The following is a 72089-nucleotide window of genomic DNA, read 5'->3' on the forward strand; positions in this document are numbered from 1 at the left end:
TTGAAGTAGGTGTGAATGTCAGATCATAATTTGCAAAAAGCTGATGAGAAAGGGTGAGAATGCCCGACTATACATCATCAAATGCGGGAGCGGAGTTGTTCGGCTGAGAGTAGGTGTGAATCTCCGACCATAATTGCTGAAAAATGTGTTAGAAAAGGTAAAAATGCCGGTCCATACATCATCAAAATCGGGAGAGGTGGTGTTCAGCTGCAAGAAGGTCTAAATGTCCATCAATAATTGCTAGAAAACATGAAAGAAAATTTTCGAAAATCAAACCACACATGATCATAAGTGGGAGAGGAGGTGTTCAGCTGCAAGGTGTGAATGTCCACCCATAATTCCTGAAAAATGGGCAAAAAAAAGGTGTGAATGCCCAACCATACATCATCAAAAGCAGGAGTGGAAGTGTTCGGCTACAAGAAGGTGTGAACGTCCAACCAAAATATGTAAAAAGCAGTTAAGAAAAGGTTCGAATATCCAACCAAACATAATCAAAAGCGGGAGCAGAGCTTTTCGACTGCAAGTAGGTGTGAATGTCAGATCATAATTTGCAAAAAGCTGATGAGAAAGGGTGAGAATGCCCGACTATACACTATCAAATGTGGGAGCGGAGGTGTTCGTCCTTGAGTAGGTGTGAATGTCCGACAATAATTGCTGAAAAATGTGTTAGAAAAGGTAAGAATGCCGGACCATATATCATCAAAAGCGGGAGAGGTTGTGTTCGGCTGCAAGAAGGTGTGAATGTCCAGCCATAATTACTCACAAATGGGTAAGAAAAGGTACTATTGCCAGACCATATATGATCAAAACAGGGAGCGGAGGTGGTTCAGCTGCAAGAAGGTTTGAATGTCCGACTAAAGTTTGTAAAAAGCGGGTAAGACAAGGTGTGAATGCCCGACAATGTATGATCAAAAAAGGAGCGGAGGTTTTCGGCTGCAAGAAGGTCTGAATGTCCACCCATAATTACTGAAAAATGGGTAAGAAAAGGTGCGAAAGCCCAACCGCACATGATCATAAGTGGATGAGAAGGTAGTAAGTAGTGCAAGTAGGTGTGAATCTAAGATCATAATTTGTAAAAAGCGGGTAAGAAAAGGTAAGAATGCCCAACCATAAATTATCAAAAGCGGCAGCAGAGTTTCGGCTGGTATTTATCAATGTCTAGATAGATTTCAACAAAAAACAACGTTGTACTTTGCAGTAAAAGAAAGTGCAAATCAAAAGTTTTAGGAATCCGAGAATAAGCTTATTTTCATGAGTTCTGCACGATTTCGGATTTTATCTATAAAATTAATTCCTTCACTCAAACTATGTTAAAACGGCTTTTACCTTCATATTTATCAATGTCTCAATAGATTTAAACAAAAAAACAACGTTGTACTTTGCAATAAAAGAAAGAGCAAATCAAAAGTTTTAGAAATCCGAGAATAAGCTTAAACTCATGAGTTCTGCACGATTTCGGATTTTATGTATAAAATGAATTCATTCACTCAAACCAAGTTAAAACTGCTTTTTCCTTCATATTTATCAATGTCTAGATCGACTTCAACAAAGAACAACATTGTATTTTGCAGTGGAAGAAAGAGCAAAACTGAAGGATCAGGAATCCGAGAATAAGCTTCTTTTCATACGTTCTGCATGATTTGGGATTTTATGTATAAAATGAATTCCTTCTCTCAAACTAAGTTAACACTGCTTTGTCCTTCATATGTACCCATTTCTACATATATTTCAAGCATAAACTTCCTCATACTACCCTGAATGAGAAAGAGCCACACTTGTGATTAAGCCATACCTCCCTTTTGAGGAGTTCTGCATGATTTGGGATTTTATCTATAAAATTAATTCCTTCACTCAAACTATGTTAAAACGGCTTTTACCTTCATATTTATCAATGTCTCAATAGATTTAAGCAAAAAAACAACGTTGTACTTTGCAATAAAAGAAAGAGCAAATCAAAAGTTTTAGGAATCCGAGAATAAGCTTATTTTCATGAGTTCTGCACGATTTCGGATTTTATGTATAAAATGAATTCATTCACTCAAACCAAGTTAAAACTGCTTTTTCCTTCATATTTATCAATGTCTAGATCGACTTCAACAAAGAACAACATTGTATTTTGCAGTCGAAGAAAGAGCAAAACTGAAGGATCAGGAATCCGAGAATAAGCTTCTTTTCATACGTTCTGCATGATTTGGGATTTTATGTATAAAATGAATTCCTTCTCTCAAACTAAGTTAACACTGCTTTGTCCTTCATATGTACCCATTTCTACATATATTTCAAGCATAAACTTCCTCATACTACCCTGAATGAGAAAGAACCACACTTGTGATTAAGCCATACGCCCCTTTTGAGGAGTTCTGCATGATTTGGGATTTTTTCTATAAAATCAATTCCTTCACTCAAACTATGTTAAAACGGCTTTTACCTTCATATTTATCAATGTCTCGATAGATTTAAACAAAGAACAACACTGTATTTTGCAGTAGAAGAAAGAGCAACACTGAAGGATCAGGAATCCGAGAATAAGCTTATTTTCTTATGGGCAAGTGGGAACTGCTTTGTCCTTCATATTTATCAATGTGTAGATGGATTTCAACTTCTTCTACTGCATCTTCTTCACACCTTCTTGTAGCCGAACACTTCCGCTCCCGCTATTGATTGTGTACAGTCGGGTATTTTAACCTTTTCTTACCCGCTTTTTACCAACTATGGTCGGACATTCACACCGTCTTACAGCGGAACACCTCCGCTCCCGCTTAAATGGTGTATAGTCGGGCATTCGAACCTTTTCTTACCCGCTATTTACAAACTATGGTAGGACATTCAAACCTTCGTGTATCCGAAAACCTCCGCTCTCTCTTTTGATCATACATTTTCGGACATTCGCACCTTTTCTTACCCGCTTTTTACAAACCATGGTCGGACTGTCACACCTTCTTGTAGCCGAACACATCCGCTCCCGCTATTGATTGTGTACAGTCGAGTATTTAACCTTTTCTTACCCGCTTTTTACCAAGTATGGTCGGACATTCACACCTTCGTACAGCGGAACACCTCCGCTCCCTCTTTTGATGGTGTATGTTCGGGCATTCAAACCTTTTCTTACCCGCTTTTTCCAAACTATGGTCGGCTATTCACAGCTATGGTGGAGACACCATACTTGTATGGTGGGATATTCCAACCAACTTGCATCCGAAAACCTCCGCCCCAAATTTTGTTGATATTTAGTCGGACATTCGCACCTTACCCGCTTTTGGCAAACTATGGCCTTCTTGCAGCCAAACAACTCTGATCTTGCTTTTGATGATGTAAGGTTGGGCATTCAGACCTTGCTTCACCTGCTTTTCACCAAATATAGTCGGACATTCACACCTTCTTGCAGCCGAACACTTCCGCTCCACCTTTTAGTGTTCTATCACACCTTTTTTTTCACCGCATTTTATACATTATGGTTGGAAATTTTCAACCAATTTCATCCGAAGACCTCTCCTCCCGCTTTTGTTAATATATTTGAACTTTAGTTTGACATTCAAACCTTCTTGCAGCTGAACCACCTCCGCTCCCTGTTTTGATCATATATGGTCTGGCAATACTACCTTTTCTTACCCGTTTGTGAGTAATTATGGCTGGACATTCACACCTACTTGCAGCCGAACACAACCTCTCTCGCTTTTGATGATGTATGGACCGGCATTTTTACCTTTTCTAACACATTTTTCAGCAATTATGGTCGGAGATTCACACCTACTCACAGCCGAACAACTCCGCTCCCGCATTTGATGATGTATAGTCGGGCATTCTCACCCTTTCTCATCAGCTTTTTGCAAATTATGATCTGACATTCACACATACTTGCAGTCGAACAGCTCTGCTCCCGCTTTTGATTATGTTTGGTTGGATATTCGAACCTTTTCTTAACTTCTTTTTACATATTTTGGTTGGACGTTCACACCTTCTTGTAGCTGAACACTTCCACTCCTGCTTTTGATGATGTATGGTTGGGCATTCACACCTTTTTTTTGCCCATTTTTCAGGAATTATGGGTGGACATTCACACCTTGCAGCTGAACACCTCCTATCCCACTTATGATAATGTGCGGTTTGATTTTCGAAAAGTTTCTTTCATGTTTTCTAGCAATTATTGATGGACATGTAGACCTTCTTGCAGCTGAACACCTCCGCTCCCGCTTTTGATCATACATTGTCAGGCATTCGCACTTTGTCTTACCCACTTTTTACAAACTTTAGTCGAACAGTCACACCTTTTTGCAGCCGAACACCATCTCTACCGCTTTTGATGATGTATGGTCCAGCATTCTTACCTTTTCTAACACATTCTTCAGCAATTATGGTCGGATATTCACACCTACTCAGAGCCGAACACCTCCGCTCCCGCATTTGATGGTCTATAGTCGGGCATTCTACAGCGGAAAAGACTCATTCTTATGTTTGGTTAGATATTCGAACCTTTTCTTAACTGCTTTTTACAAACTTTGGTCGGACGTTCACAATATCTTGCAGCCGAACACCTCCGCTTCCGCTTTTGATGGTGTATATTCGGGCATACGAACCTTTTCTTACCCGCTTTTTACAAACCAAGGTCGGACTTTCACACCTTCTCTTAGCTGAACAACTCCGCTCCCTCTTTTGATTGTGTACAGTCGGGTAATTTAACCTTTTCTTACCCGCTTTTTACCATCTATGGTCGGACATTCACACCGTCTTACAGCGGAACACCTCCGCTCCCTCTTTTGATGATGTATGGTTAGGCATTCGCACCTTTTCTTACCCATTTTTCAGTAATTATGGGTAGACATTCACACCTTCTTGCAGCTGAACACCTCCTCTCCTGCTTATGATCATGTGCAGTTTGATATTCGAAAATTTTCTTTCATGTTTTCTAGCAATTATTGATGGACATTCAGACCGTCTTGAAGCTGAACACCTCCGCTCCCACTTTTGATGGTGTATAGTCGGGCTTTCGAGCCTTTTCTTCCCCGGTTTTTACAAATTATGGTTGGACATTCAGACCTTCTTGCAGCCGAAAACCTCCACTCCCTCTTTTGATCATACATTGTCGGGCATTCGCACCTTTTCTTACCCGCTTTTTACAAACCATGGTCGGACTTTCACACCTTCTTGTAGCCGAACAACTCCGCTCCCGCTATTGATTGTGTACAGTCGGGTATTTTAACCTTTTCTTACCCGCTTTTTACCAACTATGGTTGGACATTCACACCGTCTTACAGCGGAACACCTCCGCTCCCTCTTTTGATGGTGTATGTTCGGGCACTCGAACCTTTTCTTACCCGCTTTTTACAAACTATGGTCAGACATTCAAACCTTCTTGTAGCGGAACACATCCACTCCTGCTTTTGATGATGGGTATTCAAACCTACTTGTTGCCCGCTTTTCATTAATTATGGGTGGACATACACACCTTGTCGCAGCCAAACACCTCCGCTCCCTGTTTTGATCATGTATGATTGGACATTCGCACCTTTTCTCACCCGCTTTTTACTATGGTCGGCCATTCACACCTTCCTCTCCACCATACTTGTATGGTGGGATATTCACACCCACTTGCATCCGAAGACCTCCGCCCCCACTTTTGTTGATATTTAGTCGGTCATTCGCAGCTTACCCGCTTTTGGCAAACTATGGCCTTCTTGCAGCCAAACACCTCTGATCTCGCTTTTGATGATGTAAGGTTGGGCATTCAGACCTTGCTTCACCTGCTTTTCACCAAATATAGTCGAACAGTCACACCTTCTTGCAGCCGAACACTTCTGCTCCACCTTTTAGTGTTCTATGGGGTATTCACACCTTTTTTTTCACCGCATTTTATTGATTATGGTTGGAAATTCTCACCCACTCTTATCCGAAGACCTCTCCTCCTGCTTTTGTTAATATATAGTCGGGCATTCAAACCTTTTCTTACCCGCTTTTTACAAATTATGGTCGAACATTCACACCTACTTGCAGCCGAACACCTCCGCTCCCGCTTTTGATGGTGTATAGTCGGGCTTTCGAGCCTTTTCTTCCCCGGTTTTTACAAATTATGGTTGTACATTCAGACCTTGCAGCCGAAAACCTCCGCTCCCTCATTTGATCATACATTGTCAGGCATTCGCACCTTGTCTTACCCGCTTTTTATAAACTTTAGTCAGACATTCACACCTTGCAGCTGAACCACCTCCGCTCCCTGTTTTGATAATGTATGGTCTGGCAATACTACCTTTTTTTACCGGTTTGTGAGTAATTATGGCTGGACATTCACACCTACTTGCAGCCGAACACCACTTTTCCAGCTTTTGATGATGTATGGTCCGGCATTCTAGTCTTTTCTAACACATTTTTCAGCAATTATGGTTTGACATTCACACCTACTCACAGCCGAACACTTCCGCTCCCGCATTTGATGGTGTATAGTCGGGCATTCTCACCCTTTCTCATCAGCTTTTTGCAAATTATGATCTGACATTCACACCTACTTGCAGTCGAACAGCTCTGCTCCCGCTTTTGATTATGTTTGGTTGGATATTCGAAACTTTTCTTCACTGCTTTTTACAAACTTTGGTTGGACGTTCACACCTTCTTGCAGCCGAACAACTCCGCTCCCGCTATTGATTGTGTACAGTCGGGTATTTTAACCTTTTCTTACCCGCTTTTTACCAACTATTGTTGGACATTCACACCGTCTTACAGCGGAACACCTCCGCTCCCATCAAAAGGATGGTGTATGTTCGGGCATTCGAACCTTTTCTTACCCGCATTTTACGAACTATGGTCGGACATTCAAAACTTCTTTTAGCCGAACACATCCACTCCTGCTTTTGATGATGTATGGTTGAGCATTCGCACCTTTTCTTACCCATTTTTTACAAACTATGGTCGGACATTCACACCTTCTTGCAGCTGAACACCTCCTCTCCCGCTTATGATGATGTGTGCTTTGATATTCGAAAAATTTCTTTCATGTTTTCTAGCAATTATTGATGGACATTCAGACCTTCTTGCAGCTGAACACCTCCGCTCCCGCTTTTGATGATGTATAGTCGGGCTTTCGAGCCTTTTCTTCCCCGGTTTTTACAAAATTATTGTTGGACATTCAGACCTTCTATCAGCCGAAAACCTCCGCTCCCTCTTTTGATCATACATTGTCGGGCATTCGCACCTTCTCTTACCCGCTTTTTACAAACCAGGGTCGGACTTTCACACCTTTTAGTAGCCAAACAACTCCGCTCCCGCTATTGATTGTGTACAGTCGGGTATTTTCACCTTTTCTTACCCGCTTTTTACCAACTATGGTCAGACATTCTTACCTTCTTACAGTGGAACACCTCCGCTCCCTCTTTTGATGGTGTATGTTCGGGCATTCGAACCTTTTCTTACCCGCTTTTTACAAACTATGGTCGGACATTAAAACCTTCTTGTAGCCGAACACATCCACTCCTGCTTTTGATGATGTATGGTTGGGCATTCGTACCTTTTCTTACCCATTTTGCAGTAATTATGGGTGGACATTCACACCTTTTTGCATTTTAACACCTCCTCTCCCGCTTATGATCATGTGCAGTTTGATATTCGAAAATTCTCTTCCATGTTTTCTAGCAATTATTGATGGACATTCAGACCTTCTTGCAGCTGAACACCTCCGCTCCAGCTGTTGATGGTGTATAGTCGGGCTTTCGAGCCTTTTCTTCCCCGATTTTTACAAATTATGGATGGACATTCAGACCTTCTTTCAGCTGAAAACCTCCGCTCCCTCTTTTGATCATACATTGTCGGGCATTCGCACCTTTTCTTACCTGCTTTTTCAATTCATGGTCGGACTTTGACACCTTTTAGTAGCGGAACAACTCTGCTCCCGCTATTGATTGTGTACAATAGGGTATTTTAACCTTTTCTTACCCGCTTTTTGCCAATTACTGTTGGACATTCCCACCTTCTTACAGCGGAACACCTCCGCTCCCTCCTTTGATGGTGTATGTTCGGGCATTCGAACCTTTTCTTACCCGCTTTTTACAAACTATGGTCAGACATTCAAACCTTCTTGTAGCCGAACACATCCACTCCTGCTTTTGATGATGGGTATTCAAACCTACTTGTTGCCCGCTTTTCATTAATTATGGGTGGACAAACACACCTTGTCGCAGCCAAACACCTCCGCTCCCTGTTAGGATCATGTATGGTTGGGCATTCGTACCTTTTCTTACCCATTTTGCAGTAATTATGGGTGGACATTCACACCTTCTTGCATTTGAACACCTCCTCTCCCGCTTATGATCATGTGCGGTTTGATATTCGAAAATTCTCTTCCATGTTTTCTAGCAATTATTGATGGACATTCAGACCTTCTTGCAGCTGAACACCTCCGCTCCAGCTGTTGATGGTGTATAGTCGGGCTTTCGAGCCTTTTCTTCCCAGATTTTTACAAAATATGGATGGACATTCAGACCTTGTTTCAGCCGAAAACCTCCGCTCCCTCTTTTGATCATACATTGTCGGGCATTCGCACCTTTTCTTACCCGCTTTTTACAAACCATGGCCGGACTTTCACACCTTTTAGTAGCGGAACAACTCTGCTCCCGCTATTGATTGTGTACAATCGGGTATTTTAACCTTTTCTTACCTGCTTTTTGCCAACTATGGTCGGACATTCACACCTTCTTACAGCGGAACACCTCCGCTCCCTCCTTTGATGGTGTATGTTCGGGCATTCGAACCTTTTCTTACCCGCTTTTTACAAACTATGGTCAGACATTCACACCTTCTTGCAGCCGAACACTTCCGCTCTACCTTTTAGTGTTCTATGGGGTATTCACACCTTTTTTTTCACCGCATTTTATAGATTATGGTTGTAAATTCTCACCCACTCTTATCCGAAGACCTCTCCTCCTGCTTTGGTTAATATATAGTCGGGCATTCGAACCTTTTCTTACCCGCTTTTTACAAATTATGGTCGAACATTCACACCTACTTGCAGCCGAACACCTCCGCTCCCGCTTTTGATGGTGTATAGTCGGGCTTTCGAGCCTTTTCTTCCCCGGTTTTTACAAATTATGGTTGGACATTCAGACCTTGCAGCCGAAAACCTCCGCTCCCTCTTTTGATCATACATTGTCAGGCATTCGCACCTACTTGCAGCCGAATACTTCCGCTCCACCTTTTAGTGATGTATGGTTGGCATTTGCACCTTTTCTTACCCTTTCTTACCCTACTGATTGCTTAAGATTAAGTTGTTTTTTCTCAAACTACAACATTTTTTTAATTGTTGAAACTTGATTTGAAGTGGATAAATAAGGAGGACAAACAGTTTTGAGTCAGGCTGATAGAAGGAATTAATTTTATAGCAAAATCTGTATTTCGTCATATGTCGAGAGATGCTTATTGCTGAAGAAGTACAAAGTACAACGTTGTTTATCGTTGAAACTTGATTAGACATGAATAAATATGAAGGACAAAGCAGTCTTAACTTGGTTAGAGTTAAGGTTTTATAGGAGAATCCGAATTCGTGCATAACTCGTAAAATAGAGCTTATTTTTGGATTCCTGAAGAATGAGTCTGGTTCTTTCTCATAATACAAAGTTTGTTGTTTATTGTTGAAACTTCATCAGAAGTGAAGAAATAAATGAATGCCTATCAACAAATGTGGGATCTAAACTCTAGTGCTTCCTCTAAAATAATTTCCTTTCTCAATTCAGAAATGTGTGTGTGTAAGTTACAACACCCGTGACACCAAAACGGCTTTCTTTTCTCTCTTTTCTCTACACTCTGCACTGTGAGAACACACACCAAATCAGAAAGGCTTTTTTCTCTCTTTTCTACATTATGGACTGTGGGGACACAAAACCGCTCTCTCTTTTTTTTTTTTATTGTGTGCCAGGGCGTTGTCTCACGTATTAGATTATGCTTACGATACGAATGGGTTTATCAGTCACATCAGAATCCATACATACTGATCCTCCCGTAATAAAATGGTCGGATCTTATCAAACACACTTTGTTTCTTGTGACAATCAAGTCAGCGAAACAGCGTATACACGTCAAGACACTGAATCAAGTTTGCCACAAGAACTCATAAGTTTGGCAGTATTGCTCTGCCGTCAGCAATCATACACCCATTTTATTTTCGTGAGACATGTGCAGGCACCTGTTCATCTACTGTTCTATCACTATGAATTAGTTTATCTATTATCAATAAGGATACTTCTACAACTACTATCAAAGTATGTCCCGACTTCTTATGTTGTCAGTTGCTATATATGAATAAGTGGGTAGCTACTGACAAGCATTAAGCATGTCACACAGCCCAAACATATAACATTTCAGGACACACCACACAGTTAACAACCACCGTGAAGTGTCAAAGCCCAAACATGTAACATTCAACAGGACACTTACACAACACATTCAAATCAAACAGTCAGACAACATACAAGAAAATATACCCCAGCCGGCATTGCTCCCTGCCTATTTTCCTACAGCTCACTATGTGTGCGCACACCTTTATTCACAAACTCTTCAACTTATACTCTTTTACCGAAGCTGCTACAGCTCGATTGGCCGAATACCGAATAATCCTAATTCGGTGAATTTGACATCTGCCTTACATGTAACAGATTAGCGGTTTAGCAGTTTTAATTTAGTTTGAGTGAAGGAATTCATTTTATAGCAAAATCCGAAATCGTGAAGAACTCATGAAAGTAAGCTTATTCTCGGATTCCTGAAACTTTAGATTTGCTATTTCTTTTACTGCAAAGTACAACGTTGGTTTTTTTGTTTAAATCTTTCAAGACATGGTAAATATGAAGGACAAAGCAGTTTTAACATAGTTTGAGTGAAGGAATTCATTTTATTGATAAAATCCCAAGAGTCTGCTGAGAAAAGAGAGTGAATGCGAAGTAGACTTTAACACGGCTCTGGGAGCGAGCCGAGTGCGGGCTAACCGGGAGAATTGCTTGAAAGAAACGCGACACCGAATGAGCGGTCAGAACAAAGCCTCAATACGGTTTTCCCGTGGTGTTTTTGTTGCTGCCTTGTCTTTTGCACAGAGTAAAAGACAAGGCAGCCATCGAATAGGGCCCGATTGTTCCTACTTGGTCAGCCGAGGAGCAAGGGGGGGGGGGGGGGGGGAGCAAGCGTTTCAACCAAGCAAAGCTCACCATGGGGAAGGTGGCTATGCCAACTAGCCTGATGCCCTGCTCCCGCAGTGACGGATAATCGTACTCTGGTTTCTCTTCATAACGTACAAGTCTTTCACCTTTTACTAAAGACTTCTGTGGAGAGCAGCACTAATGAGTTGTTTCTATTTTTGGCAGGCTTTACCTTTGCGGGTGAAGCCCTTTCTGTCTGTGCAAAAGAAATCTTGTTACTGTGCAGAGTGACTTCTCTGAGTAGAGTCGCCTTACTTGTTGCGACTGTGCCGATGTTCGAAGCTGGAGTGCAAAGTTGTTGCTTGAATGGTGCTTGCTGGAGCGTGCGGGAGTGCAAAGTTATACCATTTAAAAGGGCTGAAGAGTGCTCAGTGCAGCGGGTGGGCGGAGGTGCAAAGTGACACTCTGGCCACCTATGGCCATAAAAAGAACAGGGGTGTTAGCGGACAAGTGCGCATTGTGCCAGGAAGGGCCCTCGGACGTGAACCAGTGGACAGTTGTCGCTTCTCGGCCTTTTGGCTAAGATCAAGTGTAGTATCTGTTCTTATCAGTTTAATATCTGATATGTCCTCTATACGAGGACTACATATTAAATGGATTTTTAGCAATAGGAGTTGAAAAAGTAGCTTGCTCCGTTCACTCCAAGCATTGACCCCGTACTGCAGTGACGCTGGGAACGGTGCGCTCTTCTCTACTCTTGTGAAAAAGCAAACAGCGGTGCAGGATGCAAGTTTCAGGGAGCCCAAGATGAAACTTTCTTTTAGTCTGCTGAGAAAAGAGAGTGAATGCGATGTAGACTTTAACCCGGCTATGGGAGCGAGCCGAGTGTCGGCTAACCGGGAGAATTGCTTGAAAGAAACGCCATACCAAATGAGCGGTCAGAACAAAGCCTCAATACGGTGTTCCCGTTGTGTTTTTGTTGCTGCCGCTGTTTGCTTTTTCACAAGAGCGCACCTGTTGAGGGGGGCTCTGGGGGGGCCTGGGTGATGGTGGGTCTCAGGCCCGGGCTGCTGCGACTGGTGTGACCGGGTGGTTTGTTTGTTTGTTTTTTGTTGTTGTTTGTTTGTTTTTTGTAGAGGTCCTCCGGAGTGGGGTTGGGTTGAGTGGGGTGGGGCGGGATGGGTACCTTCTGGGGGTACAGTAGCTCCCAGAATATGGTCGCTGCAGGCCCCGAGCCTGGTGGACATCAGGCCCTCCTGTCCTGTGTTGGCTCCCTGGTAGCGGGGATGCCTATTGCAGCCAGTCCCTGGCTGCCCCCAGTGTATATCCCCATTCTCCCTTCTGGCTCCTGTACACAGCACACACTCACACATGAAGGGTTTTGGGGGCGTGTGTGTTCGGTGGGGTGTAGTGGACTCTGCAGTAGTTGCACTCTGCAGTTCCCACCCCTGTTTTAATTACACCTTAGACATTACTACTTATCAAACACACTCACACACACACATTAGGTCTTGGGGGGTGGTTACACTGAGTGGCATCTGGTGGGCGGGGCTCTTTGGGTATGTAGGCTGCCCAGAGGGCCACGCTCCCAGTTCTACAAGTTTGGCTGCCCCTCAATTTTAATTGCTCACTATTAGAAAATATTGAAGAGCCAGAAGGGTGAGGGGAGGGGTCTTCTTCGCACACCCCTGCTTCCTGGTTGCTGCTCGGGGCGGGAGGGGCCAGGAGGATTAATTAATTGTTCTGCTGGTTTGGGGTCTGTGGTGGCTGGGGGGCTGCTGGCCCCCTGGTGTGCCCGCTGCACTACACCCCAGCGGAGTCGAGGGAGGGAGGACGTGTGGATGTATGGGACATGAAAGTGTGTGTGGTAATGATTGGGCCTGGATCTTGGACTTGCTGTCGCCTGGCCTGCCTGTGCTTCTCCCGATGGGGGGGGCGGCGTGGCCTCTCTCCGCTGCTCGCGACTTCACCCACCTGTGGGCACGTCTTGACTCCCAGGGCACTTGGCCAGGGGTGCTGGGGCAGGCGCTGACCCACTGTGTGGCTGTCTGGGGCGCTTGGCCCTCCTGGGTATTGGGTGGGGCCTCTGTCGGGGGGTTTGGGGGCGCTCGGGCTCCTGGGGCCCGGATCCAGTGCACGGCCCATGTCTGGGCGGCTGGGGCCTGGCGACGTCGGTGGGCTGTTGCCCCTGGCTCCCGGAGGGCCTCTGCCCTATGCTTATGGGGGCTCTTTCCGGGGGCTTCCTCTGCAGTCTTCTGGGTGGATGCGTGGTTGCCCCTGCGGTGGGCTTCCTGGGTTCTGTGCTCTGTGGGGGCTGCTGGTGGCCTGGGTCTTGTGGCCCTCTCTGCCTGCTTCTGATTGCTTGGGGGGGCTGTGGATTGTGGCCCTGTACGCTTATACACTCATAACTAAGCACGGTTATCATGTAGGTCCTGTGCCATGGGTGTTGCATGTTCTCACACACACACAACCACATTCATTAGTCCAGTAGTATGGTCGCTAAGCAGTTGATGTATTATCATGTCGTCTCAGGTCATCTATATCCACAGCTGTGTTGTATGCGATGTATGTTCTGTTTTTCTCTTCTTTCCTCTTCTTCTTTCCTTGTCCCCCGGTCCGGTTCAGTTCTATTACATGTCATATATTGTAAACAGAAATAAATAAATGGGCATCAAGGGGAGCTTTACATTTATAAAACTTCCCTTGGCAAAGCAAATCTGTTTGGCATCAAAGGTATTCAGACTACAATTCTGCTGCCATAATGCTGAACACGATAAGGGGAAAAAAAAAAAAAGTAAAGAAGACAGTTCTGCCGAAAGCCAGGGACTAGACCTGTTCTAAGTTCTGTACTTTTTAAAAGGGAGCCAACACAGGACAGGAGGGCCTGATGTCCACCAGGCTCGGGGCCTGCAGCGACCATATTCTGGGAGCTACTGTACCCCCAGAAGGTACCCATCCCGCCCCACCCCACTCAACCCAACCCCACTCCGGAGGACCTCTACAAAAAACAAACAAACAACAACAAAAAACATACAAACAAACCACCCGGTCACACCAGTCGCAGCAGCCCGGGCCTGAGACCCACCATCACCCAGGCCCCCCCAGGCCCCCCCTCAACAGGTGCGCTCTTGTGAAAAAGCAAACAGCGGCAGCAACAAAAACACAACGGGAACACCGTATTGAGGCTTTGTTCTGACCGCTCATTTGGTATGGCGTTTCTTTCAAGCAATTCTCCCGGTTAGCCCGCACTCGACTCGCTCCCAGAGCCGTGTTAAAGTCTACTTCGCATTCACTCTCTTTTCTCAGCAGACTAAAAGAAAGTTTCATCTTGGGCTCCCTGAAACTTGCATCCTGCACCGCTGTTTGCTTTTTCACAAGAGTAGAGAAGAGCGCACCGTTCCCAGCGGCACTGCAGTACGGGGTCAATGCTTGGAGTGAACGGAGCAAGCTACTTTTTCAACTCCTATTGCTAAAAATCCATTTAATATGTAGTCCTCGTATAGAGGACATATCAGATATTAAACTGATAAGAACAGATACTACACTTGATCTTAGCCAAAAGGCCGAGAAGCGACAACTGTCCACTGGTTCACGTCCGAGGGCCCTTCCTGGCACAATGCGCACTTGTCCGCTAACACCCCTGTTCTTTTTATGGCCATAGGTGGCCAGAGTGTCACTTTGCACCTCCGCCCACCTGCTGCACTGAGCACTCTTCAGCCCTTTTAAATGGTATAACTTTGCACTCCCGCACGCTCCAGCAAGCACCATTCAAGCAACAACTTTGCACTCCAGCTTCGAACATCGGCACAGTCGCAACAAGTAAGGCGACTCTACTCAGAGAAGTCACTCTGCACAGTAACAAGATTTCTTTTGGACAGACAGAAAGGGCTTCACCCGCAAAGGTAAAGCCTGCCAAAAATAGAAACAACTCATTAGTGCTGCTCTCCACAGAAGTCTTTAGTAAAAGGCGAAAGACTTGTACGTTATGAAGAGAAACCAGAGTACGATTATCCGTCACTGCGGGAGCAGGGCATCAGGCTAGTTGGCATAGCCACCTTCCCCATGGTGAGCTTTGCTTGGTTGAGACGCTTGCCCCCCCCCCCCCTTGCTCCTCGGCTGACCAAGTAGGAACAATCGGGCCCTATTCGATGGCTGCCTTGTCTTTTACTCTGTGCAAAAGACAAGGCAGCAACAAAAACACCACGGGAAAACCGTATTGAGGCTTTGTTCTGACCGCTCATTCGGTGTCGCGTTTCTTTCAAGCAATTCTCCCGGTTAGCCCGCACTCGACTCGCTCCCAGAGCCGCGTTAAAGTCTACTTCGCATTCACTCTCTTTTCTCAGCAGACTCTTGGGATTTTATCTATAAAATGAATTCCTTCACTCAAACTATGTTAAAACTGCTTTGTCCTTCATATTTACCATGTCTAGAAAGATTTAAACAAAAAAAAAACAACGTTGTACTTTGCAGTAAAAGAAAGAGCAAATCTAAAGTTTCAGGAATCCGAGAATAAGCTTACTTTCATGAGTTCTTCACGATTTCGGATTTTGCTATAAAATGAATTCCTTCACTCAAACTAAATTAAAACTGCTAAACCGCTAATCTGTTACATGTAAGGCAGATGTCAAATTCACCGAAATAGGATCTAAGGGTATTCGGCCAATCGAGCTGTAGCAGCTTTGGTAAAAGAGTATAAGTTGAAGAGTTTGTGAATAAAGGTGTGCGCACACATAGTGAGCTGTACGAAAATAGGCAGGGAGCAATGCCGGCTGGGGTATATGTTCTTGTATGTTGTCTGACTGTTTGATTAGAATGTCTTGTGTAAGTGTCCTGTTGAATGTTACATGTTTGGGCTTTGACACTTCACGGTGGTTGTTAACTGTGTGGTGTGTCCTGAAATGTTATATGTTTGGGCTGTGTGACATGCTTAATGCTTGTCAGTAGCTACCCACTTATTCATATATAGCAACTGACAACATAAGAAGTCTGGACATACTTTGATAGTAGTTGTAGAAGTATCCTTATTGATAATAGATAAACTAATTCATAGTGATAGAACAGTAGATGAACAGGTGCCTGCACATGTCTCACGAAAATAAAATGGGTGTATGATTGCTGACGGCAGAGCAATACTGCCAAACTTATGAGTTCTTGTGGCAAACTTGATTCAGTGTCTTGACGTGTATACGCTGTTTCGCTGACTTGATTGTCACAAGAAACAAAGTGTGTTTGATAAGATCCGACCATTTTATTACGGGAGGATCAGTATGTATGGATTCTGATGTGACTGATAAACCCATTCGTATCGTAAGCATAATCTAATACGTGAGACAACGCCCTGGCACACAATCAAAAAAAAAAAGAGAGAGCGGTTTTGTGTCCCCACAGTCCATAATGTAGAAAAGAGAGAAAAAAGCCTTTCTGATTTGGTGTGTGTTCTCACAGTGCAGAGTGTAGAGAAAAGAGAGAAAAGAAAGCCGTTTTGGTGTCACGGGTGTTGTAACTTACACACACACATTTCTGAATTGAGAAATTTTAGAGGAAGCACTAGAGTTTAGATCCCACATTTGTTGATAGGCATTCATTTATTTCTTCACTTCTGATGAAGTTTCAACAATAAACAACAAACTTTGTATTATGAGAAAGAACCAGACTCATTCTTCAGGAATCCGAAAATAAGCTCTATTTTACGAGTTATGCACGAATTCGGATTCTCCTATAAAACCTTAACTCTAACCAAGTTAAGACTGCTTTGTCCTTCATATTTATTCATGTCTAATCAAGTTTCAACGATAAACAACGTTGTACTTTGTACTTCTTCAGCAATAAGCATCTCTCGACATATGACGAAATACAGATTTTGCTATAAAATTAATTCCTTCTATCAGCCTGACTCAAAACTGTTTGTCCTCCTTATTTATCCACTTCAAATCAAGTTTCAACAATTAAAAAAATGTTGTAGTTTGAGAAAAAACAACTTAATCTTAAGCAATCAGTAGGGTAAGAAAGGGTAAGAAAAGGTGCAAATGCCAACCATACATCACTAAAAGGTGGAGCGGAAGTATTCGGCTGCAAGTAGGTGCGAATGCCTGACGATGTATGATCAAAAGAGGGAGCGGAGGTTTTCGGCTGCAAGGTCTGAATGTCCAACCATAATTTGTAAAAACCGGGGAAGAAAAGGCTCGAAAGCCCGACTATACACCATCAAAAGCGGGAGCGGAGGTGTTCGGCTGCAAGTAGGTGTGAATGTTCGACCATAATTTGTAAAAAGCGGGTAAGAAAAGGTTCGAATGCCCGACTATATATTAACCAAAGCAGGAGGAGAGGTCTTCGGATAAGAGTGGGTGAGAATTTACAACCATAATCTATAAAATGCGGTGAAAAAAAAGGTGTGAATACCCCATAGAACACTAAAAGGTAGAGCGGAAGTGTTCGGCTGCAAGAAGGTGTGAATGTCTGACCATAGTTTGTAAAAAGCGGGTAAGAAAAGGTTCGAATGCCCGAACATACACCATCAAAGGAGGGAGCGGAGGTGTTCCGCTGTAAGAAGGTGTGAATGTCCGACCATAGTTGGCAAAAAGCAGGTAAGAAAAGGTTAAAATACCCGATTGTACACAATCAATAGCGGGAGCAGAGTTGTTCCGCTACTAAAAGGTGTGAAAGTCCGACCATGGTTTGTAAAAAGCGGGTAAGAAAGGGTGCGAATGCCCGACAATGTATGATCAAAGGAGGGAGCGGAGGTTTTCGGCTGAAACAAGGTCTGAATGTCCATCCATATTTTGTAAAAATCTGGGAAGAAAAGGCTCGAAAGCCCGACTATACACCATCAACAGCTGGAGCGGAGGTGTTCAGCTGCAAGAAGGTCTGAATGTCCATCAATAATTGCTAGAAAACATGGAAGAGAATTTTCGAAAATCAAACCGCACATGATCATAAGCGGGAGAGGAGGTGTTCAAATGCAAGAAGGTGTGAATGTCCACCCATAATTACTGCAAAATGGGTAAGAAAAGGTACGAATGCCCAACCATATATGATCCTAACAGGGAGCGGAGGTGTTTGGCTGCGACAAGGTGTGTATGTCCACCCATAATTAATGAAAAGCGGGCAACAAGTAGGTTTGAATACCCATCATCAAAAGCAGGAGTGGATGTGTTCGGCTACAAGAAGGTTTGAATGTCTGACCATAGTTTGTAAAAAGCGGGTAAGAAAAGGTTCGAATGCCCGAACATACACCATCAAAGGAGGGAGCGGAGGTGTTCCGCTGTAAGAAGGTGTGAATGTCCAACCATAATTGGCAAAAAGCAGGTAAGAAAAGGTTAAAATACCCTATTGTACACAATCAATAGCGGGAGCAGAGTTGTTCCGCTACTAAAAGGTGTGAAAGTCCGACCATGAATTGTAAAAAGCGGGTAAGAAAAGGTGCGAATGCCCGACAATGTATGATCAAAAGAGGGAGCGGAGGTTTTCGGCTGAAAGAAGGTCCGAATGTCCATCCATAATTTGTAAAAATCGGGGAAGAAAAGGCTCGAAATCCCGACTATACACCATCAACAGCTGGAGCGGAGGTGTTCAGCTGCAAGACGGTCTGAATGTCCATCAATAATTGCTAGAAAACATGAAAGAAAATTTTCAAATATCAAACTGCACATGATCATAAGCAGGAGAGGAGGTGTTCAGCTGCAAGAAGGTGTGAATGTCTACCCATAATTACTGAAAAATGGGTAAGAGAAGGTGCGAATGCCTAACCATACATCATCAAAAGAGGGAGCGGAGGTGTTCCGCTGTAAGACGGTGTGAATGTCCGACCATAGATGGTAAAAAGCGGGTAAGAAAAGGTTAAATTACCCGACTGTACACAATCAAAAGAGGGAGCGGAGTTGTTCAGCTAAGAGAAGGTGTGAAAGTCCGACCTTGGTTTGTAAAAAGCGGGTAAGAAAAGGTTCGTATGCCCGAATATACACCATCAAAAGCGGAAGCGGAGGTGTTCGGCTGCAAGAAGGTGTGAACGTCCAACCAAAGTTTGTAAAAAGCAGTGAAGAAAAGTTTCGAATATCCAACCAAACATAATCAAAAGCGGGAGCAGAGCTGTTCGACTGCAAGTAGGTGTGAATGTCAGATCATAATTTGCAAAAAGCTGATGAAAAAAGGGTGAGAATGCCCGACTATACACCATCAAATGCGGGAGCGGAAGTGTTCGGCTGTGAGTAGGTGTGAATGTCAAACCATAATTGCTGAAAAATGTGTTAGAAAAGACTAGAATGCCGGACCATACATCATCAAAAGCTGGAAAAGTGGTGTTCGGCTGCAAGTAGGTGTGAATGTCCAGCCATAATTACTCACAAACCGGTAAGAAAAGGTAGTATTGCCAGACCATACATTATCAAAACAGGGAGCGGAGGTGGTTCAGCTGCAAGGTGTGAATGTCTGACTAAAGTTTATAAAAAGCGGGTAAGACAAGGTGCGAATGCCTGACAATGTATGATCAAATGAGGGAGCGGAGGTTTTCGGCTGCAAGGTCTGAATGTACAACCATAATTTGTAAAAACCGGGGAAGAAAAGGCTCGAAAGCCCGACTATACACCATCAAAAGCGGGAGCGGAGGTGTTCGGCTGCAAGTAGGTGTGAATGTTCGACCATAATTTGTAAAAAGCGGGTAAGAAAAGGTTTGAATGCCCGACTATATATTAACAAAAGCAGGAGGAGAGGTCTTCGGATAAGAGTGGGTGAGAATTTCCAACCATAATCAATAAAATGCGGTGAAAAAAAAGGTGTGAATACCCCATAGAACACTAAAAGGTGGAGCAGAAGTGTTCGGCTGCAAGAAGGTGTGACTGTTCGACTATATTTGGTGAAAAGCAGGTGAAGCAAGGTCTGAATGCCCAACCTTACATCATCAAAAACGAGATCAGAGGTGTTTGTCTGCAAGAAGGCCATAGTTTGCCAAAAGCGGGTAAGCTGCGAATGACCGACTAAATATCAACAAAAGTGGGGGCGGAGGTCTTCGGATGCAAGTGGGTGTGAATATCCAACCATACAAGTATGGTGGAGAGGAAGCTGTGAATGGCTGACCATAGTAAAAAGCGGGTGAGAAAAGGTGCGAATGTCCAATCATACATGATCAAAACAGGGAGCGGAGGTGTTTGGCTGCGACAAGGTGTGTATGTCCACCCATAATTAATGAAAAGCGGGCAACAAGTAGGTTTGAATACCCATCATCAAAAGCAGGAGTGGATGTGTTCGGCTACAAGAAGGTTTGAATGTCTGACCATAGTTTGTAAAAAGCGGGTAAGAAAAGGTTCGAGTGCCCGAACATACACCATCAAAAGAGGGAGCGGAGGTGTTCCGCTGTAAGACGGTGTGAATGTCCAACAATAGTTGGTAAAAAGCGGGTAAGAAAAGGTTAAATTACCCGACTGTACACAATCAAAAGAGGGAGCGGAGTTGTTCAGCTAAGAGAAGGTGTGAAAGTCCGACCTTGGTTTGTAAAAAGCGGGTAAGAAAAGGTTCGTATGCCCGAATATACACCATCAAAAGCGGAAGCGGAGGTGTTCGGCTGCAAGATATTGTGAACGTCCGACCAAAGTTTGTAAAAAGCAGTTAAGAAAAGGTTCGAATATCTAACCAAACATAAGAATGAGTCTTTTCCGCTGTAGAATGCCCGACTATAGACCATCAAATGCGGGAGCGGAGGTGTTCGGCTCTGAGTAGGTGTGAATGTCCGACCATAATTGCTGAAGAATGTGTTAGAAAAGGTAAGAATGCTGGACCATACATCATCAAAAGCGGTAGAGATGGTGTTCGGCTGCAAAAAGGTGTGACTGTTCGACTAAAGTTTGTAAAAAGTGGGTAAGACAAAGTGCGAATGCCTGACAATGTATGATCAAAAGCGGGAGCGGAGGTGTTCAGCTGCAAGAAGGTCTACATGTCCATCAATAATTGCTAGAAAACATGAAAGAAACTTTTCGAAAATCAAACCGCACATGATCATAAGTGGGATAGGAGGTGTTCAGCTGCAAGGTGTGAATGTCCACCCATAATTCCTGAAAAATGGGCAAAAAAAAGGTGTGAATGCCCAACCATACATCATCAAAAGCAGGAGTGGAAGTGTTCAGCTACAAGAAGGTGTGAACGTCCAACCAAAATATGTAAAAAGAAGTTAAGAAAAGGTTCGAATATCCAACCAAACATAATCAAAAGCGGGAGCAGAGCTGTTCGACTGCAAGTAGGTGTGAATGTCAGATCATAATTTGCAAAAAGCTGATGAGAAAGGGTGAGAATGCCCGACTATACATCATCAAATGCGGGAGCGGAGTTGTTCGGCTGTGAGTAGGTGTGAATCTCCGACCATAATTGCTGAAAAATGTGTTAGAAAAGGTAAAAATGCCGGTCCATACATCATCAAAAGCGAGAGAGGTTGTGTTCGGCTGCAAGTAGGTGTGAATGTCCAGCCATAATTACTCACAAACGGGTAAGAAAAGGTAGTATTGCCAGACCATATATGATCAAAACAGGGAGCGGAGGTGGTTCAGCTGCAAGAAGGTTTGAATGTCAAACTAAAGTTCAAATATATTAACAAAAGCGGGAGGAGAGGTCTTCGGATGAAATTGGTTGAAAATTTCCAACCAAAATGTATAAAATGCGGTGAAAAAAAAGGTGTGATAGAACACTAAAAGGTGGAGCGGAAGTGTTCGGCTGCAAGAAGGTGTGAATGTCCGACTATATTTGGTGAAAAGCAGGTGAAGCAAGGTCTGAATGCCCAACCTTACATCATCAAAAGCAAGATCAGAGTTGTTTGGCTAAAAAGCGGGTAAGAAAAGGTTAAAATTCCCGACTGTACACAATCAATAGTGGGAGCGGATGTGTTCGGCTACAAGAAGGTGTGACAGTCCGACCATGGTTTGTAAAAAGCGGGTAAGAAAAGGTGCGAATGTCCAAAAATGTATGATCAAAAGAGAGAGCGGAGGTTTTCGGATACACGGTTTGAATGTCCTACCATAGTTTGTAAATAGCGGGTAAGAAAAGGTTCGAATGCCCGACTATACACCATAAAAAGCGGGAGCGGAGGTGTTCCGCTGTAAGACGGTGTGAATGTCCGACCATAGTTGGTAAAAAGCGGGTAAGAAAAGGTTAAAATACCCGACTGTACACAATCAATAGCGGGAGCGGAAGTGTTCGGCTACAAGAAGGTGTGAAGAAGATGCAGTAGAAGAAGTTGAAATCCATCTACACATTGATAAATATGAAGGACAAAGCAGTTCCCACTTGCCCATAAGAAAATAAGCTTATTCTCGGATTCCTGATCCTTCAGTGTTGCTCTTTCTTCTACTGCAAAATACAGTGTTGTTCTTTGTTGAAGTCGATCTAGACATTGATAAATATGAAGGAAAAAGCAGTTTTAACTTGGTTTGAGTGAATGAATTCATTTTATACATAAAATCCGAAATCGTGCAGAACTCATGAAAATAAGCTTATTCTCGGATTCCTAATACTTTTGATTGGCTCTTTCTTTTACTGCAAAGTACAACGTTGTTTTTTTGTTTAAATCTATCGAGACATTGATAAATATGAAGGTAAAAGCCGTTTTAACATAGTTTGAGTGAAGGAATTGATTTTATAGAAAAAAATCCCAAATCATGCAGAACTCCTCAAAAGGGGCGTATGGCTTAATCACAAGTGTGGTTCTTTCTCATTCAGGGTAGTATGAGGAAGTTTATGCTTGAAATATATGTAGAAATGGGTACATATGAAGGACAAAGCAGTGTTAACTTAGTTTGAGAGAAGGAATTCATTTTATACATAAAATCCCAAATCATGCAGAACGTATGAAAAGAAGCTTATTCTCGGATTCCTGATCCTTCAGTTTTGCTCTTTCTTCTACTGCAAAATACAATGTTGTTCTTTGTTGAAGTCGATCTAGACATTGATAAATATGAAGGAAAAAGCAGTTTTAACTTGGTTTAAGTGAATGAATTAATTTTATACATAAAATCCGAAATCGTGCAGAACTCATGAAAATAAGCTTATTCTCGGATTCCTAAAACTTTTGATTTGCTCTTTCTTTTATTGCAAAGTACAACGTTGTTTTTTTGCTTAAATCTATTGAGACATTGATAAATATGAAGGTAAAAGCCGTTTTAACATAGTTTGAGTGAAGGAATTAATTTTATAGATAAAATCCCAAATCATGCAGAACTCCTCAAAAGGGAGGTATGGCTTAATCACAAGTGTGGCTCTTTCTCATTCAGGGTAGTATGAGGAAGTTTATGCTTGAAATATATGTAGAAATGGGTACATATGAAGGACAAAGCAGTGTTAACTTAGTTTGAGAGAAGGAATTCATTGTATACATAAAATCCCAAATCATGCAGAACGTATGAAAAGAAGCTTATTCTCGGATTCCTGATCCTTCAGTTTTGCTCTTTCTTCTACTGCAAAATACAATGTTGTTCTTTGTTGAAGTCGATCTAGACATTGATAAATATGAAGGAAAAAGCAGTTTTTACTTGGTTTGAGTGAATGAATTCATTTTATACATAAAATCCGAAATCGTGCAGAACTCATGAAAATAAGCTTATTCTCGGATTCCTAAAACTTTTGATTTGCTCTTTCTTTTATTGCAAAGTACAACGTTGTTTTTTTGTTTAAATCTATTGAGACATTGATAAATATGAAGGTAAAAGCCGTTTTAACATAGTTTGAGTGAAGGAATTAATTTTATAGATAAAATCCCAAATCATGCAGAACTCCTCAAAAGGGAGGTATGGCTTAATCACAAGTGTGGCTCTTTCTCATTCAGGGTAGTATGAGGAAGTTTATGCTTGAAATATATGTAGAAATGGGTACATATGAAGGACAAAGCAGTGTTAACTTAGTTTGCGTGAAGAAATTCATTTTATACATAAAATCCGAAATCGTGCAGAACTCATGAAAATAAGCTTATTCTCGGATTCCTAAAACTTTTGATTTGCACTTTCTTTTACTGCAAAGTACAACGTTGTTTTTTGTTGAAATCTATCTAGACATTGATAAATACCAGCCGAAACTCTGCTGCCGCTTTTGATAATTTATGGTTGGGCATTCTTACCCGCTTTTTACAAATTATGATCTTAGATTCACACCTACTTGCACTACTTACTACCTTCTCATCCACTTATGATCATGTGCGGTTGGGCTTTCGCACCTTTTCTTACCCATTTTTCAGTAATTATGGGTGGACATTCAGACCTTCTTGCAGCCGAAAACCTCCGCTCCTCTTTTGATCATACATTGTCGGGCATTCACACCTTGTCTTACCCGCTTTTTACAAACTTTAGTCGGACATTCAAACCTTCTTGCAGCTGAACCACCTCCGCTCCCTGTTTTGATCATATATGGTCTGGCAATAGTACCTTTTCTTACCCATTTGTGAGTAATTATGGCTGGACATTCACACCTTCTTGCAGCCGAACACAACCTCTCCCGCTTTTGATGATATATGGTCCGGCATTCTTACCTTTTCTAACACATTTTTCAGCAATTATGGTCGGACATTCACACCTACTCACAGACGAACACCTCCGCTCCCACATTTGATAGTGTATAGTCGGGCATTCTCACCCTTTCTCATCAGCTTTTTGCAAATTATGATCTGATATTCACACCTACTTGCAGTCGAACAGCTCTGCTCCCGCTTTTGATTATGTTTGGTTGGATATTCGAACATTTTCTTAATGCTTTTTACAAACTTTGGTCGGACGTTCACACCGTCTTACAGCCGAACACCTCTGCTCCCGCTTTTGATGGTGTATAGTCGGGCATTCGAGCCTTTTCTTACCCACCTATTACTTACTATGGTTGGACATTCAAACCTTCTTGTAGCCGAACACATCCGCTCCTGCTTTTGATGATGTATGATTTGGCATTCGCACCTTTTCTTACCCATTTTTCAGTAATTATTGGTCGGACATTCAGACCTTCTTGCACCTGAACACCTCTGCTCCCGCTTTTGATGGTGTATAGTTGGGCTTTCGAGCCTTTTCTTCCCCGATTTTTACAAATTACGGTTGGACATTCAGACCTTGCAGCCGAAAACCTCCGCTCCCTGTTTTGATCATGTGTGGTCTGGAAATACTACCTTTTCTTCCCCCGTTTGTGAGTAATTATGGCTGGACATTCACATCTACTTGCAGCCGAAAAACAATCTCTCCCGCTTTTGATGATGTATTGTCCGGCATTCTAGTCTTTTCTATCACATTTTTCAGCAATTATGATCTGACATTCACACCTACTTGCAGTCGAACAGCTCTGCTCCCGCTTTTGATTATGTTCGGTTGGGTATTCAAACCTTTTCTTAACTGCTTTTTACAAACTTTGGTCGGACGTTCACACCTTCTTGCAGCCGAACACCCCCGCTTCCGCTTTTGATGGTATATATTCGGGTATTCGAACCTTCTCTTACCCGCTTTTTACAAACCATGGTTGGACTTTCATACCTTCTTGTAGCTGAACAACTCCACTCCTGCTTTTGATAATTTATGGTTGGACATTCGCATCTTTTCCTACCCATTTTTCAGTAATTATGGGTGGATATTCACATCTTCTTGCAGCTGAACACCTCCTCTCCCGCTAATGATCATGTAAGGTTTGATATTCGAAAATTTTCTTTCATGTTTTAAAGCAATTATTAATGGACATTCACACCTACTTGCAGCCGAACACCACCTCTCCCGCTTTTGATGATGTATGGACCGGCATTCTTACCTTTTCTAACACTTTTTTCAGCAATTATGGTTGGAGAATCACACCTACTCACAGCCGAACAACTCCGCTACCGCATTTGATGGTGTATAGTCGGGATTTCTCACCCTTTTTCATCAGCTTTTTGCAAATTATTCTCTGACATTCACACCTACTTGCAGTCGAACAGCTCTGCTCCCGCTTTTGATTATGTTTGGTTAGATATTCGAACCTTTTCTTAACTGCTTTTTTACAAACTTTGGTCGGACGTTCACACCTTCTTGCAGCCGAACACCTACGCGTCCGGTTTTGATAGTGTATATTCGGGCATACGAACCTTTTCTTACCCGCTTTTTACAAACCATGGTCGGACTCTCACACCTTCTCTTAGCTCAACAACTCCGCTCCGTCTTTTGATTGTGTACAGTCGGGTATTTTAACCTTTTCTTACCCGCTTTTTACCAACTATGATCGGACATTCACACCATCTTACAGCGGAACACCTCCGCTCCCTCTTTTGATGGTGTATGTTCGGGCATTCGAACCTTTTCTTACCCGCTTTTTACAAACCAGGGTCGGACTTTCACACCTTTTAGTAGCCGAACAACTCCGCTCCCGCTATTGATTGTGTACAGTCGGGTATTTTAACCTTTTCTTACCCGCTTTTTACCAACTATGGTCGGACATTCACACTGTCTTACAGCGGAACACCTCCTCTCCCGCTTATGATCATGTACGGTTTGATATTCGAAAATTTACTTTCTTGTTTCAAAGCAATTATTGATGGACATTCAAACCTTCTTTTTGATGGTGTATAGTCGGGCTTTCGAGCCTTTTCTTCCCGGTTTTTACAAACCATGATCGGACTTTCACACCTTCTTGTAGCCGAACACATCCGCTCCCGCTATTGATTGTGTATAGTCGGGCATTCGAACCTTTTCTTACCCGCTTTTTACAAACTATGGTGGGACATTCAAACCTTCTTGTATCCGAAAACCTCCGCTCTCTCTTTTGATCATACATTGTTGGACATTCGCACCTTTTCTTACCCGCTTTTTACAAACCATGGTCGGACTTTCACACCTTCTTGTAGCCGAACACATCCGCTCCCGCTATTGATTGTGTACAGTCGGGTATTTTAACCTTTTCTTACCCGCTTTTTACCAACTATGGTCGGACATTCACACCTTCGTACAGCGGAACACCTCCGCTCCCTCTTTTGATGGTGTATGTTCGGGTATTCAAACCTTTTCTTACCCGCTTTTTCCAAACTATGGTCGGCTATTCACAGCTTCCTCTCCACCATACTTGTATGGTTGGATATTCACACCCACTTGCATCCGAAGACCTCTGCCCCAAATTTTGTTGATATTTAGTCGGACATTCGCACCTTACCCGCTTTTGGCAAACTATTGCCTTCTTGCAGCCAAACACCTCTGATCTCGCTTTTGATGATGTAAGGTTGGGCATTCAGACCTTGCTTCACCTGCTTTTCACCAAATATAGTCGGACATTCACACCTTCTTGCAGCCGAACACTTCCGCTCCACCTTTTAGTGTTCTATCACACCTTTTTTTCACCGCATTTTATACATTATGGTCGGAAATTTTCAACCACTCTCATCCGAAGACCTCTCCTCCCGCTTTCTTTAATATATTTGAACTTTAGTCGGAGACATTCAAACCTTCTTGCAGCTGAACCACCTCCGCTCCCTGTTTTGATCATATATGGTCTGGCAATACTACCTTTTCTTACCCGTTTGTGAGTAATTATGGCTGGACATTCACACCTACTTGCAGCCGAACACAACCTCTCTCGCTTTTGATGATGTATGGACCGGCATTTTTACCTTTTCTAACACATTTTTCAGCAATTATGGTCGGAGATTCACACCTACTCACAGCCGAACAACTCCGCTCCCGCATTTGATGATGTATAGTCGGGCATTCTCACCCTTTCTCATCAGCTTTTTGCAAATTATGATCTGACATTCACACCTACTTGCAGTCGAAAAGCTCTGCTCCCGCTTTTGATTATGTTTGGTTGGATATTCAAACCTTTTCTTAACTGCTTTTTACATATTTTGGTTGGACGTTCACACCTTCTTGTAGCCGAACACTTCCACTCCTGCTTTTGATGATGTATGGTTGGGCATTCACACCTTTTTTTTGCCCATTTTTCAGGAATTATGGGTGGACATTCACACCTTGCAGCTGAACACCTCCTATCCCACTTATGATCATGTGCGGTTTGATTTTGGAAAAGTTTCTTTCATGTTTTCTAGCAATTATTGATGGACATGTAGACCTTCTTGCAGCTGAACACCTCCGCTTCCGCTTTTGATCATACATTGTCAGGCATTCGCACCTTGTCTTACCCACTTTTTACAAACTTTAGTCGAACAGTCACACCTACTTGCAGCCGAACACAACCTCTCTCGCTTTTGATGATGTATGGACCGGCATTCTTACCTTTTCTAACACATTTTTCAGCAATTATGGTCGGAGATTCACACCTACTCACAGCCGAACAACTCCGCTCCCGCATTTGATGGTGTATAGTCGGGCATTCTCACCCTTTCTCATCAGCTTTTTGCAAATTATGATCTGACATTCACACCTACTTGCAGTCGAACAGCTCTGCTCCCGCTTTTGATTATGTTTGGTTGGATATTCGAACCTTTTCTTAACTGCTTTTTACAAACTTTGGTTGGACGTTCACACCTTCTTGTAGCCGAACACATGCACTCCTGCTTTTGATGATGTATGGTTGGGCATTCGCACCTTTTTTTTACCCATTTTTCAGGTATTATGGGTGGACATTCACACCTTCTTGCAGCTGAACACCTCCTCTCCCACTTATGATCATGTGTGGTTTGATTTTCGAAAATTTTCTTTCATGTTTTCTAGCAATTATTGATGGACATTTAGACCTTCTTGCAGCTGAACACCAACTCTCCCGATTTTGATGATGTATGGACCGGCATTTTTACCTTTTCTAACACATTTTTCAGCAATTATGGTCGGAGATTCACACCTACTCACAGCCGAACAACTCCGCTCCCGCATTTGATGATGTATAGTCGGGCATTCTCACCCTTTCTCATCAGCTTTTTGCAAATTATGATCTGACATTCACACCTACTTCCAGTTGAACAGCTCTGCTCCCGCTTTTGATTATGTTTGGTTAGATATTCGAACCTTTTCTTAACTGCTTTTTACAAACTTTGGTCGGACGTTCACACCTTCTTGCAGCCGAACACCTACGCTTCCGGTTTTGATAGTGTATATTCGGGCATACGAACCTTTTCTTACCCGCTTTTTACAAACCAAGGTCGGACTTTCACACCTTCTCTTAGCTGAACAACTCCGCTCCCTCTTTTGATTGTGTACAGTCGGGTAATTTAACCTTTTCTTACCCGCTTTTTACCATCTATGGTCGGACATTCACACCGTCTTACAGCGGAACACCTCCGCTCCCTCTTTTGATGATGTATGGTTAGGCATTCGCACCTTTTCTTACCCATTTTTCAGTAATTATGGGTAGACATTCACACCTTCTTGCAGCTGAACACCTCCTCTCCCGCTTATGATCATGTGCAGTTTGATATTCGAAAATTTTCTTTCATGTTTTCTAGCAATTATTAATAGACATTCAGACCGTCTTGCAGCTGAACACCTCCGCTCCCACTTTTGATGGTGTATAGTCGGGCTTTCGAGCCTTTTCTTCCCCGGTTTTTACAAATTATGGTTGGACATTCAGACCTTCTTGCAGCCGAAAACCTCCACTCCCTCTTTTGATCATACATTGTCGGGCATTCGCACCTTTTCTTACCCGCTTTTTACAAACCATGGTCGGACTTTCACACCTTTTAGTAGCCGAACAACTCCGCTCCCGCTATTGATTGTGTACAGTCGGGAATTTTAACCTGTTCTTACCCGCTTTTTACCAACTATGGTTGGACATTCACACCTTCTTACAGCAGAACACCTCCGCTCCCTGTTTTGATTATGTATGGTTTGACATTCGCACCTTCTCTCACCCGCCTTTTACTATGGTCGGCCATTCACAGCTTCCTCTCCACCATACTTGTATGGTGGGATATTCACACCCACTTGCATCCGAAGACCTCCGCCCCCACTTTTGTTGATATTTAGTCGGTCATTCGCACCTTACCCGCTTTTGGCAAACTATGGCCTTCTTGCAGCCAAACACCTCTGATCTCGCTTTTGATGATGTAAGGTTGGGCATTCAGACCTTGCTTCACCTGCTTTTCACCAAATATAGTCGGACATTCACACCCACTTGCATCCGAAGACCTCCGCCCCAAATTTTGTTGATATTTAGTCGGACATTCGCACCTTACCCGCTTTTGGCAAACTATGGCCTTCTTGCAGCCAAACACCTCTGATCTCGCTTTTGATGATGTAAGGTTGGGCATTCAGACCTTGCTTCACCTGCTTTTCACCAAATATAGTCGAACATTCACACCTTCTTGCAGCCGAACACTTCCGCTCCACCTTTTAGTGTTCTATCACACCTTTTTTTCACCGCATTTTATACATTATGGTTGGAAATTTTCAACCACTCTCATCCGAAGACCTCTCCTCCCGCTTTTGTTAATATATTTGAACTTTAGTCGGACATTCAAACCTTCTTGCAGCTGAACCACCTCCGCTCCCTGTTTTGATCATATATGGTCTGGCAATACTACCTTTTCTTACCCGTTTGTGAGTAATTATGGCTGGACATTCACACCTACTTGCAGCCGAACACAACCTCTCTCGCTTTTGATGATGTATGGACCGGCATTCTTACCTTTTCTAACACATTTTTCAGCAATTATGGTCGGAGATTCACACCTACTCACAGCCGAACAACTCCGCTCCCGCATTTGATGGTGTATAGTCGGGCATTCTCACCCTTTCTCATCAGCTTTTTGCAAATTATGATCTGACATTCACACCTACTTGCAGTCGAACAGCTCTGCTCCCGCTTTTGATTATGTATGGTTGGATATTCGAACCTTTTCTTAACTGCTTTTTACAAACTTTGGTTGGACGTTCACACCTTCTTGTAGCCGAACACATGCACTCCTGCTTTTGATGATGTATGGTTGGGCATTCGCACCTTTTTTTTACCCATTTTTCAGGTATTATGGGTGGACATTCACACCTTCTTGCAGCTGAACACCTCCTCTCCCACTTATGATCATGTGTGGTTTGATTTTCGAAAATTTTCTTTCATGTTTTCTAGCAATTATTGATGGACATTTAGACCTTCTTGCAGCTGAACACCACCTCTCCCGATTTTGATTATGTATGGACCGGCATTTTTACCTTTTCTAACACATTTTTCAGCAATTATGGTTGGAGATTCACACCTACTCACAGCCGAACAACTCCGCTACCGCATTTGATGGTGTATAGTCGGGCATTCTCACCCTTTCTCATCAGCTTTTTGCAAATTATGATCTGACATTCACACCTACTTCCAGTCGAACAGCTCTGCTCCCGCTTTTGATTATGTTTGGTTAGATATTCGAACCTTTTCTTAACTGCTTTTTACAAACTTTGGTCGGACGTTCACAATATCTTGCAGACGAACACCTCCGCTTCCGCTTTTGATGGTGTATATTCGGGCATACGAACCTTTTCTTACCCGCTTTTTACAAACCAAGGTCGGACTTTCACACCTTCTCTTAGCTGAACAACTCCGCTCCCTCTTTTGATTGTGTACAGTCGGGTAATTTAACCTTTTCTTACCCGCTTTTTACCATCTATGGTCGGACATTCACACCGTCTTACAGCGGAACACCTCTGCTCCCTCTTTTGATGATGTATGGTTAGGCATTCGCACCTTTTCTTACCCATTTTTCAGTAATTATGGGTAGACATTCACACCTTCTTGCAGCTGAACACCTCCGCTCCCACTTTTGATGGTGTATAGTCGGGCTTTCGAGCCTTTTCTTCCCCGGATTTTACAAATTATGGTTGGACATTCAGACCTTCTTGCAGCCGAAAACCTCCACTCCCTCTTTTGATCATACATTGTCGGGCATTCGCACCTTTTCTTACCCGCTTTTTACAAACCATGGTCGGACTTTCACACCTTTTAGTAGCCGAACAACTCCGCTCCCGCTATTGATTGTGTACAGTCGGGTATTTTAACCTGTTCTTACCCGCTTTTTACCAACTATGGTTGGACATTCACACCTTCTTACAGCAGAACACCTCCGCTCCCTTTTTTGATTATGTATGGTTTGACATTCGCACCTTCTCTCACCCGCCTTTTACTATGGTCGGCCATTCACAGCTTCCTCTCCACCATACTTGTATGGTGGGATATTCACACCCACTTGCATCCGAAGACCTCCGCCCCCACTTTTGTTGATATTTAGTCGGTCATTCGCAGCTTACCCGCTTTTGGCAAACTATGGCCTTCTTGCAGCCAAACACCTCTGATCTCGCTTTTGATGATGTAAGGTTGGGCATTCAGACCTTGCTTCACCTGCTTTTCACCAAATATAGTCGGACATTCACACCTTCTTGCAGCCGAACACTTCCGCTTTTAGTGTTCTATGAGGCATTCACATATTTTTTTTCACCGTATTTTATAGATTATGGTTGGAAATTCTCACCCACTCTCATCCGAAGACCTCTCCTCCCGCTTTTGTTAATATATAGTCGGGCATTCGAACCTTTTCTTACCCGCTTTTTACAAATTATGGTCGAACATTCACACCTACTTGCAGCTGAATACTTCCGCTCCACCTTTTAGGTATGTATGGTTGGCATTTGCACCTCTTTTTATACTGATTGCTGAAGATGAAGTTGTTCTTTCTCAAACTACAAATTTTTTTTAATTGTTGAAACTTGATTTGAAGTGGATAAATAAGGAGGACAAACAGTTTTAAGTCAGGCTGATAGAAGGAATTAATTTTATAGCAAAATCTGTATTTCGTCATATGTCGAGAGATGCTTATTGCTGAAGAAGTTCTTTCTCATTCTACAAAGTACAACGTTGTTTATCGTTGAAACTTGATTAGACATGAATAAATATGAAGGACAAAGCAGTCTTAACTTGGTTTGAGTTAATGAATTCGTTTTATAGGAGAATCCGAATTCGTGCATAACTCATAAAATAGAGCTTATTTTCGGATTCCTGAAGAATGAGTCTGGTTCTTTCTCATAATACAAAGTTTGTTGTTTATTGTTGAAACTTCATCAGAAGTGAAGAAATAAATGAATGCCTATCAACAAATGTGGGATCTAATCTCTCGTGCTTCCTCTAAAATAATTTCCTTTCTCAATTTAGAAATGTGTGTGTGTAAGTCACAACACCCGTGACACCAAAACGGCTTTCTTTTCTCTACACTCTGCACTATGAGCACACACACCAAATCAGAAAGGGTTTTTTCTCTCTTTTCTACATTATGGACTTTGGGGACACAAAACCGCTCTCTCTCTTTTTTTTTTTTTATCGTGTGCCAGGGCGTTGTCTCACGTATTAGATTATGCTTAAGATACGAATGGGTTTATCAGTCACATCAGAATCCATACATACTGATCCTCCCGTAATAAAATGGTCGGATCTTATCAAACACACTTTGTTTCTTGTGACAATCAAGTCAGCGAAACAGCGTATACACGTCAAGACACTGAATCAAGTTTGCCACAAGAACTCATAAGTTGGCAGTATTGCTCTGCCGTCAGCAATCATACGCCCATTTTATTTTCGTGAGACATGTGCAAGCACCTGTTCATCTACTGTTCTATCACTATGAATTAGTGATCTATTATCAATAAGGATACTTCTACAACTACTATCAAAGTATGTCCGGACTTCTTATGTTGTCAGTTGCTATATATGAATAAGTGGGTAGCTACTGACAAGCATTAAGCATGTCACACAGCCCAAACATATAACATTTCAGGACACACCACACAGTTAACAACCACAGTGAAGCGTGTCAAAGCCCAAACATGTAACATTCAACAGGACACTTACACAACACATTCAAATCAAACAGTCAGACAACATACAAGAACATATACCCCAGCCGGCATTGCTCCCTGCCTATTTTCGTACAGCACACTATGTGTGCGCACACCTTTATTCACAAACTCTTCAACTTATACTCTTTTACCGAAGCTGCTACAGCTCGATTGGCCGAATACCCTTTGATCCTATTTCGGTGAATTTGACATCTGCCTTACATATAACAGATTAGCGGTTTAGCAGTTTTAATTTAGTTTGAGTGAAGGAATTCATTTTATAGCAAAATCCGAAATCGTGAAGAACTCATGAAAGTAAGCTTATTCTCGGATTCCTGAAACTTTAGATTTGCTCTTTCTTTTACTGCAAAGTACAACGTTGTTTTTTTTGTTTAAATCTTTCTAGACATGGTAAATATTAAGGACAAAGCAGTTTTCACATAGTTTGAGTGAAGGAATTCATTTTATAGATAAAATCCCAAGAGTCTGCTGAGAAAAGAGAGTGAATGCGAAGTAGACTTTAACACGGCTATGGGAGCGAGCCGAGTGTGGGCTAACCGAGAGAATTGCTTGAAAAAAACGCGACACCGAATGAGCGATCAGAACAAAGCCTCAATACGGGATTCTCGTGGTGTTTTTGTTGCTGCCTTGTCTTTTGCACAGAGTAAAAGACAAGGCAGCCATCGAATAGGGCCCGATTGTTCCTAGTTGGTCAGCCGAGGAGCAAGGGGGGGGGGGGAGCAAGCGTCTCAACCAAGCAAAGCTCACCATGGGGAAGGTGGCTATGCCAACTAGCCTGTTGCCCTGCTCCCGCACTGACGGATAATCGTACTCTGGTTTCTCTTCATAACGTACAAGTCTTTCGCCTTTTACTAAAGATTTCTGTGGAGAGCAGCACTAATGAGTTGTTTCTATTTTTGGCAGGCTTTACCTTTGCGGGTAAAGCCCTTTCTGTCTGTGCAAAAGAAATCTTCTTACTGTGCAGAGTGACTTCTCTGAGTAGAGTCGCCTTACTTGTTGCGACTGTGCCGATGTTCGAAGCTGGAGTGCAAAGTTGTTGCTTGAATGGTGCTTGCTGGAGCGTGCGGGAGTGCAATGTTATACCATTTAAAAGGGCTGAAGAGTGCTCAGTGCAGCGGGTGGGCGACACTCTGGCCACCTTGAAAACCGAGGTTACATCCACTACCAGGGGCAGCCCAAGTTCTGCCGCAAGTGTGGTGAGCATGGGCACCTGGTTGAGGCTTGTACCAAGGTGTTATGTGGGAAGAGCAGAGAAATTGGGCAAACTTTTGGAGAGTGTCCAAATGGCAGGAAATGTAATCTCTGTGGAGAATTAAATCACCTCTTCAGAGATTGCCCTAAATCTTTTGCCAACAAATTAAAGACGGTAAAGCCACAGTCAAGCCAACAAAGAGAAGGACCAAAGGTGGCAGTTGGTGAACAAAGTGAAGAGGTTGACCCAATAAATTCAAACTTCCCGCCAAAAGCTTGGATTGGAAGTGAGGAGCAAAAAGGGGAGGGGCCTGTAGAGGCCTCACCACTCAGTGTTGAAGTCTGTGAGAATTCACAGGCAGAGGGTGGAGCTACGCTAAATGAGGAGGAAGAGCAGACAGGTGAGTCTAGTGAAGATACTCACCTCCCCGAAGGTCAACAGCCGAAGAGGACGGCATCTGAGCCTCTGATTCCCCAGTGGTATCAGAGAAGAGGGGAAGAGTTAGGTCCCTTTCAGACAGTTCTTCAGTGGAAGAACCTAGAGTCTTCCCCTCCGACTCACCAAATGAGGTCTCCTTTTTAACTTCAGCTCTGCAATCAACCCCCAGGGACTCAAAGTTAAATGCAACATTGCGTCAGAGGCCAACACCGAGAGTCCGAAAAGGAAATATAGATCACCCTACTCACTTTTCACCTAAAGAAATGAAGGAAGAGCTAGTTTCCCAAGAAATAACCTGTGTGTAATTTGTTTTGATAACTTAGAAAAACGAAAATGACATACCTACTTTCCTTTATGCTTTTAATGGTTCTCACCTTCTCAACACTGCATTTAACTTTGAGTCCCTGGGGGTTGATTGCAGAGCTGAAGTTAAAAAGGAGACCTCATTTGGTGAGTCGGAGGGGAAGACTCTAGGTTCTTCCACTGAAGAACTGTCTGAAAGGGACCTAACTCTTCCCCTCTTCTCTGATACCACTGGGGAATCAGAGGCTCAGATGCCGTCCTCTTCGGCTGTTGACCTTCGGGGAGGTGAGTATCTTCACTAGACTCACCTGTCTGCTCTTCCTCCTCATTTAGCGTAGCTCCACCCTCTGCCTGTGAATTCTCACAGACTTCAACACTGAGTGGTGAGGCCTCTACAGGCCCCTCCCCTTTTTGCTCCTCACTTCCAATCCAAGCTTTTGGCGGGAAGTTTGAATTTATTGGGTCAACCTCTTCACTTTGTTCACCAACTGCCACCTTTGGTCCTTCTCTTTGTTGGCTTGACTGTGGCTTTACCGTCTTTAATTTGTTGGCAAAAGATTTAGGGCAATCTCTGAAGAGGTGATTTAATTCTCCACAGAGATTACATTTCCTGCCATTTGGACACTCTCCAAAAGTTTGCCCAATTTCTCTGCTCTTCCCACATAACACCTTGGTACAAGCCTCAACCAGGTGCCCATGCTCACCACACTTGCGGCAGAACTTGGGCTGCCCCTGGTAGTGGATGTAACCTCGGTTTTCAAGGTGGCCAGAGTGTCGCCCACCCGCTGCACTGAGCACTCTTCAGCCCTTTTAAATGGTATAACTTTGCACTCCCGCACGCTCCAGCAAGCACCATTCAAGCAACAACTTTGCACTCCAGCTTCGAACATCGGCACAGTCGCAACAAGTAAGGCGACTCTACTCAGAGAAGTCACTCTGCATAGTAAGAAGATTTCTTTTGCACAGACAGAAAGGGCTTTACCCGCAAAGGTAAAGCCTGCCAAAAATAGAAACAACTCATTAGTGCTGCTCTCCACAGAAATCTTTAGTAAAAGGCGAAAGACTTGTACGTTATGAAGAGAAACCAGAGTACGATTATCCGTCACTGCGGGAGCAGGGCAACAGGCTAGTTGGCATAGCCACCTTCCCCATGGTGAGCTTTGCTTGGTTGAGACGCTTGCTCCCCCCCCCCCCTTGCTCCTCGGCTGACCAACTAGGAACAATCGGGCCCTATTCGATGGCTGCCTTGTCTTTTACTCTGTGCAAAAGACAAGGCAGCAACAAAAACACCACGAGAATCCCGTATTGAGGCTTTGTTCTGATCACTCATTCGGTGTCGCGTTTCTTTCAAGCAATTCTCCCGGTTAGCCCACACTCGGCTCGCTCCCATAGCCGTGTTAAAGTCTACTTCGCATTCACTCTCTTTTCTCAGCAGACTCTTGGGATTTTATCTATAAAATGAATTCCTTCACTCAAACTATGTGAAAACTGCTTTGTCCTTAATATTTACCATGTCTAGAAAGATTTAAACAAAAAAAAACAACGTTGTACTTTGCAGTAAAAGAAAGAGCAAATCTAAAGTTTCAGGAATCCGAGAATAAGCTTACTTTCATGAGTTCTTCACGATTTCGGATTTTGCTATAAAATGAATTCCTTCACTCAAACTAAATTAAAACTGCTAAACCGCTAATCTGTTATATGTAAGGCAGATGTCAAATTCACCGAAATAGGATCAAAGGGTATTCGGCCAATCGAGCTGTAGCAGCTTCGGTAAAAGAGTATAAGTTGAAGAGTTTGTGAATAAAGGTGTGCGCACACATAGTGTGCTGTACGAAAATAGGCAGGGAGCAATGCCGGCTGGGGTATATGTTCTTGTATGTTGTCTGACTGTTTGATTTGAATGTGTTGTGTAAGTGTCCTGTTGAATGTTACATGTCTGGGCTTTGACACGCTTCACTGTGGTTGTTAACTGTGTGGTGTGTCCTGAAATGTTATATGTTTGGGCTGTGTGACATGCTTAATGCTTGTCAGTAGCTACCCACTTATTCATATATAGCAACTGACAACATAAGAAGTCCGGACATACTTTGATAGTAGTTGTAGAAGTATCCTTATTGATAATAGATCACTAATTCATAGTGATAGAACAGTAGATGAACAGGTGCTTGCACATGTCTCACGAAAATAAAATGGGTGTATGATTGCTGACGGCAGAGCAATACTGCCAAACTTATGAGTTCTTGTGGCAAACTTGATTCAGTGTCTTGACGTGTATACGCTGTTTCGCTGACTTGATTGTCACAAGAAACAAAGTGTGTTTGATAAGATCCGACCATTTTATTACGGGAGGATCAGTATGTATGGATTCTGATGTGACTGATAAACCCATTCGTATCTTAAGCATAATCTAATACGTGAGACAACGCCCTGGCACACGATAAAAAAAAAAAAGAGAGAGAGCGGTTTTGTGTCCCCACAGTCCATAATGTAGAAAAGAGAGAAAAAACCCTTTCTGATTTGGTGTGTGTGCTCATAGTGCAGAGTGTAGAGAAAAGAAAGCCGTTTTGGTGTCACGGGTGTTGTGACTTACACACACACATTTCTAAATTGAGAAAGGAAATTATTTTAGAGGAAGCACTAGAGATTAGATCCCACATTTGTTGATAGGCATTCATTTATTTCTTCACTTCTGATGAAGTTTCAACAATAAACAACAAACTTTGTATTATGAGAAAGAACCAGACTCATTCTTCAGGAATCCGAAAATAAGCTCTATTTTATGAGTTATGCACGAATTCGGATTCTCCTATAAAACGAATTCATTAACTCAAACCAAGTTAAGACTGCTTTGTCCTTCATATTTATTCATGTCTAATCAAGTTTCAACGATAAACAACGTTGTACTTTGTAGAATGAGAAAGAACTTCTTCAGCAATAAGCATCTCTCGACATATGACGAAATACAGATTTTGCTATAAAATTAATTCCTTCTATCAGCCTGACTTAAAACTGTTTGTCCTCCTTATTTATCCACTTCAAATCAAGTTTCAACAATTAAAAAAAATTTGTAGTTTGAGAAAGAACAACTTCATCTTCAGCAATCAGTATAAAAAGAGGTGCAAATGCCAACCCTACATACCTAAAAGGTGGAGCGGAAGTATTCAGCTGCAAGTAGGTGTGAATGTTCGACCATAATTTGTAAAAAGTGGGTAAGAAAAGGTTCGAATGCCCGACTATATATTAACAAAAGCGGGAGGAGAGGTCTTCGGATGAGAGTGGGTGAGAATTTCCAACCATAATCTATAAAATACGGTGAAAAAAAATATGTGAATGCCTCATAGAACACTAAAGTGTTCGGCTGCAAGAAGGTGTGAATGTCCGACTATATTTGGTGAAAAGCAGGTGAAGCAAGGTCTGAATGCCCAACCTTACATCATCAAAAGCGAGATCAGAGGTGTTTGGCTGCAAGAAGGCCATAGTTTGCCAAAAGCGGGTAAGCTGCGAATGACCGACTAAATATCAACAAAAGTGGGGGCGGAGGTCTTCGGATGCAAGTGGGTGTGAATATCCCACCATACAAGTATGGTGGAGAGGAAGCTGTGAATGGCCGACCATAGTAAAAGGCGGGTGAGAGAAGGTGCGAATGTCAAACCATACATAATCAAAAAAGGGAGCGGAGGTGTTCTGCTGTAAGAAGGTGTGAATGTCCAACCATAGTTGGTAAAAAGCGGGTAAGAAAAGGTTAAAATACCCGACTGTACACAATCAATAGTGGGAGCGGAGTTGTTCGGCTACTAAAAGGTGTGAAAGTCCGACCATGGTTTGTAAAAAGCGGGTAAGAAAAGGTGCGAATGCCCGACAATGTATGATCAAAAGAGGGAGTGGAGGTTTTCGGCTGCAAGAAGGTCTGAATGTCCAACCATAATTTGTAAAAACCGGGGAAGAAAAGGCTCGAAAGCCCGACTATACACCATCAAAAGTGGGAGCGGAGGTGTTCAGCTGCAAGAAGGTGTGAATGTCTACCCATAATTACTGAAAAATGGGTAAGAAAAGGTGCGAATGCCTAACCATACATCATCAAAAGAGGGAGCGGAGGTGTTCCGCTGTAAGACGGTGTGAATGTCCGACCATAGATGGTAAAAAGCGGGTAAGAAAAGGTTAAATTACCCGACTGTACACAATCAAAAGAGGGAGCGGAGTTGTTCAGCTAAGAGAAGGTGTGAAAGTCCGACCTTGGTTTGTAAAAAGCGGGTAAGAAAAGGTTCGTATGCCCGAATATACACCATCAAAAGCGGAAGCGGAGGTGTTCGGCTGCAAGATATTGTGAACGTCCGACCAAAGTTTGTAAAAAGCAGTTAAGAAAAGGTTCGAATATCTAACCAAACATAATCAAAAGCGGGAGCAGAGCTGTTCGACTGGAAGTAGGTGTGAATGTCAGATCATAATTTGCAAAAAGCTGATGAGAAAGGGTGAGAATGCCCGACTATACACCATCAAATGCGGTAGCGGAGTTGTTCGGCTGTGAGTAGGTGTGAATCTCCAACCATAATTGCTGAAAAATGTGTTAGAAAAGGTAAAAATGCCGGTCCATACATAATCAAAATCGGGAGAGGTGGTGTTCAGCTGCAAGAAGGTCTAAATGTCCATCAATAATTGCTAGAAAACATGAAAGAAAATTTTCAAAAATCAAACCACACATGATCATAAGTGGGAGAGGAGGTGTTCAGCTACAAGAAGGTGCGAATGTCCACCCATAATACCTGAAAAATGGGTAAAAAAAAGGTGCGAATGCCCAACCATACATCATCAAAAGCAGGAGTGCATGTGTTCGGCTACAAGAAGGTGTGAACGTCCAACCAAAGTTTGTAAAAAGCAGTTAAGAAAAGGTTCGAATATCCAACCATACATAATCAAAAGCGGGAGCAGAGCTGTTTGACTGCAAGTAGGTGTGAATGTCAGATCATAATTTGCAAAAAGCTGATGAGAAAGGGTGAGAATGCCCGACTATACACCATCAAATGCGGGAGCGGAGTTGTTCGGCTGTGAGTAGGTGTGAATCTCCGACCATAATTGCTGAAAAATGTGTTAGAAAAGGTAAGAATGCCGGTCCATACATCATCAAAAGCGAGAGAGGTTGTGTTCGGCTGCAAGTAGGTGTGAATGTCCAGCCATAATTACTCACAAACGGGTAAGAAAAGGTAGTATTGCCAGACCATATATGATCAAAACAGGGAGCGGAGGTGGTTCAGCTGCAAGAAGGTTTGAATGTCCGACTAAAGTTCAAATATATTAACAAAAGCGGGAGGAGAGGTCTTCGGATGAGAGTGGTTGAAAATTTCCAACCATAATGTATAAAATGCGGTGAAAAAAAGGTGTGATAGAACACTAAAAGGTGGAGCGGAAGTGTTCGGCTGCAAGAAGGTGTGAATGTTCGACTATATTTGGTGAAAAGCAGGTGAAGCAAGGTCTGAATGCCCAACCTTACATCATCAAAAGCGAGATCAGAGGTGTTTGGCTGCAAGAAGGCCATAGTTTGCCAAAAGCGGGTAAGGTGCGAATGTCCGACTAAATATCAACAAAATTTGGGGCGGAGGTCTTCGGATGCAAGTGGGTGTGAATGTCCGACTATATTTGGTGAAAAGCAGGTGAAGCAAGGTCTGAATGCCCATCCTTACATCATCAAAAGCGAGATTAGAGGTGTTTGGCTGCAAGAAGGCCATAGTTTGCCAAAAGCGGGTAAGGTGCGAATGACCGACTAAATATCAACAAAAGTGGGGGCGGAGGTCTTCGGATGCAAGTGGGTATGAATATCCCACCATACAAGTATGGTGGAGAGGAAGCTGTGAATGGCCGACCATAGTAAAAGGCGGGTGAGAGAAGGTGCGAATGTCAAACCATACATAATCAAAACAGGGAGCGGAGGTGTTCTGCTGTAAGAAGGTGTGAATGTCCAACCATAGTTGGTAAAAAGCGGGTAAGAAAAGATTAAAATTCCCGACTGTACACAATCAATAGCGGGAGCGGAGTTGTTCGGCTACTAAAAGGTGTGAAAGTCCGACCATGGTTTGTAAAAAGCGGGTAAGAAAAGGTGCGAATGCCCGACAATGTATGATCAAAAGAGGGAGTGGAGGTTTTCGGCTGCAAGAAGGTCTGAATGTCCAACCATAATTTGTAAAAACCGGGGAAGAAAAGGCTCGAAAGCCCGACTATACACCATCAAAAGTGGGAGCGGAGGTGTTCAGCTGCAAGACGGTCTGAATGTCCATCAATAATTGCTAGAAAACATGAAAGAAAATTTTCGAATATCAAACTGCACATGATCATAAGCGGGAGAGGAGGTGTTCAGCTGCAAGAAGGTGTGAATGTCTACCCATAATTACTGAAAAATGGGTAAGAAAAGGTGCGAATGCCTAACCATACATCATCAAAAGAGGGAGCGGAGGTGTTCCGCTGTAAGACGGTGTGAATGTCCGACCATAGATGGTAAAAAGCGGGTAAGAAAAGGTTAAATTACCCGACTGTACACAATCAAAAGAGGGAGCGGAGTTGTTCAGCTAAGAGAAGGTGTGAAAGTCCAACCTTGGTTTGTAAAAAGCGGGTAAGAAAAGGTTCGTATGCCCGAATATACACTATCAAAACCGGAAGCGTAGGTGTTCGGCTGCAAGAAGGTGTGAACGTCCGACCAAAGTTTGTAAAAAGCAGTTAAGAAAAGGTTCGAATATCTAACCAAACATAATCAAAAGCGGGAGCAGAGCTGTTCAACTGGAAGTAGGTGTGAATGTCAGATCATAATTTGCAAAAAGCTGATGAGAAAGGGTGAGAATGCCCGACTATACATCATCAAATGCGGGAGCGGAGTTGTTCGGCTGTGAGTAGGTGTGAATCTCCGACCATAATTGCTGAAAAATGTGTTAGAAAAGGTAAAAATGCCGGTCCATACATCATCAAAATCGGGAGAGGTGGTGTTCAGCTGCAAGAAGGTCTAAATGTCCATCAATAATTGCTAGAAAACATGAAAGAAAATTTTCGAAAATCAAACCACACATGATCATAAGTGGGAGAGGAGGTGTTCAGCTGCAAGGTGTGAATGTCCACCCATAATTCCTGAAAAATGGGCAAAAAAAAGGTGTGAATGCCCAACCATACATCATCAAAAGCAGGAGTGGAAGTGTTCGGCTACAAGAAGGTGTGAACGTCCAACCAAAATATGTAAAAAGCAGTTAAGAAAAGGTTCGAATATCCAACCAAACATAATCAAAAGCGGGAGCAGAGCTTTTCGACTGCAAGTAGGTGTGAATGTCAGATCATAATTTGCAAAAAGCTGATGAGAAAGGGTGAGAATGCCCGACTATACATCATCAAATGCGGGAGCGGAGTTGTTCGGCTGTGAGTAGGTGTGAATCTCCGACCATAATTGCTGAAAAATGTGTTAGAAAAGGTAAAAATGCCGGTCCATACATCATCAAAAGTGAGAGAGGTTGTGTTCGGCTGCAAGTAGGTGTGAATGTCCAGCCATAATTACTCACAAACGGGTAAGAAAAGGTAGTATTGCCAGACCATATATGATCAAAACAGGGAGCGGAGGTGGTTCAGCTGCAAGAAGGTTTGAATGTCTCCGACTAAAGTTCAAATATATTAAAGAAAGCGGGAGGAGAGATCTTCGGATGAGAGTGGTTGAAAATTTCCGACCATAATGTATAAAATGCGGTGAAAAAAAGGTGTGATAGAACACTAAAAGGTGGAGCGGAAGTGTTCGGCTGCAAGAAGGTGTGAATGTCCGACTATATTTGGTGAAAAGCAGGTGAAGCAAGGTCTGAATGCCCAACCTTACATCATCAAAAGCGAGATCAGAGGTGTTTGGCTGCAAGAAGGCAATAGTTTGCCAAAAGCGGGTAAGGTGCGAATGTCCGACTAAATATCAATAAAATTTGGGGCAGAGGTCTTCGGATGCAAGTGGGTGTGAATATCCAACCATACAAGTATGGTGGAGAGGAAGCTGTGAATAGCCGACCATAGTTTGGAAAAAGCGGGTAAGAAAAGGTTTGAATACCCGAACATACACAATCAAAAGAGGGAGCGGAGGTGTTCCGCTGTACGAAGGTGTGAATGTCCGACCATAGTTGGTAAAAAGCGGGTAAGAAAAGGTTAAAATACCCGACTGTACACAATCAATAGCGGGAGCGGATGTGTTCGGCTACAAGAAGGTGTGAAAGTCCGACTATGGTTTGTAAAAATCGGGTAAGAAAAGGTGCGAATGTCCGACAATGTATGATCAAAAGAGAGAGCGGAGGTTTTCGGATACAAGCAGGTTTGAATGTCCCACCATAGTTTGTAAAAAGCGGGTAAGAAAAGGTTCGAATGCCCGACTATACACAATCAATAGCGGGAGCGGATGTGTTCGGCTACAAGAAGGTGTGAAAGTCCGATCATGGTTTGTAAAAACCGGGAAGAAAAGGCTCGAAAGCCCGACTATACACCATCAAAAAGAAGGTTTGAATGTCCATCAATAATTGCTTTGAAACAAGAAAGTAAATTTTCGAATATCAAACCGTACATGATCATAAGAGGGAGAGGAGGTGTTCCGCTGTAAGACAGTGTGAATGTCCGACCATAGTTGGTAAAAAGCGGGTAAGAAAAGGTTAAAATACCCGAACATTACACCATCAAAAGAGGGAGCGGAGGTGTTCCGCTGTAAGACGGTGTGAATGTCCGATCATAGTTGGTAAAAAGCGGGTAAGAAAAAGTTAAAATACCCGACTGTACACAATCAAAAGAGGGAGCGGAGTTGTTCAGCTAAGAGAAGGTGTGAAAGTCCGACCATGGTTTGTAAAAAGCGGGTGAGAAAAGGTTCGTATGCCCGAATATACACTATCAAAACCGGAAGCGTAGGTGTTCGGCTGCAAGAAGGTGTGAACGTCCGACCAAAGTTTGTAAAAAAGCAGTTAAGAAAAGGTTCGAATATCTAACCAAACATAATCAAAAGCGGGAGCAGAGCTGTTCGACTGCAAGTAGGTGTGAATGTCAGAGAATAATTTGCAAAAAGCTGATGAAAAAGGGTGAGAAATCCCGACTATACACCATCAAATGCGGTAGCGGAGTTGTTCGGCTGTGAGTAGGTGTGATTCTCCAACCATAATTGCTGAAAAATGTGTTAGAAAAGGTAAGAATGCCGGTCCATACATCATCAAAAGCGGGAGAGGTGGTGTTCGGCTGCAAGTAGGTGTGAATGTCCATTAATAATTGCTTTAAAACATGAAAGAAAATTTTCGAATATCAAACCTTACATGATCATTAGCGGGAGAGGAGGTGTTCAGCTGCAAGAAGATGTGAATATCCACCCATAATTACTGAAAAATGGGTAGGAAAAGATGCGAATGTCCAACCATAAATTATCAAAAGCAGGAGTGGAGTTGTTCAGCTACAAGAAGGTATGAAAGTCCAACCATGGTTTGTAAAAAGCGGGTAAGAGAAGGTTCGAATACCCGAATATATACCATCAAATGCGGAAGCGGGGGTGTTCGGCTGCAAGAAGGTGTGAATGTCCGACCAAAGTTTGTAAAAAGCAGTTAAGAAAAGGTTTGAATACCCAACCGAACATAATCAAAAGCGGGAGCAGAGCTGTTCGACTGCAAGTAGGTGTGAATGTCAGATCATAATTGCTGAAAAATGTGATAGAAAAGACTAGAATGCCGGACAATACATCATCAAAAGCGGGAGAGATTGTTTTTCGGCTGCAAGTAGATGTGAATGTCCAGCCATAATTACTCACAAACGGGGGAAGAAAAGGTAGTATTTCCAGACCACACATGATCAAAACAGGGAGTGGAGGTGGTTCAGCTGCAAGGTGTGAATGTCTGACTAAAGTTTGTAAAAACCGTGTAAGACAAGGGGCGAATGCCCGACAATGTATGATCAAAAGAGGGAGCGGAGGTTTTCGGCTGCAAGGTCTGAATGTCCAACCGTAATTTGTAAAAATCGGGGAAGAAAAGGCTCGAAAGCCCGACTATACACCATCAAAAGCAGGAGCAGAGGTGTTCATGTGCAAGAAGGTCTGAATGTCCGACCAATAATTACTGAAAAATGGGTAAGAAAAGGTGCGAATGCCAAATCATACATCATCAAAAGCAGGAGCGGATGTGTTCGGCTACAAGAAGGTTTGAATGTCCAACCATAGTAAGTAATAGGTGGGTAAGAAAAGGCTCGAATGCCCGACTATACACCATCAAAAGCGGAAGCGGAGGTGTTCGGCTGCAAGACGGTGTGAACGTCCGACTAAAGTTTGTAAAAAGCATTAAGAAAATGTTCGAATATCCAACCAAACATAATCAAAAGCGGGAGCAGAGCTGTTCGACTGCAAGTAGGTGTGAATATCAGATCATAATTTGCAAAAAGCTGATGAGAAAGGGTGAGAATGCCCGACTATACACTATCAAATGTGGGAGCGGAGGTGTTCGTCCTTGAGTAGGTGTGAATGTCCGACAATAATTGCTGAAAAATGTGTTAGAAAAGGTAAGAATGCCGGACCATATATCATCAAAAGCGGGAGAGGTTGTGTTCGGCTGCAAGAAGGTGTGAATGTCCAGCCATAATTACTCACAAATGGGTAAGAAAAGGTACTATTGCCAGACCATATATGATCAAAACAGGGAGCGGAGGTGGTTCAGCTGCAAGAAGGTTTGAATGTCCGACTAAAGTTTGTAAAAAGCGGGTAAGACAAGGTGTGAATGCCCGACAATGTATGATCAAAAGAGGAGCGGAGGTTTTCGGCTGCAAGAAGGTCTGAATGTCCACCCATAATTACTGAAAAATGGGTAAGAAAAGGTGCGAAAGCCCAACCGCACATGATCATAAGTGGATGAGAAGGTAGTAAGTAGTGCAAGTAGGTGTGAATCTAAGATCATAATTTGTAAAAAGCGGGTAAGAAAAGGTAAGAATGCCCAACCATAAATTATCAAAAGCGGCAGCAGAGTTTCGGCTGGTATTTATCAATGTCTAGATAGATTTCAACAAAAAACAACATTGTACTTTGCAGTAAAAGAAAGTGCAAATCAAAAGTTTTAGGAATCCGAGAATAAGCTTATTTTCATGAGTTCTGCACGATTTCGGATTTTATGTATAAAATGAATTTCTTCACGCAAACTAAGTTAACACTGCTTTGTCCTTCATATGTACCCATTTCTACATATATTTCAAGCATAAACTTCCTCATACTACCCTGAATGAGAAAGAGCCACACTTGTGATTAAGCCATACCTCCCTTTTGAGGAGTTCTGCATGATTTGGGATTTTATCTATAAAATTAATTCCTTCACTCAAACTATGTTAAAACGGCTTTTACCTTCATATTTATCAATGTCTCAATAGATTTAAACAAAAAAACAACGTTGTACTTTGCAATAAAAGAAAGAGCAAATCAAAAGTTTTAGGAATCCGAGAATAAGCTTATTTTCATGAGTTCTGCACGATTTCGGATTTTATGTATAAAATGAATTCATTCACTCAAACCAAGTTAAAACTGCTTTTTCCTTCATATTTATCAATGTCTAGATCGACTTCAACAAAGAACAACATTGTATTTTGCAGTGGAAGAAAGAGCAAAACTGAAGGATCAGGAATCCGAGAATAAGCTTCTTTTCATACGTTCTGCATGATTTGGGATTTTATGTATAAAATGAATTCCTTCTCTCAAACTAAGTTAACACTGCTTTGTCCTTCATATGTACCCATTTCTACATATATTTCAAGCATAAACTTCCTCATACTACCCTGAATGAGAAAGAGCCACACTTGTGATTAAGCCATACCTCCCTTTTGAGGAGTTCAGCATGATTTGGGATTTTATCTATAAAATTAATTCCTTCACTCAAACTATGTTAAAACGGCTTTTACCTTCATATTTATCAATGTCTCAATAGATTTAAGCAAAAAAACAACGTTGTACTTTGCAATAAAAGAAAGAGCAAATCAAAAGTTTTAGGAATCCGAGAATAAGCTTATTTTCATGAGTTCTGCACGATTTCGGATTTTATGTATAAAATGAATTCATTCACTCAAACCAAGTTAAAACTGCTTTTTCCTTCATATTTATCAATGTCTAGATCGACTTCAACAAAGAACAACATTGTATTTTGCAGTAGAAGAAAGAGCAAAACTGAAGGATCAGGAATCCGAGAATAAGCTTCTTTTCATACGTTCTGCATGATTTGGGATTTTATGTATAAAATGAATTCCTTCTCTCAAACTAAGTTAACACTGCTTTGTCCTTCATATGTACCCATTTCTACATATATTTCAAGCATAAACTTCCTCATACTACCCTGAATGAGAAAGAACCACACTTGTGATTAAGCCATACGCCCCTTTTGAGGAGTTCTGCATGATTTGGGATTTTTTCTATAAAATCAATTCCTTCACTCAAACTATGTTAAAACGGCTTTTACCTTCATATTTATCAATGTCTCGATAGATTTAAACAAAGAACAACACTGTATTTTGCAGTAGAAGAAAGAGCAACACTGAAGGATCAGGAATCCGAGAATAAGCTTATTTTCTTATGGGCAAGTGGGAACTGCTTTGTCCTTCATATTTATCAATGTGTAGATGGATTTCAACTTCTTCTACTGCATCTTCTTCACACCTTCTTGTAGCCGAACACTTCCGCTCCCGCTATTGATTGTGTACAGTCGGGTATTTTAACCTTTTCTTACCCGCTTTTTACCAACTATGGTCGGACATTCACACCGTCTTACAGCGGAACACCTCCGCTCCCGCTTAAATGGTGTATAGTCGGGCATTCGAACCTTTTCTTACCCGCTATTTACAAACTATGGTAGGACATTCAAACCTTCGTGTATCCGAAAACCTCCGCTCTCTCTTTTGATCATACATTTTCGGACATTCGCACCTTTTCTTACCCGCTTTTTACAAACCATGGTCGGACTGTCACACCTTCTTGTAGCCGAACACATCCGCTCCCGCTATTGATTGTGTACAGTCGGGTATTTAACCTTTTCTTACCCGCTTTTTACCAAGTATGGTCGGACATTCACACCTTCGTACAGCGGAACACCTCCGCTCCCTCTTTTGATGGTGTATGTTCGGGCATTCAAACCTTTTCTTACCCGCTTTTTCCAAACTATGGTCGGCTATTCACAGCTTCCTCTCCACCATACTTGTATGGTGGGATATTCCAACCAACTTGCATCCGAAAACCTCCGCCCCAAATTTTGTTGATATTTAGTTGGACATTCGCACCTTACCCGCTTTTGGCAAACTATGGCCTTCTTGCAGCCAAACAACTCTGATCTTGCTTTTGATGATGTAAGGTTGGGCATTCAGACCTTGCTTCACCTGCTTTTCACCAAATATAGTCGGACATTCACACCTTCTTGCAGCCGAACACTTCCGCTCCACCTTTTAGTGTTCTATCACACCTTTTTTTTCACCGCATTTTATACATTATGGTTGGAAATTTTCAACCAATTTCATCCGAAGACCTCTCCTCCCGCTTTTGTTAATATATTTGAACTTTAGTTTGACATTCAAACCTTCTTGCAGCTGAACCACCTCCGCTCCCTGTTTTGATCATATATGGTCTGGCAATACTACCTTTTCTTACCCGTTTGTGAGTAATTATGGCTGGACATTCACACCTACTTGCAGCCGAACACAACCTCTCTCGCTTTTGATGATGTATGGACCGGCATTTTTACCTTTTCTAACACATTTTTCAGCAATTATGGTCGGAGATTCACACCTACTCACAGCCGAACAACTCCGCTCCCGCATTTGATGATGTATAGTCGGGCATTCTCACCCTTTCTCATCAGCTTTTTGCAAATTATGATCTGACATTCACACCTACTTGCAGTCGAACAGCTCTGCTCCCGCTTTTGATTATGTTTGGTTGGATATTCGAACCTTTTCTTAACTTCTTTTTACATATTTTGGTTGGACGTTCACACCTTCTTGTAGCTGAACACTTCCACTCCTGCTTTTGATGATGTATGGTTGGGCATTCACACCTTTCTTTTGCCCATTTTTCAGGAATTATGGGTGGACATTCACACCTTGCAGCTGAACACCTCCTATCCCACTTATGATCATGTGCGGTTTGATTTTCGAAAAGTTTCTTTCATGTTTTCTAGCAATTATTGATGGACATGTAGACCTTCTTGCAGCTGAACACCTCCGCTCCCGCTTTTGATCATACATTGTCAGGCATTCGCACTTTGTCTTACCCACTTTTTACAAACTTTAGTCGAACAGTCACACCTTTTTGCAGCCGAACACCATCTCTACCGCTTTTGATGATGTATGGTCCAGCATTCTTACCTTTTCTAACACATTCTTCAGCAATTATGGTCGGATATTCACACCTACTCAGAGCCGAACACCTCCGCTCCCGCATTTGATGGTCTATAGTCGGGCATTCTACAGCGGAAAAGACTCATTCTTATGTTTGGTTAGATATTCGAACCTTTTCTTAACTGCTTTTTACAAACTTTGGTCGGACGTTCACAATATCTTGCAGCCGAACACCTCCGCTTCCGCTTTTGATGGTGTATATTCGGGCATACGAACCTTTTCTTACCCGCATTTTACAAACCAAGGTCGGACTTTCACACCTTCTCTTAGCTGAACAACTCCGCTCCCTCTTTTGATTGTGTACAGTCGGGTAATTTAAACTTTTCTTACCCGCTTTTTACCATCTATGGTCGGACATTCACACCGTCTTACAGCGGAACACCTCCGCTCCCTCTTTTGATGATGTATGGTTAGGCATTCGCACCTTTTCTTACCCATTTTTCAGTAATTATGGGTAGACATTCACACCTTCTTGCAGCTGAACACCTCCTCTCCTGCTTATGATCATGTGCAGTTTGATATTCGAAAATTTTCTTTCATGTTTTCTAGCAATTATTGATGGACATTCAGACCGTCTTGAAGCTGAACACCTCCGCTCCCACTTTTGATGGTGTATAGTCGGGCTTTCGAGCCTTTTCTTCCCCGGTTTTTACAAATTATGGTTGGACATTCAGACCTTCTTGCAGCCGAAAACCTCCACTCCCTCTTTTGATCATACATTGTCGGGCATTCGCACCTTTTCTTACCCGCTTTTTACAAACCATGGTCGGACTTTCACACCTTCTTGTAGCCGAACAACTCCGCTCCCGCTATTGATTGTGTACAGTCGGGTATTTTAACCTTTTCTTACCCGCTTTTTACCAACTATGGTTGGACATTCACACCGTCTTACAGCGGAACACCTCCGCTCCCTCTTTTGATGGTGTATGTTCGGGCACTCGAACCTTTTCTTACCCGCTTTTTACAAACTATGGTCAGACATTCAAACCTTCTTGTAGCGGAACACATCCACTCCTGCTTTTGATGATGGGTATTCAAACCTACTTGTTGCCCGCTTTTCATTAATTATGGGTGGACATACACACCTTGTCGCAGCCAAACACCTCCGCTCCCTGTTTTGATCATGTATGATTGGACATTCGCACCTTTTCTCACCCGCTTTTTACTATGGTCGGCCATTCACACCTTCCTCTCCACCATACTTGTATGGTGGGATATTCACACCCACTTGCATCCGAAGACCTCCGCCCCCACTTTTGTTGATATTTAGTCGGTCATTCGCAGCTTACCCGCTTTTGGCAAACTATGGCCTTCTTGCAGCCAAACACCTCTGATCTCGCTTTTGATGATGTAAGGTTGGGCATTCAGACCTTGCTTCACCTGCTTTTCACCAAATATAGTCGAACAGTCACACCTTCTTGCAGCCGAACACTTCTGCTCCACCTTTTAGTGTTCTATGGGGTATTCACACCTTTTTTTTCACCGCATTTTATTGATTATGGTTGGAAATTCTCACCCACTCTTATCCGAAGACCTCTCCTCCTGCTTTTGTTAATATATAGTCGGGCATTCAAACCTTTTCTTACCCGCTTTTTACAAATTATGGTCGAACATTCACACCTACTTGCAGCCGAACACCTCCGCTCCCGCTTTTGATGGTGTATAGTCGGGCTTTCGAGCCTTTTCTTCCCCGGTTTTTACAAATTATGGTTGTACATTCAGACCTTGCAGCCGAAAACCTCCGCTCCCTCATTTGATCATACATTGTCAGGCATTCGCACCTTGTCTTACCCGCTTTTTATAAACTTTAGTCAGACATTCACACCTTGCAGCTGAACCACCTCCGCTCCCTGTTTTGATAATGTATGGTCTGGCAATACTACCTTTTTTTACCGGTTTGTGAGTAATTATGGCTGGACATTCACACCTACTTGCAGCCGAACACCACTTTTCCAGCTTTTGATGATGTATGGTCCGGCATTCTAGTCTTTTCTAACACATTTTTCAGCAATTATGGTTTGACATTCACACCTACTCACAGCCGAACACTTCCGCTCCTGCATTTGATGGTGTATAGTCGGGCATTCTCACCCTTTCTCATCAGCTTTTTGCAAATTATGATCTGACATTCACACCTACTTGCAGTCGAACAGCTCTGCTCCCGCTTTTGATTATGTTTGGTTGGATATTCGAAACTTTTCTTCACTGCTTTTTACAAACTTTGGTTGGACGTTCACACCTTCTTGCAGCCGAACACCTCCGCTTCCGCTTTTGATGGTATATATTCGGGCATTCGAACCTTTTCTTACCCGCTTTTTACAAACCATGGTCGGACTTTCACACCTTCTTGTAGCCGAACAACTCCGCTCCCGCTATTGATTGTGTACAGTCGGGTATTTTAACCTTTTCTTACCCGCTTTTTACCAACTATTGTTGGACATTCACACCGTCTTACAGCGGAACACCTCCGCTCCCTCTTTTGATGGTGTATGTTCGGGCATTCGAACCTTTTCTTACCCGCATTTTACGAACTATGGTCGGACATTCAAAACTTCTTTTAGCCGAACACATCCACTCCTGCTTTTGATGATGTATGGTTGAGCATTCGCACCTTTTCTTACCCATTTTTTACAAACTATGGTCGGACATTCACACCTTCTTGCAGCTGAACACCTCCTCTCCCGCTTATGATGATGTGTGCTTTGATATTCGAAAAATTTCTTTCATGTTTTCTAGCAATTATTGATGGACATTCAGACCTTCTTGCAGCTGAACACCTCCGCTCCCGCTTTTGATGATGTATAGTCGGGCTTTCGAGCCTTTTCTTCCCCGGTTTTTACAAAATTATTGTTGGACATTCAGACCTTCTTGCAGCCGAAAACCTCCGCTCCCTCTTTTGATCATACATTGTCGGGCATTCGCACCTTCTCTTACCCGCTTTTTACAAACCAGGGTCGGACTTTCACACCTTTTAGTAGCCAAACAACTCCGCTCCCGCTATTGATTGTGTACAGTCGGGTATTTTCACCTTTTCTTACCCGCTTTTTACCAACTATGGTCAGACATTCTTACCTTCTTACAGTGGAACACCTCCGTTCCCTCTTTTGATGGTGTATGTTCGGGCATTCGAACCTTTTCTTACCCGCTTTTTACAAACTATGGTCGGACATTAAAACCTTCTTGTAGCCGAACACATCCACTCCTGCTTTTGATGATGTATGGTTGGGCATTCGTACCTTTTCTTACCCATTTTGCAGTAATTATGGGTGGACATTCACACCTTTTTGCATTTTAACACCTCCTCTCCCGCTTATGATCATGTGCAGTTTGATATTCGAAAATTCTCTTCCATGTTTTCTAGCAATTATTGATGGACATTCAGACCTTCTTGCAGCTGAACACCTCCGCTCCAGCTGTTGATGGTGTATAGTCGGGCTTTCGAGCCTTTTCTTCCCCGATTTTTACAAATTATGGATGGACATTCAGACCTTCTTTCAGCTGAAAACCTCCGCTCCCTCTTTTGATCATACATTGTCGGGCATTCGCACCTTTTCTTACCTGCTTTTTCAATTCATGGTCGGACTTTGACACCTTTTAGTAGCGGAACAACTCTGCTCCCGCTATTGATTGTGTACAATAGGGTATTTTAACCTTTTCTTACCCGCTTTTTGCCAATTACTGTTGGACATTCCCACCTTCTTACAGCGGAACACCTCCGCTCCCTCCTTTGATGGTGTATGTTCGGGCATTCGAACCTTTTCTTACCCGCTTTTTACAAACTATGGTCAGACATTCAAACCTTCTTGTAGCCGAACACATCCACTCCTGCTTTTGATGATGGGTATTCAAACCTACTTGTTGCCCGCTTTTCATTAATTATGGGTGGACAAACACACCTTGTCGCAGCCAAACACCTCCGCTCCCTGTTAGGATCATGTATGGTTGGGCATTCGTACCTTTTCTTACCCATTTTGCAGTAATTATGGGTGGACATTCACACCTTCTTGCATTTGAACACCTCCTCTCCCGCTTATGATCATGTGCGGTTTGATATTCGAAAATTCTCTTCCATGTTTTCTAGCAATTATTGATGGACATTCAGACCTTCTTGCAGCTGAACACCTCCGCTCCAGCTGTTGATGGTGTATAGTCGGGCTTTCGAGCCTTTTCTTCCCAGATTTTTACAAAATATGGATGGACATTCAGACCTTGTTTCAGCCGAAAACCTCCGCTCCCTCTTTTGATCATACATTGTCGGGCATTCGCACCTTTTCTTACCCGCTTTTTACAAACCATGGCCGGACTTTCACACCTTTTAGTAGCGGAACAACTCTGCTCCCGCTATTGATTGTGTACAATCGGGTATTTTAACCTTTTCTTACCTGCTTTTTGCCAACTATGGTCGGACATTCACACCTTCTTACAGCGGAAAACCTCCGCTCCCTCCTTTGATGGTGTATGTTCGGGCATTCGAACCTTTTCTTACCCGCTTTTTACAAACTATGGTCAGACATTCACACCTTCTTGCAGCCGAACACTTCCGCTCTACCTTTTAGTGTTCTATGGGGTATTCACACCTTTTTTTTCACCGCATTTTATAGATTATGGTTGTAAATTCTCACCCAGTCTTATCCGAAGACCTCTCCTCCTGCTTTGGTTAATATATAGTCGGGCATTCGAACCTTTTCTTACCCGCTTTTTACAAATTATGGTCGAACATTCACACCTACTTGCAGCCGAACACCTCCGCTCCCGCTTTTGATGGTGTATAGTCGGGCTTTCGAGCCTTTTCTTCCCCGGTTTTTACAAATTATGGTTGGACATTCAGACCTTGCAGCCGAAAACCTCCGTTCCCTCTTTTGATCATACATTGTCAGGCATTCGCACCTACTTGCAGCCGAATACTTCCGCTCCACCTTTTAGTGATGTATGGTTGGCATTTGCACCTTTTCTTACCCTTTCTTACCCTACTGATTGCTTAAGATTAAGTTGTTTTTTCTCAAACTACAACATTTTTTTAATTGTTGAAACTTGATTTGAAGTGGATAAATAAGGAGGACAAACAGTTTTGAGTCAGGCTGATAGAAGGAATTAATTTTATAGCAAAATCTGTATTTCGTCATATGTCGAGAGATGCTTATTGCTGAAGAAGTACAAAGTACAACGTTGTTTATCGTTGAAACTTGATTAGACATGAATAAATATGAAGGACAAAGCAGTCTTAACTTGGTTAGAGTTAAGGTTTTATAGGAGAATCCGAATTCGTGCATAACTCGTAAAATAGAGCTTATTTTTGGATTCCTGAAGAATGAGTCTGGTTCTTTCTCATAATACAAAGTTTGTTGTTTATTGTTGAAACTTCATCAGAAGTGAAGAAATAAATGAATGCCTATCAACAAATGTGGGATCTAAACTCTAGTGCTTCCTCTAAAATAATTTCCTTTCTCAATTCAGAAATGTGTGTGTGTAAGTTACAACACCCGTGACACCAAAACGGCTTTCTTTTCTCTCTTTTCTCTACACTCTGCACTGTGAGAACACACACCAAATCAGAAAGGCTTTTTTCTCTCTTTTCTACATTATGGACTGTGGGGACACAAAACCGCTCTCTCTTTTTTTTTTTGATTGTGTGCCAGGGCGTTGTCTCACGTATTAGATTATGCTTACGATACGAATGGGTTTATCAGTCACATCAGAATCCATACATACTGATCCTCCCGTAATAAAATGGTCGGATCTTATCAAACACACTTTGTTTCTTGTGACAATCAAGTCAGCGAAACAGCGTATACACGTCAAGACACTGAATCAAGTTTGCCACAAGAACTCATAAGTTTGGCAGTATTGCTCTGCCGTCAGCAATCATACACCCATTTTATTTTCGTGAGACATGTGCAGGCACCTGTTCATCTACTGTTCTATCACTATGAATTAGTTTATCTATTATCAATAAGGATACTTCTACAACTACTATCAAAGTATGTCCAGACTTCTTATGTTGTCAGTTGCTATATATGAATAAGTGGGTAGCTACTGACAAGCATTAAGCATGTCACACAGCCCAAACATATAACATTTCAGGACACACCACACAGTTAACAACCACCGTGAAGTGTCAAAGCCCAAACATGTAACATTCAACAGGACACTTACACAACACATTCAAATCAAACAGTCAGACAACATACAAGAACATATACCCCAGCCGGCATTGCTCCCTGCCTATTTTCCTACAGCTCACTATGTGTGTGCACACCTTTATTCACAAACTCTTCAACTTATACTCTTTTACCGAAGCTGCTACAGCTCGATTGGCCGAATACCGAATAATCCTAATTCGGTGAATTTGACATCTGCCTTACATGTAACAGATTAGCGGTTTAGCAGTTTTAATTTAGTTTGAGTGAAGGAATTCATTTTATAGCAAAATCCGAAATCGTGAAGAACTCATGAAAGTAAGCTTATTCTCGGATTCCTGAAACTTTAGATTTGCTATTTCTTTTACTGCAAAGTACAACGTTGTTTTTTTTGTTTAAATCTTTCAAGACATGGTAAATATGAAGGACAAAGCAGTTTTAACATAGTTTGAGTGAAGGAATTCATTTTATTGATAAAATCCCAAGAGTCTGCTGAGAAAAGAGAGTGAATGCGAAGTAGACTTTAACACGGCTCTGGGAGCGAGCCGAGTGCGGGCTAACCGGGAGAATTGCTTGAAAGAAACGCGACACCGAATGAGCGGTCAGAACAAAGCCTCAATACGGTTTTCCCGTGGTGTTTTTGTTGCTGCCTTGTCTTTTGCACAGAGTAAAAGACAAGGCAGCCATCGAATAGGGCCCGACGTACAAGTACAAGTCTTTCACCTTTTACTAAAGACTTCTGTGGAGAGCAGCACTAATGAGTTGTTTCTATTTTTGGCAGGCTTTACCTTTGCGGGTGAAGCCCTTTCTGTCTGTGCAAAAGAAATCTTGTTACTGTGCAGAGTGACTTCTCTGAGTAGAGTCGCCTTACTTGTTGCGACTGTGCCGATGTTCGAAGCTGGAGTGCAAAGTTGTTGCTTGAATGGTGCTTGCTGGAGCGTGCGGGAGTGCAAAGTTATACCATTTAAAAGGGCTGAAGAGTGCTCAGTGCAGCGGGTGGGCGGAGGTGCAAAGTGACACTCTGGCCACCTATGGCCATAAAAAGAACAGGGGTGTTAGCGGACAAGTGCGCATTGTGCCAGGAAGGGCCCTCGGACGTGAACCAGTGGACAGTTGTCGCTTCTCGGCCTTTTGGCTAAGATCAAGTGTAGTATCTGTTCTTATCAGTTTAATATCTGATATGTCCTCTATACGAGGACTACATATTAAATGGATTTTTAGCAATAGGAGTTGAAAAAGTAGCTTGCTCCGTTCACTCCAAGCATTGACCCCGTACTGCAGTGCCGCTGGGAACGGTGCGCTCTTCTCTACTCTTGTGAAAAAGCAAACAGCGGTGCAGGATGCAAGTTTCAGGGAGCCCAAGATGAAACTTTCTTTTAGTCTGCTGAGAAAAGAGAGTGAATGCGATGTAGACTTTAACCCGGCTATGGGAGCGAGCCGAGTGTCGGCTAACCGGGAGAATTGCTTGAAAGAAACGCCATACCAAATGAGCGGTCTGAACAAAGCCTCAATACGGTGTTCCCGTTGTGTTTTTGTTGCTGCCGCTGTTTGCTTTTTCACAAGAGCGCACCTGTTGAGGGGGGCTCTGGGGGGGCCTGGGTGATGGTGGGTCTCAGGCCCGGGCTGCTGCGACTGGTGTGACCGGGTGGTTTGTTTGTTTGTTTTTTGTTGTTGTTTGTTTGTTTTTTGTAGAGGTCCTCCGGAGTGGGGTTGGGTTGAGTGGGGTGGGGCGGGATGGGTACCTTCTGGGGGTACAGTAGCTCCCAGAATATGGTCGCTGCAGGCCCCGAGCCTGGTGGACATCAGGCCCTCCTGTCCTGTGTTGGCTCCCTGGTAGCGGGGATGCCTATTGCAGCCAGTCCCTGGCTGCCCCCAGTGTATATCCCCATTCTCCCTTCTGGCTCCTGTACACAGCACACACTCACACATGAAGGGTTTTGGGGGCGTGTGTGTTCGGTGGGGTGTAGTGGACTCTGCAGTAGTTGCACTCTGCAGTTCCCACCCCTGTTTTAATTACACCTTAGACATTACTACTTATCAAACACACTCACACACACACATTAGGTCTTGGGGGGTGGTTACACTGAGTGGCATCTGGTGGGCGGGGCTCTTTGGGTATGTAGGCTGCCCAGAGGGCCACGCTCCCAGTTCTACAAGTTTGGCTGCCCCTCAATTTTAATTGCTCACTATTAGAAAATATTGAAGAGCCAGAAGGGTGAGGGGAGGGGTCTTCTTCGCACACCCCTGCTTCCTGGTTGCTGCTCGGGGCGGGAGGGGCCAGGAGGATTAATTAATTGTTCTGCTGGTTTGGGGTCTGTGGTGGCTGGGGGGCTGCTGGCCCCCTGGTGTGCCCGCTGCACTACACCCCAGCGGAGTCGAGGGAGGGAGGACGTGTGGATGTATGGGACATGAAAGTGTGTGTGGTAATGATTGGGCCTGGATCTTGGACTTGCTGTCGCCTGGCCTGCCTGTGCTTCTCCCGATGGGGGGGGCGGCGTGGCCTCTCTCCGCTGCTCGCGACTTCACCCACCTGTGGGCACGTCTTGACTCCCAGGGCACTTGGCCAGGGGTGCTGGGGCAGGCGCTGACCCACTGTGTGGCTGTCTGGGGCGCTTGGCCCTCCTGGGTATTGGGTGGGGCCTCTGTCGGGGGGTTTGGGGGCGCTCGGGCTCCTGGGGCCCGGATCCAGTGCACGGCCCATGTCTGGGCGGCTGGGGCCTGGCGACGTCGGTGGGCTGTTGCCCCTGGCTCCCGGAGGGCCTCTGCCCTATGCTTATGGGGGCTCTTTCCGGGGGCTTCCTCTGCAGTCTTCTGGGTGGATGCGTGGTTGCCCCTGCGGTGGGCTTCCTGGGTTCTGTGCTCTGTGGGGGCTGCTGGTGGCCTGGGTCTTGTGGCCCTCTCTGCCTGCTTCTGATTGCTTGGGGGGGCTGTGGATTGTGGCCCTGTACGCTTATACACTCATAACTAAGCACGGTTATCATGTAGGTCCTGTGCCATGGGTGTTGCATGTTCTCACACACACACAACCACATTCATTAGTCCAGTAGTATGGTCGCTAAGCAGTTGATGTATTATCATGTCGTCTCAGGTCATCTATATCCACAGCTGTGTTGTATGCGATGTATGTTCTGTTTTTCTCTTCTTTCCTCTTCTTCTTTCCTTGTCCCCCGGTCCGGTTCAGTTCTATTACATGTCATATATTGTAAACAGAAATAAATAAATGGGCATCAAGGGGAGCTTTACATTTATAAAACTTCCCTTGGCAAAGCAAATCTGTTTGGCATCAAAGGTATTCAGACTACAATTCTGCTGCCATAATGCTGAACACGATAAGGGGAAAAAAAAAAAAAGTAAAGAAGACAGTTCTGCCGAAAGCCAGGGACTAGACCTGTTCTAAGTTCTGTACTTTTTAAAAGGGAGCCAACACAGGACAGGAGGGCCTGATGTCCACCAGGCTCGGGGCCTGCAGCGACCATATTCTGGGAGCTACTGTACCCCCAGAAGGTACCCATCCCGCCCCACCCCACTCAACCCAACCCCACTCCGGAGGACCTCTACAAAAAACAAACAAACAACAACAAAAAACATACAAACAAACCACCCGGTCACACCAGTCGCAGCAGCCCGGGCCTGAGACCCACCATCACCCAGGCCCCCCCAGGCCCCCCCTCGACAGGTGCGCTCTTGTGAAAAAGCAAACAGCGGCAGCAACAAAAACACAACGGGAACACTGTATTGAGGCTTTGTTCTGACCGCTCATTTGGTATGGCGTTTCTTTCAAGCAATTCTCCCGGTTAGCCCGCACTCGACTCGCTCCCAGAGCCGTGTTAAAGTCTACTTCGCATTCACTCTCTTTTCTCAGCAGACTAAAAGAAAGTTTCATCTTGGGCTCCCTGAAACTTGCATCCTGCACCGCTGTTTGCTTTTTCACAAGAGTAGAGAAGAGCGCACCGTTCCCAGCGGCACTGCAGTACGGGGTCAATGCTTGGAGTGAACGGAGCAAGCTACTTTTTCAACTCCTATTGCTAAAAATCCATTTAATATGTAGTCCTCGTATAGAGGACATATCAGATATTAAACTGATAAGAACAGATACTACACTTGATCTTAGCCAAAAGGCCGAGAAGCGACAACTGTCCACTGGTTCACGTCCGAGGGCCCTTCCTGGCACAATGCGCACTTGTCCGCTAACACCCCTGTTCTTTTTATGGCCATAGGTGGCCAGAGTGTCACTTTGCACCTCCGCCCACCCGCTGCACTGAGCACTCTTCAGCCCTTTTAAATGGTATAACTTTGCACTCCCGCACGCTCCAGCAAGCACCATTCAAGCAACAACTTTGCACTCCAGCTTCGAACATCGGCACAGTCGCAACAAGTAAGGCGACTCTACTCAGAGAAGTCACTCTGCACAGTAACAAGATTTCTTTTGCACAGACAGAAAGGGCTTCACCCGCAAAGGTAAAGCCTGCCAAAAATAGAAACAACTCATTAGTGCTGCTCTCCACAGAAGTCTTTAGTAAAAGGCGAAAGACTTGTACGTTATGAAGAGAAACCAGAGTACGATTATCCGTCACTGCGGGAGCAGGGCATCAGGCTAGTTGGCATAGCCACCTTCCCCATGGTGAGCTTTGCTTGGTTGAGACGCTTGCCCCCCCCCCCCCCCCCCCCCCCCCCCCTTGCTCCTCGGCTGACCAAGTAGGAACAATCGGGCCCTATTCGATGGCTGCCTTGTCTTTTACTCTGTGCAAAAGACAAGGCAGCAACAAAAACACCACGGGAAAACCGTATTGAGGCTTTGTTCTGACCGCTCATTCGGTGTCGCGTTTCTTTCAAGCAATTCTCCCGGTTAGCCCGCACTCGGCTCGCTCCCAGAGCCGTGTTAAAGTCTACTTCGCATTCACTCTCTTTTCTCAGCAGACTTTTGGGATTTTATCAATAAAATGAATTCCTTCACTCAAACTATGTTAAAACTGCTTTGTCCTTCATATTTACCATGTCTTGAAAGATTTAAACAAAAAAACCAACGTTGTACTTTGCAGTAAAAGAAATAGCAAATCTAAAGTTTCAGGAATCCGAGAATAAGCTTACTTTCATGAGTTCTTCACGATTTCGGATTTTGCTATAAAATGAATTCCTTCACTCAAACTAAATTAAAACTGCTAAACCGCTAATCTGTTACATGTAAGGCAGATGTCAAATTCACCGAATTAGGATTATTCGGTATTCGGCCAATCGAGCTGTAGCAGCTTCGGTAAAAGAGTATAAGTTGAAGAGTTTGTGAATAAAGGTGTGCGCACACATGGTGAGCTGTAGGAAAATAGGCAGGGAGCAATGCCGACTGGGGTATATGTTCTTGTATGTTGTCTGACTGTTTGATTTGAATGTGTTGTGTAAGTGTCCTGTTGAATGTTACATGTCTGGGCTTTGACACGCTTCACTGTGGTTGTTAACTGTGTGGTGTGTCCTGAAATGTTATATGTTTGGGCTGTGTGACATGCTTAATGCTTCTCAGTAGCTACCCACTTATTCATATATAGCAACTGACAACGTAAGAAGTCCGGACATACTTTGATAGAGTAGTTGTAGAAGTATCCTTATTGATAATAGATAAACTAATTCATAGTGATAGAACAGTAGATGAACAGGTGCCTGCACATGTCTCACGAAAATAAAATTGATGTATGATTGCTGACGGCAGAGCAATACTGCCAAACTTATGAGTTCTTGTGGCAAACTTGATTCAGTGTCTTGACGTGTATACGCTGTTTCGCTGACTTGATTGTCACAAGAAACAAAGTGTGTTTGATAAGATCCGACCATTTTATTACGGGAGGATCAGTATGTATGGATTCTGATGTGACTGATAAAACCCATTCGTATCTTAAGCACAATCTAATACGTGAGACAACGCCCTGGCACACGATAAAAAAAAAAAGAGAGAGCGGTTTGGTGTCCCCACAGTCCATAATGTAGAAAAGAGAGAAAAAAGCCTTTCTGATTTGGTGTGTGTGCTCACAGTGCAGAGTGTAGAGAAAAGAAAGCCGTTTTGGTGTCACGGGTGTTGTGACTTACACACACACATTTCTAAATTGAGAAAGGAAATTATTTTAGAGGAAGCACTAGAGTTTAGATCCAACATTTGTTGATAGGCATTCATTTATTTCTTCACTTCTGATAAAAATGATAAGACTGACCTAAAGAATTGGAGGCCCATCACACTTTTAAACTTTGACTGTAAACTTTTTAGCAAGGTTTTAACGACACGGATGTCCTCTGTTTTAGAGGAGGTAATTCACCCAGACCAGGCTTGTGCCATCTCAGAGAGACAACTCACCGACAGCCTCGTACTGATTCGAGACATCATTGATTACGCTAGAGACAGAAACACCCGGCTTGTCATCTTAAATTTAGACTTTGAAAAAGCTTTTGATCGGGTCTCGCATCAATATCTCTTTCAGGTGTTGCAGCAATCGAATAGGGCCCGATTGTTCCTACTTGGTGAGATTTGCTTGGTTGAGACGCTTGCTCCCCCCCCTTGCTCCTCGGCTGACCAAGTAGGAACAATCGGGCCCTATTCGATGGCTGCCTTGTCTTTTACTCTGTGCAAAAGACAAGGCAGCCACAAACACCACGGGAACACCGTATTGAGGCTTTGTTCTGACCACTCATTCGGTGTCACGTTTCTTTCAAGCAATTCTCCCGGTTAGCCCACACTCGGCTCGCTTCCAGAGCTGTGTTAAAGTCTACTTCGCATTCACTCTCTTTTCTCAGCAGATTAAAAGAAAGTTTCATCTTGGGCTCCCTGAAACTTCCATCCTGCACCGCTGTTTGCTTTTTCACAAGAGCAGAGAAGAGCGCACCGTTCCCAGCGGCACTGCAGTACTGGGTCGATGCTTGGAGTGAACGGAGCAAGCTTCTTTTTCAACTCCTATTCTTAAAAATCCATTTAATATGTAGTCCTCGTATAGAGGACACATTAAACTGATAAGAACAGATACTACACTTGATCTTAGCCAAAAGGCCGAGAAGCGATAACTGTCCACTGTTTCAGGTCCGAGGGCCCTTGCTGGCACAATGCGCACTTGTAGCAGTGTTCTTTTTATGGCCATAGGTGGCCAGAGTGTCACGTTGCACCTCCGCCCACCCGCTGCACTGAGCACTCTTCAGCCCTTTTAAATGGTATAACTTTGCACTCCCGCATGCTCCAGCAAGCACCATTCAAGCAACAACTTTGCACTCCAGCTTCGAACATCGGCAAAATCGCAACAAGTAAGGCGACTCTACTCAGAGAAGTCACTCTGCACAGTAACAAGATTTCTTTTGCACAGACAGAAAGGGCTTTACCCGCAAAGGTAAAGCCTGCCAAAAATAGAAACAACTCATTAGTGCTGCTCTCCACGAAAGTCTTTAGTAAAAGGCGAAAGACTTGTATGTTATGAAGAGAAACCAGAGTACGATTATCCGTCACTGCGGGAGCAGGGCATCAGGCTAGTTGCCATAGCCACCTTCCCCATGGTGAGCGTTGCTTGGTTGAAACGCTTGCCCCTGTGCAATCGACAAGGCAGCAACAAAAACACCACGGGAACACCGTATTGAGGCTTTGTTCTGACCGCTCATTCGGTGTCGCGTTTCTTTCAAGCAATTCTCCCGGTTAGCCCACACTCGGCTCGCTCCCAGAGCCGTGTTAAAGTCTACTTCGCATTCACTCTCTTTTCTCAGCAGACTCTTGGGATTTTATCTATAAAATGAATTCCTTCACTCAAACTATGTTAAAACTGCTTTGTCCTTCATATTTACCATGTCTTGAAAGATTTAAACAAAAAAAAAACAACGTTGTACTTTGCAGTAAAAGAAAGAGCAAATCTAAAGTTTCAGGAATCCGAGAATAAGCTTACTTTCATGAGTTCTTCACGATTTCGGATTTTGCTATAAAATGAATTCCTTCACTCAAACTAAATTAAAACTGCTAAACCGCTAATCTGTTACATGTAAGGCAGATGTCAAATTCACCGAAATAGGATCTAAGGGTATTCGGCCAATCGAGCTGTAGCAGCTTTGGTAAGAGAGTATAAGTTGAAGAGTTTGTGAATAAAGGTGTGCGCACACATAGTGAGCTGTAGGAAAATAGGCAGGGAGCAATGCCGGCTGGGGTATATGTTCTTGTATGTTGTCTGACTGTTTGATTAGAATGTCTTGTGTAAGTGTCCTGTTGAATGTTACATGTTTGGGCTTTGACACTTCACGGTGGTTGTTAACTGTGTGGTGTGTCCTGAAATGTTATATGTTTGGGCTGTGTGACATGCTTAATGCTTGTCAGTAGCTACCCACTTATTCATATATAGCAACTGACAACATAAGAAGTCTGGACATACTTTGATAGTAGTTGTAGAAGTATCCTTATTGATAATAGATAAACTAATTCATAGTGATAGAACAGTAGATGAACAGGTGCCTGCACATGTCTCACGAAAATAAAATGGGTGTATGATTGCTGACGGCAGAGCAATACTGCCAAACTTATGAGTTCTTGTGGCAAACTTGATTCAGTGTCTTGACGTGTATACGCTGTTTCGCTGACTTGATTGTCACAAGAAACAAAGTGTGTTTGATAAGATCCGACCATTTTATTACGGGAGGATCAGTATGTATGGATTCTGATGTGACTGATAAACCCATTCGTATCGTAAGCATAATCTAATACGTGAGACAACGCCCTGGCACACAATCAAAAAAAAAAAGAGAGATCGGTTTTGTGTCCCCACAGTCCATAATGTAGAAAAGAGAGAAAAAAGCCTTTCTGATTTGGTGTGTGTTCTCACAGTGCAGAGTGTAGAGAAAAGAGAGAAAAGAAAGCCGTTTTGGTGTCACGGGTGTTGTAACTTACACACACACATTTCTGAATTGAGAAAGGAAATTATTTTAGAGGAAGCACTAGAGTTTAGATCCCACATTTGTTGATAGGCATTCATTTATTTCTTCACTTCTGATGAAGTTTCAACAATAAACAACAAACTTTGTATTATGAGAAAGAACCAGACTCATTCTTCAGGAATCCGAAAATAAGCTCTATTTTACGAGTTATGCACGAATTCGGATTCTCCTATAAAACCTTAACTCTAACCAAGTTAAGACTGCTTTGTCCTTCATATTTATTCATGTCTAATCAAGTTTCAACGATAAACAACGTTGTACTTTGTACTTCTTCAGCAATAAGCATCTCTCGACATATGACGAAATACAGATTTTGCTATAAAATTAATTCCTTCTATCAGCCTGACTCAAAACTGTTTGTCCTCCTTATTTATCCACTTCAAATCAAGTTTCAACAATTAAAAAAATGTTGTAGTTTGAGAAAAAACAACTTAATCTTAAGCAATCAGTAGGGTAAGAAAGGGTAAGAAAAGGTGCAAATGCCAACCATACATCACTAAAAGGTGGAGCGGAAGTATTCGGCTGCAAGTAGGTGCGAATGCCTGACAATGTATGATCAAAAGAGGGAGCGGAGGTTTTCGGCTGCAAGGTCTGAATGTCCAACCATAATTTGTAAAAACCGGGGAAGAAAAGGCTCGAAAGCCCGACTATACACCATCAAAAGCGGGAGCGGAGGTGTTCGGCTGCAAGTAGGTGTGAATGTTCGACCATAATTTGTAAAAAGCGGGTAAGAAAAGGTTCGAATGCCCGACTATATATTAACCAAAGCAGGAGGAGAGGTCTTCGGATAAGAGTGGGTGAGAATTTACAACCATAATCTATAAAATGCGGTGAAAAAAAAGGTGTGAATACCCCATAGAACACTAAAAGGTAGAGCGGAAGTGTTCGGCTGCAAGAAGGTGTGAATGTCTGACCATAGTTTGTAAAAAGCGGGTAAGAAAAGGTTCGAATGCCCGAACATACACCATCAAAAGAGGGAGCGGAGGTGTTCCGCTGTAAGACGGTGTGAATGTCCGATCATAGTTGGTAAAAAGCGGGTAAGAAAAGGTTAAAATACCCGACTGTACACAATCAAAAGAGGGAGCGGAGTTGTTCAGCTAAGAGAAGGTGTGAAAGTCCGACCATGGTTTGTAAAAAGCGGGTAAGAAAAGGTTCGTATGCCCGAATATACACTATCAAAACCGGAAGCGTAGGTGTTCGGCTGCAAGAAGGTGTGAACGTCCGACCAAGGTTTGTAAAAAAGCAGTTAAGAAAAGGTTCGAATATCTAACCAAACATAATCAAAAGCGGGAGCAGAGCTGTTCGACTGCAAGTAGGTGTGAATGTCAGAGAATAATTTGCAAAAAGCTGATGAAAAAGGGTGAGAAATCCCGACTATACACCATCAAATGCGGTAGCGGAGTTGTTTCAGCTGTGAGTAGGTGTGATTCTCCAACCATAATTGCTGAAAAATGTGTTAGAAAAGGTAAGAATGCCGGTCCATACATCATCAAAAGCGGGAGAGGTGGTGTTCGGCTGCAAGTAGGTGTGAATGTCCATTAATAATTGCTTTAAAACATGAAAGAAAATTTTCGAATATCAAACCTTACATGATCATTAGCGGGAGAGGAGGTGTTCAGCTGCAAGAAGATGTGAATATCCACCCATAATTACTGAAAAATGGGTAGGAAAAGATGCGAATGTCCAACCATAAATCATCAAAAGCAGGAGTGGAGTTGTTCAGCTACAAGAAGGTATGAAAGTCCAACCATGGTTTGTAAAAAGCGGGTAAGAGAAGGTTCGAATACCTGAATATATACCATCAAAAGCGGAAGCGGGGGTGTTCGGCTGCAAGAAGGTGTGAACGTCCGACCAAAGTTTGTAAAAAGCAGTTAAGAAAAGGTTTGAATATCCAACCGAACATAATCAAAAGCGGGAGCAGAGCTGTTCGACTGCAAGTAGGTGTGAATGTCAGATCATAATTGCTGAAAAATGTGATAGAAAAGACTAGAATGCCGGACAATACATCATCAAAAGCGGGAGAGGTGGTTTTTCGGCTGCAAGTAGGTGTGAATGTCCAGCCATAATTACTCACAAACGGGGGAAGAAAAGGTAGTATTTCCAGACCACACATGATCAAAACAGGGAATGGAGGTGGTTCAGCTGCAAGGTGTGAATGTCTGACTAAAGTTTGTAAAAACCGTGTAAGACAAGGGGCGAATGCCCGACAATGTATGATCAAAAGAGGGAGCGGAGGTTTTCGGCTGCAAGGTCTGAATGTCCAACCATAATTTGTAAAAATCGGGGAAGAAAAGGCTCGAAAGCCCGACTATACACCATCAAAAGCAGGAGCAGAGGTGTTCAGGTGCAAGAAGGTCTGAATGTCCGACCAATAATTACTGAAAAATGGGTAAGAAAAGGTGCGAATGCCAAATCACACATCATCAAAAGCAGGAGCGGATGTGTTCGGCTACAAGAAGGTTTGAATGTCCAACCATAGTAAGTAATAGGTGGGTAAGAAAAGGCTCGAATGCCCGACTATACACCATCAAAAGCGGAAGCGGAGGTGTTCGGCTGCAAGACGGTGTGAACGTCCGACCAAAGTTTGTAAAAAGCATTAAGAAAATGTTCGAATATCCAACCAAACATAATCAAAAGCGGGAGCAGAGCTGTTCGACTGCAAGTAGGTGTGAATATCAGATCATAATTTGCAAAAAGCTGATGAGAAAGGGTGAGAATGCCCGACTATACACTATCAAATGTGGGAGCGGAGGTGTTCGTCTGTGAGTAGGTGTGAATGTCCGACCATAATTGCTGAAAAATGTGTTAGAAAAGGTAAGAATGCCGGACCATATATCATCAAAAGCGGGAGAGGTTGTGTTTGGCTGCAAGAAGGTGTGAATGTCCGACTAAAGTTTGTAAAAAGCGGGTAAGACAAGGTGTGAATGCCCGACAATGTATGATCAAAAGAGGAGCGGAGGTTTTCGGCTGCAAGAAGGTCTGAATGTCCATCCATAATTACTGAAAAATGGGTAAGAAAAGGTGCGAAAGCCCAACCGCACATGATCATAAGTGGATGAGAAGGTGTTCGACTGCAAGTAGGTGTGAATGTAAGATCATAATTTGTAAAAAGCGGGTAAGAAAAGGTGCGAAAGCCCAACCATAAATTATCAAAAGCGGCAGCAGAGTTTCGGCTGGTATTTATCAATGTCTAGATAGATTTCAACAAAAAACAACGTTGTACTTTGCAGTAAAAGAAAGTGCAAATCAAAAGTTTTAGGAATCCGAGAATAAGCTTATTTTCATGAGTTCTGCACGATTTCGGATTTTATGTATAAAATGAATTTCTTCACGCAAACTAAGTTAACACTGCTTTGTCCTTCATATGTACCCATTTCTACATATATTTCAAGCATAAACTTCCTCATATTACCCTGAATGAGAAAGAGCCACACTTGTGAGTAAGCCATACCTCCCTTTTGAGGAGTTCTGCATGATTTGGGATTTTATCTATAAAATTAATTCCTTCACTCAAACTATGTTAAAACGGCTTTTACCTTCATATTTATCAATGTCTCGATAGATTTAAACAAAAAAACAACGTTGTACTTTGCAATAAAAGAAAGAGCAAATCAAAAGTTTTAGGAATCCGAGAATAAGCTTATTTTCATGAGTTCTGCACGATTTCGGATTTTATGTATAAAATGAATTCATTCACTCAAACCAAGTTAAAACTGCTTTTTCCTTCATATTTATCAATGTCTAGATCGACTTCAACAAAGAACAACATTGTATTTTGCAGTAGAAGAAAGAGCAAAACTGAAGGATCAGGAATCCGAGAATAAGCTTCTTTTCATAGGTTCTGCATGATTTGGGATTTTATGTATAAAATGAATTCCTTCACTCAAACTAAGTTAACACTGCTTTGTCCTCTTCATATGTACCTATTTCTACATATATTTCAAACATAAACTTCCTCATACTACCCTGAATGAGAAAGAACCACACTTGTGATTAAGCCATACGCCCCTTTTGAGGAGTTCTGCATGATTTGGGATTTTATCTATAAAATCAATTCCTTCACTCAAACTATGTTAAAACGGCTTTTACCTTCGTATTTATCAATGTCTCGATAGATTTAAACAAAAAAACAACGTTGTACTTTGCAGTAAAAGAAAGAGCCAATCAAAAGTTTTAGGAATCCGAGAATAAGCTTATTTTCATGAGTTCTGCACGATTTCGGATTTTATGTATAAAATGAATTCATTCACTCAAACCAAGTTAAAACTGCTTTTTCCTTCATATTTATCAATGTCTAGATCGACTTCAACAAAGAACAACATTGTATTTTGCAGTAGAAGAAAGAGCAACACTGAAGGATCAGGAATCCGAGAATAAGCTTATTTTCTTATGGGCAAGTGGGAACTGCTTTGTCCTTCATATTTATCAATGTGTAGATGGATTTCAACTTCTTCTACTGCAAAGTCCAATGTTTTTCTTTGTTGAAGTCGATCTAGACATTGATGAATATGGAAGGACAAAGCAGTTTTAACTTGGTTTGAGCAAAGCAATTCGTTTTATAGCAAAATCCGAAATCGTGCAGAACTCATGAAAGCAGGCTTATACTCGGATTCCTGAAACTTTAGATTTTCTCTTTCTTTTACTGCAAAGTACAACGTTGTTTTTTTGTTTAAATATTTCTAGACATGGTAAATATGAAGGACAAATCAGTTTTAACATAGTTTGAGTGAAGTAATGCATTTTATAAGCAAAATCCCAAATCATGCAGAACTCACAAAATGCTTTTTGTCGCTTTTCACTGCTTTTTACAAACTTTGGTCGGACGTTCACACCTTCTTGCATCCGAACACCTCCGCTTCCACTTTTGATGATGTATATTCGGGCATTCGAACCTTTTTTTACCCGCTTTTTACAAACCATTGTCGGACTTTCACACCTTCTTGCAGCCGAACACCACCTCTCCTGCTTTTGATGATGTATGGTCCAGTATTCTTACCTTTTCTAACAGATTTTTCAGCAATTATGGTCGGACATTCACACCTACTCACAGCTGGACACCTCCGCTCCCGCTTTTGATCATACAATGTCGGGACATCGCTCCTTGTCTTACCAGCTTTTTACAAACTTTAGTCGAACATTCACACCTTCTTGCAGCTGAACACCTCCGCTCCCGCTTTTGATGATGTATAGTCGGGCTTTCGAGCCTTTTCTTACCCGGTTTTTACAAATTATGGTTGGACATTCAGACCTTGCAGCCGAACACCTCCGCTCTCTCTTTTGATCATACATTGTTGGGCATTCGCACCTTGTCTTACCCGCTTTTTACAAACTATAGTCAGACATTCACACATTTTGATCATGTATGGTCTGGCAATACTACCTTTTCTTCCCCCGTTTGTGAGTAATTATGGCTGGACATTCACACCTACTTGCAGTCGAACAGCTCTGCTCCCGCTTTTGATTATGTTTGGTTGGATATTCGAACCTTTTCTTAACTGCTTTTTACAAACCATGGTCGGACTTTCACACCTTCTTGTAGCCGAACAACTCCGCTCCCGCTATTGATTGTGTACAGTCGGGTATTTTAACCTTTTCTTACCCGCTTTTTACCAACTATGGTCGGACATTAACACCGTCTTACAGCGGAACAACTCCGCTCCCGCTTTTTATAGTGTATAGTCGGGCATTCGAACCTTTTCTTACCCGCTATTTACAAACTATGGTAGGACATTCAAACCTTCGTGTATCCGAAAACCTCCGCTCTCTCTTTTGATCATACATTGTCGGACATTCGCACCTTTTCTTACCCGCTTTTTACAAACCATGGTCGGACTGTTACACCTTCTTGTAGCCGAACACATCCGCTCCCGCTATTGATTGTGTACAGTAGGGTATTTTAACCTTTTCTTACCCGCTTTTTACCAAGTATGGTCGGACATTCACACCTTCGTACAGCGGAACACCTCCGCTCCCTCTTTTGATGGTGTATGTTCGGGCATTCAAACCTTTTCTTACCCGCTTTTTCCAAACTATGGTCGGCTATTCACAGCTTCCTCTCCACCATACTTGTATGGTGGGATATTCACACCCACTTGCATCCGAAAACCTCCGCCCCAAATTTTGTTGATATTTAGTCGGACATTCGCACCTTACCCGCTTTTGGCAAACTATGGCCTTCTTGCAGCCAAACAACTCTGATCTCGCTTTTGATGATGTAAGGTTGGGCATTCAGACCTTGCTTCACCTGCTTTTCACCAAATATAGTCGGACATTCACACCTTCTTGCAGCCGAACACTTCCGCTCCACCTTTTAGTGTTCTATCACACCTTTTTTTTCACCGCATTTTATACATTATGGTTGGAAATTTTCAACCACTTTCATCCGAAGACCTCTCCTCCCGCTTTTGTTCATATATTTGAACTTTAGTTTGACATTCAAACCTTCTTGCAGCTGAACCACCTCCGCTCCCTGTTTTGATCATATATGGTCTGGCAATACTACCTTTTCTTACCCGTTTGTGAGTAATTATGGCTGGACATTCACACCTACTTGCAGCCGAACACAACCTCTCTCGCTTTTGATGATGTATGGACCGGCATTTTTACCTTTTCTAACACATTTTTCAGCAATTATGGTCGGAGATTCACACCTACTCACAGCCGAACAACTCCGCTCCCGCATTTGATGATGTATAGTCGGGCATTCTCACCCTTTCTCATCAGCTTTTTGCAAATTATGATCTGACATTCACACCTACTTGCAGTCGAACAGCTCTGCTCCCGCTTTTGATTATGTTTGGTTGGATATTCGAACCTTTTCTTAACTTCTTTTTACATATTTTGTTTGGACGTCCACACCTTCTTGTAGCCGAACACTTCCACTCCTG

The 72089-nt window shown here is 42.9% G+C and overlaps 11 non-coding genes and 1 pseudogene across 11 annotated transcripts; 5 read left to right on the forward strand and 7 right to left on the reverse strand.

Annotated features, from left to right (window-relative positions):
* The first annotated feature begins 11230 nt into the window (after window positions 1-11230).
* On the forward strand, window positions 11231-11344 carry LOC140287641 (U5 spliceosomal RNA). The gene has a single exon (XR_011911774.1). It is a non-coding gene; the product is annotated as a U5 spliceosomal RNA (small nuclear RNA).
* Window positions 11345-11660: 316 nt separating this feature from the next.
* On the forward strand, window positions 11661-11851 carry LOC140287646 (U2 spliceosomal RNA). The gene has a single exon (XR_011911777.1). It is a non-coding gene; the product is annotated as a U2 spliceosomal RNA (small nuclear RNA).
* A 2634-nt stretch (window positions 11852-14485) lies between these two features.
* LOC140287628 (U2 spliceosomal RNA) lies at window positions 14486-14676 on the reverse strand. The gene has a single exon (XR_011911762.1). It is a non-coding gene; the product is annotated as a U2 spliceosomal RNA (small nuclear RNA).
* Window positions 14677-14992: 316 nt separating this feature from the next.
* LOC140287632 (U5 spliceosomal RNA) lies at window positions 14993-15106 on the reverse strand. Its single transcript, XR_011911766.1, has one exon. It is a non-coding gene; the product is annotated as a U5 spliceosomal RNA (small nuclear RNA).
* Window positions 15107-34641: 19535 nt separating this feature from the next.
* On the forward strand, window positions 34642-34756 carry LOC140287636 (U5 spliceosomal RNA). Its single transcript, XR_011911769.1, has one exon. It is a non-coding gene; the product is annotated as a U5 spliceosomal RNA (small nuclear RNA).
* Window positions 34757-36745: 1989 nt separating this feature from the next.
* LOC140287637 (U5 spliceosomal RNA) lies at window positions 36746-36860 on the reverse strand. Its single transcript, XR_011911770.1, has one exon. It is a non-coding gene; the product is annotated as a U5 spliceosomal RNA (small nuclear RNA).
* A 20083-nt stretch (window positions 36861-56943) lies between these two features.
* On the forward strand, window positions 56944-57070 carry LOC140287642 (U5 spliceosomal RNA; annotated as a pseudogene).
* A 316-nt stretch (window positions 57071-57386) lies between these two features.
* On the forward strand, window positions 57387-57577 carry LOC140287640 (U2 spliceosomal RNA). The gene has a single exon (XR_011911773.1). It is a non-coding gene; the product is annotated as a U2 spliceosomal RNA (small nuclear RNA).
* A 2634-nt stretch (window positions 57578-60211) lies between these two features.
* Window positions 60212-60402, reverse strand: LOC140287643 (U2 spliceosomal RNA). The gene has a single exon (XR_011911775.1). It is a non-coding gene; the product is annotated as a U2 spliceosomal RNA (small nuclear RNA).
* Window positions 60403-60718: 316 nt separating this feature from the next.
* Window positions 60719-60832, reverse strand: LOC140287634 (U5 spliceosomal RNA). Its single transcript, XR_011911767.1, has one exon. It is a non-coding gene; the product is annotated as a U5 spliceosomal RNA (small nuclear RNA).
* A 2288-nt stretch (window positions 60833-63120) lies between these two features.
* Window positions 63121-63304, reverse strand: LOC140287630 (U2 spliceosomal RNA). The gene has a single exon (XR_011911764.1). It is a non-coding gene; the product is annotated as a U2 spliceosomal RNA (small nuclear RNA).
* A 307-nt stretch (window positions 63305-63611) lies between these two features.
* Window positions 63612-63726, reverse strand: LOC140287639 (U5 spliceosomal RNA). Its single transcript, XR_011911772.1, has one exon. It is a non-coding gene; the product is annotated as a U5 spliceosomal RNA (small nuclear RNA).
* Window positions 63727-72089: the final 8363 nt, after the last annotated feature.

This window comes from Leuresthes tenuis, unplaced genomic scaffold (assembly GCF_036924035.1).
Source record: "Leuresthes tenuis unplaced genomic scaffold, fLeuTen1.0.hap1 SCAF_160, whole genome shotgun sequence".
Lineage (NCBI taxonomy): Eukaryota > Metazoa > Chordata > Actinopteri > Atheriniformes > Atherinopsidae > Leuresthes > Leuresthes tenuis.